The sequence below is a fragment of the Felis catus genome, chromosome B2, assembly GCF_018350175.1.
Source record: "Felis catus isolate Fca126 chromosome B2, F.catus_Fca126_mat1.0, whole genome shotgun sequence".
NCBI classification, from domain to species: Eukaryota; Metazoa; Chordata; class Mammalia; order Carnivora; family Felidae; genus Felis; species Felis catus.
Window position 1 is genome coordinate 24,768,694 of NC_058372.1, and position 71,865 is coordinate 24,840,558.

At 46.4% G+C, this 71,865-nt stretch overlaps 1 protein-coding gene across 1 annotated transcript; it reads left to right on the plus strand.

Moving 5' to 3' along the window:
- Positions 1 to 24,025: 24,025 nt before the first annotated feature.
- Positions 24,026 to 52,764, plus strand: PXDC1 (PX domain containing 1). The gene is made up of 5 exons (XM_019831569.3): positions 24,026 to 24,284; positions 38,533 to 38,624; positions 39,324 to 39,441; positions 47,335 to 47,446; positions 51,534 to 52,764. The coding sequence occupies exons 1-5, from the start codon at positions 24,029 to 24,031 to the stop codon at positions 51,649 to 51,651; spliced, it is 696 nt and encodes a 231-aa protein (XP_019687128.2). The 5' UTR covers positions 24,026 to 24,028; the 3' UTR covers positions 51,652 to 52,764.
- Positions 52,765 to 71,865: the final 19,101 nt, after the last annotated feature.

A 71,865-nucleotide genomic window follows, 5' to 3' on the forward strand; every position in this document is an offset into this window, starting at 1 on the left:
CCTGGGGTTAGTATCTAACAGGGTCAGAGTTTCATTTTACAAGATGAGAAGGGTTCTGGAGGTAGATATGGTGGTGGTTGCACAACAACATGAATGTATTTAATACTGCTGAACTGTACACTTAAAAATGGTGAAGATAGTAGATTTTATGTTATGTGAATTTTACCACAATAAAAAAAATTGGAAAAGGTCTCTAAAAAGCTACACAAACCCTTCCTGGGTTGTCTCCAGCACAAGTCCTCAGCCTTGTTCTCACCCTACCCATCTACCTCACACTCCAAGTGTATGGGTTTCTAAGCTGTTCCACAATGTGACCTTTACTTCTTCCACTCTGGGAAAATTCACCCTCCCTGCAACGTTCTGCCTTCCATTTCCCACCGGCTGGTCCACGCAGGGCCTCTTTAAATGATCTACTCCAGGAAGCTTCTGATCTCATCATGCAGCCCTGGGCTTTGTCTGTAGGGAGCCTTGCGGTCTCTTTCTACCATCTGCCATCACTTCAGGGTGTGGCCACGACCTAAGGAGCTTGGTCTCTACTCGACACTCAGTGCCTGCTGTGTGAGCGAGGAGTGCCTTCCACCCTGGCTTGGTGTGGGTGCAGGTAAGGGAATGTCCATTCATCTTCAAGCACTGTGCAGAACCCCTGGATCGTTTCAGTCACTCAGGAAACAACTTTTCTAATGCAAGTGTGTCAGGAGTAAAGGGAAATGCTAGATTAGCAATCGGGGCTGAAATGTCCCACCATGTTCCAGTAAGGCCATAGAGATTTTTTTACAACACTGCATGCTTTTAGGGCACCTGGGTGGCTCAATTGGTTGGGTTTCTGGCTCTTGATTTCAACTCTCAGGTCATAATCTGGCAATTCATGGGCTCCAGCGCCTTATCCGGCTCTGCACTGATAGCATGCAGCCTGCTTGGGATTCTCTCTCTCTCTCTCTCTCTCTCTCTCTCTCTGTCCCTTCACCACTCTCTCGCTCTTTCTCTCTCTCCCTCTCTTTGCCACCCCCCAACTCTCTCTCATCTCAAAATAAATAAATAAACAAACATTAAAAAAAAAACACTGCAGTGCTTTCAGACTGGTTGGTAATCAGCTCTAGTCCCCGCGCCCCCCTAAGTCTGCTTCAGAACCCTGGCCTCACTGGTCTCTCCTCCAGCATCCCCAGCACCCCCAGATCTCCCCATGAGCCAACATGTATTGGGTAGCCCCCAGCACAGTACAGAGCCTCTGGAAACTGTCCTCAAGAAGTGCCCTTTCTGATCCTTTGGTGGCCATACCCTGCATGTTATATATTTTGTCATAAAAACTCCATTTGTGTTGGTAGCTTCAGGTAAGAATAAACAAAAAAGAGACTACAGTGACTTCCAGGAGAACCACAGGTCCAGAATACACTGGCCTGAGCCTCTCAGGGGGCCTTTTGTGGCGATTCCAGCCCGGGTGCTGGCGGATGAGTTTCAGGTGCTCACCCACTCCAGGACAAGGGTAAGACGTTCCTGGCAATAAGCAAACCTGGGCGGCGGCCTCCCCGGGGCATAAAAGTGCTCTTGGCTCTGTGACCATGAGGAATGGCTTGCACACAGCGTTGGAAAGATTTCTGCAGGGCACACACCTGGGAGGCTCTGACACGTGCTTTTTGGAATCAGAGCAGCAAAGTATTGGAAGGAGCTGACCAGTCTGGCCAAAGGGCAGACTGTTGTCCTGTCTGAGCCAACCCTCCAGAAAGGCCGCCTGTATCACATGCAGACTTCTTTTTCAGGTAATTTCAGAAGGGAAGGTTTTTTTTTTTTCCAGCAACACAGAAATGATGCGTACTTAGCATTTTTAGAAGGAGATCATCGCTGTTTACCTTCATATGCAGACACCCTGAGTAAGTTCAGGCTGGTTTGGACATGCAGGATTTGAAGCAGAGAACAGTAAAGGTTTCAGGATTAATTAGGGCAGGAATCAGTGCAAGTTTTCAAGCACTGTGATATTGCCTTTCATGCTAATTTTTACACAGCCAAGGAGACTGGGGGGCTGGGAGCCATTGCGGGTGTGAGCAGAATAACACTGTACCCGGTGATCAATGCTACAGCTTACAGAAATATGCATTTCCAGGCCTTATATCGATCATCCAAGTCTCAGTTTGGTTAGCAGAGCAGGACTGTGGGTGTTCATAGCTATGGAAAATTTGAGAGATAAAGTATCCTTGGATGCATGAAGAATAGGCCACACACACACACACACACACTCCCAAACTTTGAGAGGTTCATGCCTTGATTGTTGTATAAAAATAACAGGTTAATGTGAATGTGGTTTGAAAAGTAGACATGGATTTCAGTTATGAGAGAGGGAATGGAAGTTGAGATTCCCTTACTGGAGGCTGAACTGGGTTAACTTAAACACACACTGCTTTTCTGGTAAAGAAGGGGCTATATTTTCATCTCGAGCAGGCGGCAACAGATGAGATGAGCTTACTTACGCTTTGGCACGCGGACGGTCTATCAGCATTTAGCCATGCGTGTAGCTACACATCCTTGCTGATTTCATCGCATTTGTTTTCTTAGAAGGAACTTCAAGCTGCTGCATGAAAATGACATGTTAGCAGTGGGAAAAAGGAACCCAAAAAAGCCATGTTCTGGACTAGCTTTCAGCGGGGAGACAGGTCCTACGGGTGTCAGAAAAACGGTTTCTTCCAGCTTTGCTGGCAATTGTCACTTATTGATCTATTGATTTGGAGGAGAAAAGCAGTGACTTAGAAAGGCTCCCTCCTGAATCCTGCTGTTGAACAAAACAGCACATGGCAAGAAGGGAAGTCCCTTGAGAGGAGGGGCCCAGGGCATTCCCTGACATTCACACTGACCACCCCGCAGACCTTGAAAAGAAGCTTTACCACCAGCTGCTTCAGGGCCTGGCCGTGTCACACGGAGAAGGAAAGAGCCCATGCACTGTTTCGTGGGCTCGACTCACCTTCCAGGAGGTTTGCATGGACTCCACAGAAAATTCCTCTGACAGGGACTATTGGGTGGAGGAGGCTGATTAACACGCAGCTCTGTATTGTCCTTGGCGGTTCCCAGGGACGCTTTGCAGCTTTCCATGTTCTCTTTAGAGTTTCTCCGCCATTTCCAAGTCCTAACTACTATCTCCGTCCACATTCAAAGGACACTGTGCTTGCCTGGGACACAGACCTGGCCAGACAGCAGGTCCGAGAGCTCAGGGACATGCTGCTTATGCTGCTTGGAACAGCTGCCATTCCAGCCAGGCCTGTCACCTCACCTAATGCCCCTCCTGCCCCTACCCAAACATTTCCTTGCTCCATTCCTCTCTCTTCCACAATATTCTAACTAGTGTCTTGAGTTTCATGGCCCCTTGAGCAAAAAATTTCAGTGCTGAGTTAGAGCTCAGCCAAGCCACGCACGAGACCAAGGCTTCTCCCCAGTTCCCTCCTGTGCTTCCCACTTCCCTTAGAGGCATCATCACGGTGGTAAGCACAGCTCATAGTCACATTATCCATTCCTGGGTCCCCACATCTAGTTAGTGTCAAATTCTGACACCAGCCCCTTTTCCATGTTTCTTATCCCAGCCCTTTCCTCCTGTTTCTTCTGGTACTTTCTAACTAGCCAACAGCCCCCTTCCAGCTCTCCCTGTCCCCAACCAGAGACTGTCCTGGACAATGTATCCCACAAACCCCTAAAGACTATCCCCCCAACAATGCCTCCTATGTGCTACTACTCCTATCACGTATGCCCCTAACATACATGTGCCTGTGCATGTACACAAACCCAACACACACACACCTAAAACACACATCCAACATATTCACCCAATACACACACGCTCAACACATCTGCCCAACATACACATATCTAACACATTCACATCCAGCACACTCACCCAACACACACACACTCAGCACATATACCCAACACTCACCCAACACACACATAGACCCAACACTCAACTGAACACAAACACACACATGTAACACACACACCTAACACACACACCTTCAACATGCACATCACACACACACATATACACATACACATACACACAAACTCCTGCCAGCTCTTCCTAATATTCAGAGTAAAGTTTGTAGACAATGTCCAGCCTGACATGCAAAGCCTCCCACAGTTAGCCCCTACCTACTTATCTAGCTCTCCTCTCACTAGCTCTCTGCTCCAGAGATGACACATTTGGTTTTTTTTAACACGTTTATTATTGAGAGACAGAGACAGAGCGTGAGCATGGGAGGGCAGAGAGAGGAGGAGACACAGAATCCAAGCAGGCTCCAGGCTCTGAGCTGTTAGCACAGAGTCCGACATGGGGCTTGAACTCACAAACCGCGAGATCATGACCTGAGCCGAAGTCGGACGCTCAACCGAGCCACCCAGGTGCCCTCAGAGATGACGCATTTAAGGACAATTTGAAATAAGCTCATCATTTGCAATGGAAAAAAAATTTTCAGTGGAATATTTTGTGGTTGTTTAACTGTTCTGCAGACAACACAAGCTATATATGTATATACACATCTGCACATACTTATGTAGATATATATGAGAAATGTATGTTATGTAATATATAGTATATCCACGTCTATGAGGAAGGAGAAATGACCCAAATGCCGGTCTTTGTCCTTATAACTTTTGGATCCAAGGCAGTGGTGAGGTTCTGTAGGATCCAGATGTTGATCCCCCAGCTCACTACTGGTGCCCCATTACACTTTTATCACAACCAGCTGTAATCCTTGATTTGCTTGTCTGTCCTCAACGGGATGGGGTTTCCTCTGAGACAGGGGAGAGGGTGGTGCACCCTCTTCATCAGTGTGTTCTCAGTGCTCAGCACAGCACAGAGCCAGCGTGGACCCCCTGCGATCTCCTCTAGTGAAACAGAATCAGGAGAGTTCGTCCACACTGGGGTTGTGGGGAACATGGCAAGGGTGCTGCTCAGTGATGTGTGTGTGAGCCTCCATGAAGCCTTCATTTGCAAATCTGTGATCTCTAAAAGGTAAGTTTCCAAAATCCTTCAGGCAACATTTTTTTGGGGGAGATGTGTGGTTTCCTTAAGCCAATCCACACCACTGTGGACACTGAGGCAGTGGCAGGCCTAGGGGAGATGACCAGGATCTTATAATGGCACTTCACATCCAAGAAAGACCTACTTGCCCCCCCAATTTTCCCCCTACTAATATCGTCACAGTGTCCAATCCATCCCTTTGGGTTGTGACCGTGGTTCTCAACCCTGGCTACGTGTTTAAATCACCTGAAGCACTCAGTCCTGACACTGGAAGCTTCTGCCGAAGGTTCTGGTTAATGGTCTAGGGAGGGCGATCAGGATTGAGGACGCTTGCTAACACATCAAGAGGCACAGTGCTTCATTTCTCAGTTCCCAACCAGTGTTAGCGACAGTGTTCCATGAAGCTTCATGTTGTTGAAGGTGCCAATGGCACCTGCTTCTACTTTCATTTCAAAACAATAAATGAATAAAGCAATTACTCAGAGATTCCTCCCTTTCCAGCCTAACAACTTGCACTTCTAAGTATTCAGGGAGTGAGCCCACATGGCTATGCACCTAGACAGTGCTCAGATTTTGTTACTCAGTTTGCTGGGTACAGCTAGCCATGCTGGTGCTTGTGACAGATTTTATATCATTCTTCATCTTAGTTTTACCTTTTAAATTCGTGCCCATAATGGGCCGTTGGTTAAGCAAACAAGGCGTTTGAAATACTGACATTTAAATACAAGTTTATGAAGAAAATAACACAATCACTCCCTAAAGAAGCCTCAAAAATTCTACCAGTTATATTCATTGAATCAAAATTCTTAAAGGACATCAGCTTCCAGTATCTCAAAACCATTGTCTACAAGAGAAAATACAGGAACTATTTTACCCAGTTGCTTTTCCATTTACTGAAAAGAAAATTTCACAAAAGAAACACCCTCTCCTTTATCTTCGCATTTTGAAACAAAGTATGAAAATTATTTAAAAAACAAGTGTATGGGTTACTTTTCATGCCCCTAACATGACTAACTTTCAAGCTGCATTTTAATATTCGTTCTTTGCCCAAACCAAACACAATATAACAGGCCATTTTAAAAATTAGTTTGTCAACAAATTGTGCTTTTTCATATGAAATGAACACATATTAAACAGCACAAGCCACTTATTAAGTGAGAAAAATAAAATGCATCTTATAAATAGTGGATCGTCATTACTCTAGCATTAGAAATACTTTATGACATCCTTTAATATCAGATTGATCTGAAATAAAACACTGAAATGAAATTAGCTTTTGATCAAAGCCATGCAAAAATAATAAAATTGGGGAGCCTGGGTGGCTCAGTTGGTTGAGCGTCCAACTTCGGCTCAGGTCATGATCTCGCGGTTTGTGAGTTTGAGCCCTGCATTGGGCTCTGTGCTGACAGCTCAGAGCCTGGAGCTTGCTTCAGATTCTGTGTGTGTCTCTCTCTTTGCCCCTCCCCCACTCACACTCTGTCTCTCTTTCCTTCAAAAATAAACATTAAAAATTTTTTTTAAATAATAAAATTATTTTTCTTAATTTTGAAGGAGTTCTTCAGATTATACATTACAAAAAAGAGGTATGTGAGTTAAAAACTTTGGGGAGATGGCATCTTTCCCATAACTTGATTATTAGAATCACCCAGGGAGCTTGTAAATAAAGAGACTTCTATTTCCTATCTCCTAGACCCACAAATTAATCTCCAAGAGATGCTGAGGCACCTCTATTTTTATATGCACCCCAGATGATTCTGATGGTGAGCCTGGTGTGGGAAACACCCGTCTTGCCAGAAAGCAGTTTCTCGAGGCAAAAAGAAGCCAGAAAAGCAACTGTCTCAGCTGGCAGGAGAACACAATTGGCAGAAGGCAGCCAGAGCGGCACATAGTCCTGCCCCGGAAGATGTTAGCAAGCTGGAGGGAAGGCAGGAAGACACGGAAGGGCTAGATTCAGGATTCCATGAGGATTAAAGCTGTAGGTTATTGCAAACCTGCAGATGAAATTACTTGTCTCAGAACTGTCTCTTACCGTGGGACCTAGGGGAAGTCACTTGCCTCAGGTTCTTCATGTGTATAATGAAGGTTTTTATTTCTGAAGATTTTTATTTCTTCTCTTTTTTTGTTTTTCTTTCTTTTATTTATTTTTTTGAATGTTTATTTATTTTGAGAGACAGAGACAGTGTGAGTTGGGGAGGGGCAGAGAGAGAGGGAAACAGAGAATCCCAGGCAGGCTTTGCAGTCAGCTCAGAGCTCAGTGCAGGGCTCGAACTCATGAAACCACGAGATCAAGATCTGAGCCAAAACCAAGAGTTGGATGCTTAAAAGACTGAGCCACCCAGGTGCCCCAGTAATTAAGATTTAAAAAACAAACAAACAAACAAACAAACAACAACCTGCTAAGGTTGTGATAGGGGTTAAAATAAATTATCCAGGCAAGGCATTTGGCCCCAAACAGCCCCAACATAAGTAGGGAGCCCCAAAGAGAGGCTGGGAATGACTTTGAAGAATGCTTTTGATTCTGCTTTTGACCTGCCTCAGCAAAACTATTATTATATTTTTTGAAACTATGACTTGTGTTTTGTCCTATTCTTTTAGGAGTGAGCAGTCTATTCATAACCAATCTGGGATCCCATGCCATTTCACTCAGCTGGCATTTCAAGAGGTGAACACTGTCTCCAAGCCTGGAAATGATTCTTCTCTAGGGAGATAGAGTTAAGAGCATCTTGGTAAAGGAGGTTGAACAATGCTGCCCTTTGAAAGTAGCTTCTGTAATGTTCTCTGGGTGACGATGAAGGTTCTGGAGAAGGGGAGTTTTACAACACCAACCTCCACTGAACAAGCAAAGTAGTCAGGCTACCAGTTGGGGGCTGCCTACGCTGAGGTCTTTGATTTAATTCTGACCACAAAGCATTCGTTTATTTAACATCTTTCAGAGATGAAAATGTGATTGGGAGCTAGGCTTACAAATTGGTGGTCCAATTCTAAAGCCTGTAGACTAACTCACTGGAAGCATACGGGCTGGTAATGAGATTAGAGACTCAGCTCTCAGATATCACACAGACTAAAATACATATTCAGGAAGCCGGAGATGGGGTCCCGGAGCGGACCAAAAATATGTTATGCAAATACAGTGTGTCTGTATTAGTCTGGGAAGTAATGAAAAATAGAAAGAAAGTAATCTTGAGACCTTTCTTGTCCTTAAAGATGTGGTGGGTTCAGAATCACCCCCCTGAGAGGATGCCCCCTCTCTGGGCTCTGGCTGGCTCTGCAGAACACGGATGGGTAGCTCTGGGAAGGCACATGCAGATGAAACCTGTCCCCCTCCCACCCCCCGCCTGCTTCTGCCAATGCACAGGACCTGCAGCAATAAAGTGAAAAGCAGAGGAAAGTATGAAGTGATTATTTTTCTCTTTATCCCTTGTGGTTGGGCATGGCTGCCCTCAATCTGTTGTTTGAATTGATTGTGTTTTCATATCTCTGCCTTCCTTCCAGACACAATGCTCTTCACTGCTACAAATTATTAGCATATTTCATCAGAAATTCTTACAGCAGAAGTATGCCACATGATGATAATTCTTTTCATCAGCAGAATGGGACATTGCTATTCATGAAGTTACGTATCCATAGCATCTCTCCTTGATGAGTTTCCTCCCTAGTCCATAGGCTAACTAAATCCAGGACAGGAAATGTGTATGTGAATGTGATAAAGAGAAATTGAGATAATTTGCTCTGACAAATCTAATGTGCTGTTTTAAATTTACTAGAGAGGTCCAGCACGGGGGCCTCTCAACACGTACTCAATCTGTAAGTGAGCTCGTTACCACAGAAAAAGTGTCCCTTTAAATGAGTGAGAAAATTGGTTCAGAAGTTAATGGTCTGATGTCTGGGGGGGGGGCGGGGGGGAGGGGTGGCGGAGAGGCGGTATAAAAAAAAAAATTCCAAACTTTATTATCCAGGTAGCAGTCTACAGAAGGTACAGATAGCATGGCTACCTACTAAATCCAAAACAGCGTTCTCCCATTGGGGTGCCTGGGTGGCTCAGTTGATTGAGTGTCCGACTCTTGATTTCTGCACAGGACATGATCCCAGGGTCATGGGATCCATCCTTGTGTCCAGCTTCACTCTAAGCATGGAGCCGGTTTAAGATTCTCTCCCTCTCTCTCTCTCTCTCTCTCTCTCCCCCTCTCTGTCCCTCTCCCCCACTCACACTCTCTCTCTAAACAAAGAAAATGAAATTTAAAAATAAAAATAAAAAAAGAATAAAGAGTTCCCATTGATTATAGTCAAGGGTGAGGCAGATATTGCTTACGATATGCCACAGATTTCTTCCTCCTGAAAATTAAGCCATGGTGGAATGAAAAGCTGATATATGAATTTACCGGAGGCACCAGATGATCGGCTTCTAGAATATCATCTTTCCTTCTCCCAGACCTCAAGAGCCGGTAATTCATGATCTCTTAGGCTAACAAATGCAAATTTAAAAAAGATAAATGAAAGCCCTGACTTCTCAGGGCCCAGAGGACCTGGTTATGTTTCACAAGGAAGCAGCTGAAAACAGAAGATTCCACACTTGTCTTGGTGCTCTTCTGACCTGGTTTACCAGCCAGCAATACAAAATCTGTGCATTGAAGGAATGAATGAGTGGTAAAAGAATGGAAATGTGGACAAAGAGGGCCTTTCACAGGGAGAGGAAAGGGTTGGGTGGCTATATTTTGTGAAATTGAATTGGAGGTTGTGCCTGGGTGGCTTGGTCGGTTAAGTGTCCGACTCTTTATTTCAGTTCAGGTCATGATCTCATGGTTTGTGAATTCAAGCCCCACATCAGGCTCTGTGCTTGACAGTGCGGAGCCTGCTTGGGACTCTCTCTCTCTCTCTCTCTCTCTCTCTCTCTCTCTCTCTCCTGCTCACTTTCTCTCTCTCAAAACAAATAAATAAGCTTTAAAAAAAGACATTAAATTGGAGGAGTGAAAAGAATTTACACATGTAAAAAAAATAACTGGTTAATTGAGTAAATAGTCATAGGTTTTAAACCTGGGCTTATAAGCAGCAAACTGAAAAGTAAGGAAACAAACAAACAAACAAAAAAACTTCTCGAGATCACCAATAAAGTTACAGAGGCATTTCGGAGTTTCATTTCCTTAGGAAGTGTGCTCATTAATACCACACTGACGTAAAAACTTTTTTTTTTTAAGTTTATTTATTTTGAGAGAGACAGAGACAGCGTGAAGGGGAGAAGGGCCGAGAGAGAATTGAAAACAGACTCCACACTGCCAGCACAGAGTCCGACGCGGGGCTCACACCCAGGAACCGTGAGATCATGACCTAAGCCGAAATTGAGTCAAATGCTTAACCAGCTGAGCCACCCAGGCACCATGCCATAGAAACTTTTCTTAAGTATTTTCCTGCCATTCTGTTGTTCCACTGAAGGATCCAGAAGACCGTCCTATAGTGGATCAAGACGACATTCCCACTTTTACCCCTATCCTGCTCACTCCCTCCACTAAAAGAATTTTGTATTAGTCCTTTCTTTGATATAAGAGTTCCTCGAAGTGCCTCCCAGCTAGGAGCCTGTTCAGAGAAGAAGTCTACCTATTCAGGAATAAGCCTTCCAGGCAGGAGGTATTCAGGCTGCAAGAAGACAGTACAGACTTCCTATACAAAGGCATTATCTAATTTGGGATAATTTGGGATATGCATAAATATTTTTACCCACCTCAGTAAGATGATTTTAATTCCATGTTTGTATGTGACAGCTAAATGGTATAAAAAAATGGCCTGAATGATACACTTAGTCCTGTTTGCTTTTGAAGCCTCTAACTGGAACAGGGTATTCCCAGATTCAGAGTCATTTTTCCCAGGACAATCACCCTTATACCTCATGAACTGAAATGAACGGCCAGAGCAATAGAGAAGTGAAATAATTTGGGTATGCTCAGTTTCTGCCTAATATTCTTAGCTATTAAAATAATTCTTTTGTTCATTGTGTTGGAAGTCACTTCAAACCCTTTTCAGAATGAAACAGTTATAATAAATAATTGAACAGTGTGTGTGTGGTTGCAATTTGAGGAATAACTACATTTCTCCTAACATGGGACTTAAAATCCTTGGAATTAATTTGAAAACACCCTCCTCGATTTCATTTTCTCTCAATTTAAAAAATACTGAGTACATGTCAAAATCTGTTTCCTGAAGGTGACCAGAGCAGCAAAATTAATCACCAAGAGCTATTATCATTGAATATAAAACTGCATAAAGGCCTCTGAAGACTAGACTGTGCTTAAATTTCAAGAGGGTGTGGTTGTGGGTGTGAAATATGGGGCTATCATGTAAACCTTGGATGTTTGCCCAAAGCATGCCCACACAGCCACCCCTGGTTGGCCAGCTCTCTCAGACAGACTGCCTTTAAGTAAGGCCCTCTTACAGCATGGTCTGAGAAGGAGCCATGTGGGCTATGCCACAGCAGCTGCTTTGGTGATGAGTCTGTTTCTCAAATGCCGTGCATCAGCAAACCAAGGAAACGATCTCACTTACCATCACACTGTCATCTGCTGACACTGAACTTGGAGATTCAGGAGTATAGTCAGAATCAAAGGAGATCCCGGTCTGCTAAACTTTAAAATAGGTTAGTAACAAAAAGCAAAACCTACCAGAGTAGTCTGCAATGGCTTAGCTTCTGGACTATAGCTGCAGCCCAAAATTGGTCTTCAGAACTAGCCTTGGTTCCTTGGAACATACTTAATTTGGGGGTCTGATGGTGGATAGTCCCTCAATAGTAAACTTCCCACACATACATGATCTTCTCATTCGGAAGTTTAATGTAAATGTCATAACAATTTAACAAAAACTTCAGTAAGAGGAAGCAAACTTTCCAGTTATTCTCAGCTCCTCTTCCATCACTGGCCCGAACAGGAGGTTTTTGGAAAGCAGTGTTTTGTCCATCCCTTTAAAAATATATTTACATGTTTTTTCAGGCTTATGACTTCTGCTCTGGGCTTACTGAAGCCAGGTCATTTTGAATGTTTGAGTTAAACAGCCCTTGGGAAAAGAAACTTCAATTATTTTCCTGTCTGGATAAGTGTCAGAACAATTCATCATAACAACTAATACAAATGTACTTACTTCTATGAAAGTCAACTCCTTGAACCAAGACACTGGTATTTGTTCCATTGCCCTGAGCTTTTTTTCTGATTTCAGTTCACTGAGCCCTTTATGCCTGGGCAGAATTTAAGGCCCATTGGTGAGGTCTGCATAGTCACGAGATAACATATAGCAGAAATTTGACAATTAGCTGAAATACTTGGGCTGTGCAGACAAGTAATTTGGGCTGCTACTTTAAAAATACATATTCAGGACAACTAGAGAGAAGGAGAGAGGGATGAAAGTAGAAGCTTTCATTAACATGGCCATATCTGCATTGAACATATCTGGGGATGAAAATACAAATAGGCACAAAAGCCAAAAAGAAAATCAGCATGTGATGATTTACCTTAGAAAGGAAGGTCACCCAAGACTCTCTAAAATTCTCTTGATTTGCAGTAAGCTATCTTCAAACATTATCTTGATGTAAATTTTCCCTTATTTTCTTAGACTGACCCTCAAGAAGAGCTAGAATGTTTGTGTCAAAAAGGCAAAGAGAAAAAAACAAGAGTGTTCCACCCTAGAATGGTTATCTTGAGATTCCAAAAGGAAAGCCACAGTGGTGCAGGAAATAAGAGATTATGTCCTGGAAGGAGAGGAAAGGAAGAACCCAAGTCACATGGGGTGTAAGGCAGGGAACATGGCAGCAAAGGTGCTGTTGGCAGCGGGTGGGAAGAAAATTGAGAGAGAAGAGGACCATCTGGCAGGCAGCACAGCTGCTGCCTGGAAGACAAATGACACAGGCAGATCCTGACATTGTGAGTGGTGAAGAGCTGTTCTACCTGTCCTCATTGGGCCAGGACCCTCATGGACACCTGCCTGCCCACTGCCAATGGACAGGGTGCTCATTTCTCCAAACATCTGCTGAGCCCTAGAACTGCCTCTTGTTTCCTCCCTTGAATGGCCTAAACAGAATTCCCCCCAAAGTAGAGTGGGTCTTTGCTACTCAGTCACGCTGTTGGAGACAAATCCAAGGCCTTCAACCGTGTGGGTGAGATAGAGTGGAAAAATATAGCTCCCATTACAAATTCCTGCTCATTCTAATCAAATTTATGGAAACTGAGTCAATCCATATCTTTTCAGAAGCATATCTTCTCCATAAAGAGAGGGGTCCTGGAAATAACCTTGGTCTTCTTGACTAGGAGCCCTTGTTCACCTCACCTATATGGCTGATGGGTGATGTGTTAGTTTGAGAAGGCACTAAATGGACAATCTTTGGGGTATACAGATATGAGCAGATATCAAATGGAGTAAACATGACCCAAATGTTTCCCCATAATTTCCTAAAGAAGCCTGAAGTGCCTCACTCTCCTTTTCATTCACTCATAGAAGAAAACATTTGCCAGGTACTAATCTAGAGTCCCTCTGTTATATCATGCAACTAATGCAGGTACATTCAGGGAAATAGCTGTACCTTTAGGAGCATTAATAATTGTACAACCAACATTGACTACAGTGAAATGATCATTAAAGTCCCATCTAGCTAGCAGGTGAAATGATTCTATTAAACTTTAGTTGAATATCTAACTTGGGGAAATTGGGTATAAAATGCAATGTCCTGGACTTAATTTGGGGGAGGGGGGTTCTTGTGTCCTACAGTGATGATGGTGTGCAATAAACCTGGGTATCTCAGGACCAAGGACCCTTGAAATATGGCTGTCCCCACACTCTTTATTGCCTTGTGCACAGCTACAAGTTACACACAAGAAGCAGTATTGTTTGATTTAGCTTTTTCCTTGACTTTTAACTCAGTGAATAGGAATTCCTTTGGGACGAATTTTAACATGCTCGATAAAAATCCTTGCCCACTGATGCTTATACAGAATCTGAGCCTTAATACCACTTTAAGACTATCAGCAGAAATAAATGGCTTCTCAAGGCAGAAAACAGGACTTTTCCCCTCTCTTCTTGCTGATTTATGACTTACTGATTTGAAATCACATTTAGATTATCTGCATACTATAAAGGAGTAGAAATAAAAATATATTCTCCCTCTACAATTTTTTCTTTTAAAAATTTTAAAATATTCAAAAGTTGAAAGAATAAAATAGTAATAAGGGACTGCAACCCTTTCCTTGGATTCCACAATTATTAACATTTTGCTATAATCACCTCACCTATCTATCTATTTATTTATTGTGAAGCCAATTGAAAGCTAATGTTTAACATTATGGCATGTCATTATAAGGACTTTGGCATGCAAAGCCTAAAAACAAGGACATTTTCAGTACAAAATATCATTATTACACTTATGAAAATAAAAATTCTGAAATGCCATTTAATATCTTGTTCATTCTTGACCATTTTTCCAATGGTCTAAAAATTATTCTTTATGCTAATTAATAGATTTACTTTGATGTACTAGGTGTGACTTCTCAACACTTGGTTTCCTCTATTGGCAGAAAGCATGACTTATGAGATTTGAGACTGTTGTAATATGCAGATTCTCATTTCTAGTAAATGTACTCCAAACTCAGTTACTTGAAGGCATATTTTATTTGACAATGAAGTTAGCCTGGTGGGATCACCAGTAATCTAAGTTGGTTATCTGTCTATGTGCATAGGCATGTGGCAACCAATTACTAAATGTTACTCTGACCTTTTCCTAGACGCAGATCACCGTGGACCATCTTGAGGGTGGACAATACCAGGGCCTCGACTGTTGTTTTGTTCAGGCAGGAAAGCAGCTCCTGGGCTATGGGCAGTTTTAGGTGTAGACCCTCCTTGCCCTACAACCATATGTGCTGGATGTTCCTCAGACATCGCAGTTATGAGGATTAATCAGATCCAGACAAGAATCCTGTCCTAGTGATTGAGAGCATATCCATGCGCTTTAAAAAAAAAAAAAAAAAAAAAAAACCAAAACAAAACGGAAAAACAAAATAACAAAAAAACAAAAAAACAAAAAAAACACCAGCTGAGCATTCAGACAGCAGGATGGAGTTCTTTCATGCAAAAATGCCTGCACTCTCCCCTGGCCAGAGTCAAAGCCTTAGCCATTTGCTATCTCACAGAGTTTCCCTGCCAGTGAGGGGACAGATCATGCCTAGTCCTCTGAAGGAAAAGAAAACACGGGAAGGAGCTAGTGATGGGTGGAAGCATCATGCTCTTTTGGTAGGGGAGTTGGGAATGACTCTCTTGTGAAGTGGTGGATTTGAGTAGAGACCAGGGAGGGCGGGAGCCATCCTGCCATCCAGTAGGACACCGGGCAGCTTTAAGCCCAGGCAAAGTAGCTGTGAAGGCCTGGGGTGGGTCTGCCTGACGTATCTGCAGGGGAGTAGACTGAGGGAGTAGAAGAATGGTAGGGGATAAGCTGCAGGCCTGGGAGGGCTGGGGGGAGAGGGTGACACAGCAGGTCATGTAAAAGTCTTGGAGGACAGGCTGGATTTGGGAGCTTAACTCTCAGATGGGAAGCCATTTACAATCTGCATTTAGTACCTGAATGCAGGTCTGTGGCCTGCATATCTATGTACCAAATTTCCTTTGCTCCTCTTTCTCATCCCCTGTATTGTTTTAGACTTTCAGTTGTAAATTATGCATTTTTTATTGCATGTATAATTTGGCAAGTCACCTGAAATCTTTTGTGGAATCAAACAAGACATATCTGTATCTCTAAATCTATCTATCTAAGCAGTAAAAAAATTTTAAATTATATTACCTGTTTTGGCCTAACATTTCTGGTTAATATGAGCCACTATGTTAGCTCAAAACACTAAAACCAAGTTCAGGCATGGAAATTTTATTTTGATTCAGAATAAGGAAATTCAGAATCCTAGTAGTAACCATGATCCTTTATTTAATCTAACTATTCAAAAAGGACTGATATCTGTCCTAATATAATAGATAGCCCTCATATAAATATTATGGGCAGTCACTGTGTCTCAAGCTACAATGCCAATTCCTTAATATTTCAACTTTGGTCTCGGGGTGCCTGGGTGGCTCAGTTGGTTGAGTGTCCAAATCTTGGTTTCAGTTCAGGTCATGATATGGTTCTTGAGTTAGAGCCCTATGCTGGGCTCTGTGCTGAGCATAGGGCCTGCTTGGGATTCTCTGTCTCTCTCCCTCCACCCTTCTCCCCTGCATGTGTGCTGTCTCTCTCTAAAATAAATAAAATGAAAAAAAAAATTAAAAGTATTTCAACTTTGATCTTTAAAGTTTCCTTATTTTTCCTGTATAGTTTCCACAAACAAGCTTACTAACTCTGCTCATGGTGGCCAATAGAAAACAGCTTGACTGGATGTTTTGATGAGCTAATAAACGTGAAAACAATGTTTATCTTGAAACCAGAAAATTATGTTAAATCACCTCATATATTCATGCATTTGTACCATTAGAGGAAATGGAATGGGTGCAGGGAAGAACTACAAATGTTGTGTCTGTCCACAGGCTGTTTGCTGACTCACCTCACACAGGTTATACATTGAAGAATATTTATGGAATTCCAGTAACTAAACAGTGTGAACACCATCAGCCTTTCCCAGTGGGATTTTTAGGGCTGTGACTAATGCTGATAGTCTCAAACAGTCTTGGGTTTTCATTGAATTTTCAGAGGGTCATGCTAAAAAATGGCAACTTAAATTTAGGCAAACACCTTGGCTGCAGCGAAGGGTGAAGTCTGTTATCTGGGCCTTAAGTAACGAAATTCCATCCTCAGAAAAGGGAGAGTGTGAAACAATACTCAGTTTGGCAGAAGCAAAGATGAGATTGGCGGTGTAGGGGCTGAGGGCAGGTCACCTCAACATGTGCCACTTTGGCATACTGATGATTTCAAATAAAAGTTACCTAAGATACAGCAGTGCAAGAAGGACTTTCAGACTGTCCTCCCTTCCCCTAGAAGCAGGATATAAATCTCACATGGAAAAGGGAGCCTCCTTGTACCAGGAGGTAAAGAGATATCCTTACCACCAGACAGAGGGAATTCAGAGCTTAGAAGGCCGTATAAACAACCTTTGCTACTTTTTACTAATTTAACACCCAGCCCAAATTCTGTTTAGAATTTTTTTTTAAGTTTTATTTATTTATTTTGAGAGAGAGAGAGAGAGAGAGAGAGAGAGAGAGAGAGAGAGAGAGAGGCGGGGAGGGACAGAACGAGAGGGGGAGACAGAGAGAATCCCAAGCAGGCTCCACACTGTCAGCACAGAGCAGGATGCAAGGCTTGAACTCAGGAACCATGATGAGATTGTGACCTGAGCTGAAGTTGGATGTTTAACAGACTGAGCCATCCAGGTGCCCCTAGAATTTCTTACTGAATGAAGCTCTCAAAGTTAAGTTTTATTCATTCTGTCAACTCCCTGTAGATTTACAGTCTCTTTGTCTAAAAAGTATGAAAACTGCCTGTTTGGTCATCTCCTTAGTTCTTAATTTCACTGTTGGGCCTTCATGCACATTTAATAAAACTTTGGGTTTTTTCTCCTGCCAATTTGTCTTATGTAAATTTAATTCTTCATCCAGCTAGAAGAATTCGAAAGATAGAGGAAGAATTTTTCCTTTCCCACAATAGGAATAGGGTTAGGATCCCTTGGGGATAAGAAGGATGAGAGGGATTATATGGATAAAAAGACAGATTCAGGGAGAATTGATGCGTGAGTGAGTCTCAGTGGTCATCTACAGCCTGATCTTACTTCGTAGTCAGGAAACAGAGACATTAGGAGCACAAGTGATTGACTACACAGCTAGCTGAATATCCTTAGTGACAAAGGAGAAGTGACCATGTAGACAGTATGAGAAAGAATCTGCTTAGATGAACTTGAACTTTTAAATTACCTTTGATTTACTGCAGTCATGCCTGATTATTGCATGAAATCTGGAAAATAAAAAAGTGCACAAAAGAAAATAAAAACCCATCACTGAGAAACAGTCATTGTGAACATTTTAGTCTGTCCCTTTTTAAAATGGTTCAATGCCTGGGGTTGGATGATAAATTATGAAACTTCCCCAATGTCTAATTGTTGGAAATCAAGGGATGTCATTTTGGCAGGAGAACAGTGTTGGCTCTCTGGCTCATTCAGCCATTCCGCAGTTATTCAGTACGCATTCATCAGGCACCAGGCCCTGTGTTGGGCATGAGGCATACAAATATGAACAAGACAGGTATAGTTAGTCCCTGACCTCATGGAGATTACATTTCTCTCCAGGAAAACACAATTAACACTTAGGTACAATTATGAATGAATGCAGGCATTATGAGATTGTATAATGGTGTCTCTTGACATATTCCAGAGTCACTTTCTCTGGTTGTTGCTACCCAAAGTGGACTGCAGGCCATGAGCATCAACATCTCCTAGGAACCTGTCAGAGATACAGACTCTCGGGCCCATCCAGACCTAATGAAACACGATCTGCTGTTCACCAAGCTTCCTGGGGACCCACAAGCACATGAGGGTTTGAGGAGCACTGGTCTAAAGTATGAGTGGGAATCAGCAGTCCATGCAAGTGGTATGGGAATGGGGAAGGCCTGTCAGGCCCATAAGTGGGCTCTGGGTGGAGGCACCTGCCACCTGGAGACAGTGGAGACAGCCAGTGTGGCTGGAGCAAGACCAGATGGGGCTGGTGGGATGAGCAGGGAGGCCCTCAGTCTGGGGCTTGCCATGGGTTGGAACCACTTTAGATCCTCTTGGAGCCTTCAGTGTCCTCACCTGCCAAGGGACAATTATCCTCCGCCCCATCCCCTCATCCCCAGGGGCTGTTGGGAGGCTCAGATTCGTTAATGTGCCACAGGTGTTCACAGCTGTGGGCCTCTCACTGCTCTTCTTTGGAAGAAAAACGAAGAGCTGTGGTTTCCAGGATGCTCATTCCAGGATGCTTACCATGTCTGGAACTGGTGAGGTGGGACTCAAAAGTAATTCCTGGTGCTCATACAAATAGTTTATCAAATGCATACTAAGCACAGGTAGTCATTCTGCATATTGGTGGAGGTAGAGTGTTAGGAGAGGGGTTACAAATGGTGGAAGCTGTGAGGTTAGGGCTGCCCCTGGGGCCAGGACTACCTCCCCCATCCCCAGCTCACTGCCTGGCATCAGCCCCTGCTTCCTATAGTGTTGTGTTGTCAGACACAGGAGGGGGGACACAGGGTGACCTAGAGAAGTGACTATCAACCTTTGCACTGTCTTCCTCTTAACAGTGAGGCCTAGAGAGAAAGGGTAGAACTTAAAGCAAAACAAAACACCACCAACAACGACAAAGCCAAAACAAAACAACAAGAGAAGAAAAATAAAGAGAAACCAACCTCCCTTCAAAAGTAAAGGCCTTGAAGCTCATTTGCTATTATGAATCCGATTCAAGTATCTGGTTTCCATGGCTCTTACCCAGAGCAGGGCTCTTCCTGCGTTGCACCTGTGTAACTCTGCACCAGGCTTGAAAGATGGACAAGGTGAGCCAGAGAGCTCCTCTTTGTTCTCCACTTTCACACGCTATTATGCAGGCTCAGGCACTGAGCTGGCTAATCAGCTTGATTTACAGCCTGAAACCACCCTACCTCCTGTGTATCTCGTCCTAACATTTATATACTACAGGCCTCAAAGGTGTTCACGGCTCACTTTCTGCCACCTACCATGTTATCTGTCCTAGTAACAGGCATGGGCTTTTCCAAATTCTTGTTTACAATTCCTAATTCACAGAAAGGCATATCCAGGCCAAGAAAGTTTAGGTGGGTTTGAGGTAAAACAGCTGGAATCAGTCAGTGGCTCGACAGGACCAGAACTCAGAAGTGCTAGTACTTATTTCAGAGAGCCATTCATCACCATCAGATGATGATATTTAACTAACAAAAAAACACTAAGACGGAAATCTCATCAGCAATTATTCCCACCACCGAGACTCTAGCACTGGGGAACGCTCTGGCTATGTACTACCAGCCTCCCACAGCACCCTAGCCTTTTTAAAAATTACACAGTATATGGGGCGCCTGTGTGGTTCAATCAGTTGAGCATCTGACTTCGGCTCAGGTCATGATCTCACAGTTCGTGAGCTCGAGCCCTGCGTCAGGCTCTGTGCTGACAGCCCGGAGTCTGGAGCCTACTTGGAATTCTGTGTCTCCTATCTCTCTGCCCCTCCTCCCCTTCAAAATAAATAAATAAATAAATAAATAAATAAATAAATAAACAAACAAACAAACAAACAAACATTAAAAAAAATTACATGGTATGTGAATTCCTCTAATTCAGAAATATACATAAGAACAGTATAGATAAAGCCAATATCCCTCTGACACCCTCCTATCTGGACTCATTCACCACCCAAAGGTAGCTTTATGAATTTGGCAATATCTTTCTAAATTTAGAATTGCTTTGTCATACATATCTTTATTACTACACTATACCCATCAGCCGTTTCCACTGACATTTTGTTTCTGGGATCTATCATACTTTTATAACTGATCCATTTTTTTGTAGCTGTATTGTATTCTATCACGTGTCACTAATTTATTCATTCCACTTTTGATGAATGTTGAAGCCCTTTCCAATTTCTTACTGTGACAAACACTGCAACAATGAGTGTCTTTGTACCTTTCTTTTGCTGCCCACGTGTAAATACTCCTTTAGGATAGAATCCCAGGTGTTGTTGGATGAAAAGTTACACACATTTTCAATTTTAACAACTACTGCTAAAGTGCCTGCCAAAGAGCCTGTCCCATCTGATGCAACCAAATCAGTGTATGAGGGTACGTGTCTGTCCATAATCTTGCAAAAATCCTTATTGTCAGACGTGTCCAAGTATACTTTTCAAAAGTTAAATACAACTCTCAAATGTTTCTACAAATATGGCATGCACGTATGTCAAATTTTTTTTTACTTCATCAATTAATGAGAAAATTTGTAAGATGAAAAAGTTGATTCGAAGACCATTTGAAGAAACAGGTTTATACAATCCTTAAAATATATTAAAACAATATTGCTAGACTAGACATAAAGATGGTTAATGTCCAGGGTGCCTGGTTGGCTCAGTATGTTAAGCATCTGACTCGTGATTTCTGTTCAGCCGACTCTTAATTTCTGCTCAGTTCATGATTTCATGGTTGCTGGGATCAAGCCTGATTAAGCCCCACGTGAGCTCTGTCAGCACAGAGCCTGCTTGCAATTCTTTCCCTCTCTCTCTCTGCCCCTACCCTGCATTCACATGCACACGTGCATGCTCTCTCTCTGCGTCTGTCTCAAATAAATAAAATTTAAAAAAATGGTCAATGTCCTACAGGGCAATAAATTATAACCTGTGAAGTTATCTTTTCTATGGGGCGAAAATTATCTGCATCTCTACCAAACACAAATCTACAAGTTAATATATAACTTTACAGTCTTAGCCTTTCATTAATAGTAAATAGCAACATCAAACAATGGTGCATTCTGCTAGAAAATTAAGTAATCCTTGGGCTTTAAAACAATGCCCAATAACTATGAAAGGACATAGATTGAGAGGGCGACTATTCTCTTGGCCTTCTTTCTAGATATTGGATAAGTTTCTTAACAGATTTTTAGAAATCTGTATCAATGCAATGTATTAAAAAATGGTAGTTCATTGTGTTTTAATCTGAAGTTCTGTAATTACTAGTGGCTTTGGGGCAGTCATTACTTTTTAGTTAGCCCTGGTTTTCTCTCCTTCCAGGTCTCTTGAAACAAATATCACTGATAGGAAAACACTTTCTTCTCTTTAGTGACCAGGAATGCCTGCCACAGACTGAGGGGCAACTGTACAAAGTTAGGTCTCCCTAGCAACAGGGGCCCAAAGACCTGATTGTTCCTAGGCAAGATTTTACAGAATGCTTAAAAGCACCTTAATTCTGGCCTTTAAAGTACTAGGGATGGCTGTTCAGCCCAGTGGCAGTAAGAGAAAAAGGGTGTGTGTCCTGGGAGGGTGACCGTAGGGGGGGGGGCGGAGAATTGGGGGGCTCAGTGGGGCTTTGTTGAGGGAGGTCAAACTCAGCCCTGCTCCACTCCTTCAGCCTCTGCCCTCAGGCCCCTGGGTGCACAGAGCAGACTCCCTGGGGTCAGCCTATCAATCACACCACACTTACTGATTGCCACCACAGTGCCAGGAGGCCATGCCAAATTGTGGAAAACCCCTTCTCCTCCCAGTTTGCACAGCAAACGGGGACTATGACCAGCACGGGGGACCGGGCGGGGGTGGGGGGTGGTTTAAGATAAACCTAGATAGTGAACCATAAAGATAGGATACCTACAAGTCACTGGAGCAGTCTGAATAAAACCTGGTGGTGGTGATGGGGTGATGGGGGTGGGAAGGAGGACACGTCTGGGTCTGGACTCAGTCAAGTGACCAGCAACCCGCTCTCAACCTCTACAGTTTTTGTGCACTAGCTGGCCTTTCGATACTTTCTAGAACTCTGCAAAGTGCTGAAGAGCCAACCCGGTCTCTCCCACCCCTGCCTAGAGCTATGTGAAGTCACTTGAGACACTTCAGGACCCAATTTCCAATTCTTAAACTATCGCTTGAAATTATCTACCAATGAGGAACAGCCTAAGAAATCAAGGCTGCTATAGATCCCAGTTTTCAATGTGGGCAGTTAACCCACTTAGACTTCCGAAATCCCAGTCTCACAAAGGGCTACCAGGCTCCGGGGGAGGCTCTTTCAGAGGAAACGTCTTTCCCACCACCAGTTTGTCCCACTTCTTAAAAAGATTTGGGGTCTTCTTTTCCTTTTGGGGGCGACCGCTTGGCTGGCTGGCTGGCCGGACGAGATCTTAAGAGACGCCCCTTCTCAGTCTGTCCATCCCGCCGCGTCCTGGTCTGCAGCAGGCGTCCCGGCTGCTGCAGCACGACTGGAATGCGCGGGGGGACGCGGGGCGGGGAGCGGACTCGGGGCGGGGTGGAGACGCTGGGCACGGGGAGGGGACGCCGGGCGCGGGGAGAACGCGGGGCAGGCGGGTCTCTGCCCTAGACCTCGGCTCCCGGCCCTGCCTGGGGAGGGTGGGCGACGGCTCAGGGACTAGGGCGAGGCCAACAGTCCCGACGCCCGGCGCGACTGGACCTCTGGCACCGCAGCCTCGCCCGCGCTCCGCCCAGCCCTCGTCCCGGCCCCGGCACACGTGCAGTTTCCTTCCCGGTCGCCGGCCGGGTGGGGGCGCGCAGCCCCCCACCCACGAGTTCCCCAGGACCGAGAAACGGAAGAGAAGAAAGTCTGCACCGCGAGCCCCGGGAGTGCAGGCCCGCCCCCGCCCTCCCTTCCCAGCTTCTCGTCCAGTCACCGGCCGGCGGCTCAGGGGCCGGGAGGGGAAGGAAGCGGCGGGGGCGGTCCGGGTCCGGGCCCGGGCGGGGGGCGCGGGGGAGGGGCCCGGCGCTCGGGTTTCGGCCCGGCTCCCGGCCGCCAGGGTGCCTGCGGCCCCAGCAGCGCGGGCTTCGCGTGGGCGGCGCGGGGCGCGGCGGGCCAGGCCACCCCCTCCGCTCGCGGCCCGCGGCCCGCGGCGCGTCCGCTCACCCGGAGGCGGGAGGAAGGCGGCGGCGGCCTCGACGTCGACGACCGCGCCGCCCGCGATGGGAAGTGCCTTATAAAGCCGCAACTCGGCCGGGCCCGACCGACTCGCCGCCGCGCTTCCCCTGGAGTGCGCGCAGAGGCCGGGGGCTGACCCCAGACAGACCGGGGTTACGACGGACTCCGGCCCTTGACAGCCGCCAGACGGACCGCGGCTCCGGACAGACCTCGGACGGCCGGCGGACTCCGGCCCCATCCCGGGTCCGAGCGGACCACAGGCAGACCCCGGCCCGATCCCAGCTCCGGACAGACATCGGACGGACCCTGGCCCCGGATAGACCTCAATCCCGGGCAGACCGCAGGCACACGGCGGCCCGATCCCGGCTCCGGAGACCTCGGACCGACCCCGGCCCGGCAGGCGGGCGGGCGGGCGGGGGCCGAGGGCGCCCCCGGAGGCGGGGGCATGCGCGGCCCGCGGCATGGCCTCGGCGGTGTTTGAGGGCACCTCGCTCGTGAACATGTTCGTGCGCGGCTGCTGGGTGAACGGCATCCGCAGGCTCATCGTCAGCCGGCGCGGCGACGAGGAGGAGTTCTTCGAGATCCGCACCGAGTGGTCGGACCGCAGCGTGCTCTACCTGCACCGCAGCTTCGCAGACCTGGGTCGCCTCTGGCAGCGCCTCCGCGACGCCTTCCCAGAGGACCGGCCCGAGCTAGCGCGCGCGCCGCTGCGGCAAGGTTCGGGGGCCGCGAGCACCGGGGTGGGGCCGGGGGGCTCCTCGGATGGGATCTTAGCAGGAGATGTGGTTGCATGGTCGTCTTACAGCGCAATGAAGGGAGGAGGGGAAGTTACTTAAACCGAGATTGCGGCTTTCCCCTCCATCCCTGGCACGGGACAGGGGACGCTCAGATCCTCCGCTCCCAAATGAAGGGCGCCCGAAGCGGCAGTGGTCGGAGGACAAGGAGTCAGCCCGTGGAGCCCTGGGGCCTCCGGGCCGAGATTGGCAAGACAGGCGCCCTGACTGTCCCCAAGGACGAGTCACTGACCAGTACCAGTGCAGCGGCCAGTGTTGGGGTGAACCCAGCCCCTGCTCCGGACTGGCGGCCTCCCCACCTCCCAACCCCCGGGAGGGCGGGCTGCGACCCCCGCCTCGCCCGGAAGGGGACAGGAGAGAGAGTCGGTGAAACATTTGGGAAGAGTTAACCACAGTGTCCGGCTGGGGTCGCGTCGGCTCTGGCAGCCTCCCCTCCGAGGGCTCCGCTGGAAGGGGCTGTGTCTCCGGTCTCCTCCGGTGACGGAGGAGCCTGGGTGCGAGGTGCCACGCAGCCTTCTGTCACTCCTCCGGAGGGGCCTCCTTTCTGGCGACTACTAGGGAGAGACCGGTCCCCACCCCAGGGGTGGGTCCAACATTTGGGTTTGATTAACCGCGGCAGCCTCCTCCCTGGCCTTGTGACTGCCCTGGCCCTTGGAGATTTGAGTTCTCAGAGAACTGCCGCGGCTTCCTTCTGCCAGGCTGACGCCCTTCCAGGGGCTGCACTTGGGAGGCAGTAGGAGAGGCGGCCGGCCGCCAGAGGGAAGGAAGCGCCTGAGCGAGGCGAGCCTAGAAGTAGGAGGGGCTGGGGGAGAGGGGGCCAGGGAAGGCTGTAGGGCTCTGAGCAACCTTCCTCCACCACCGCTTGTGACCACCTGCAGCGCTGAGAATGGTCACACATCACCCAGAGGCCGTCCTGTCCACAGTCTTCTAAACATACCTGGGGGCTCCTTTGGGGGCATTTTACTGAAGCAGAGGGTGGCCGGGAGGAGTCTCCTTAGCTGCTGGTCTGTCTGCCTGAGGTCTTACCATAACCTCTACTTCCCCGGTCGATCCCCCCCCCCCCCCCCCCCCCCCGCCCCAGTGTGTGAATTATATGGATAATTAGCTCAGTTCTCATGACACATCCTTTGGAAAGGCTCCCAAAGCCAGCAAGTTTGAAGGCCCTGAGCCAGACGGCCTGCCTTTCAGGCTTCTCTTTGCCCCCCAGATTCTCACATTGATTTCGGATATGGAGATAGCTTTGTATTGTTTCAGCATGGCAGAGTTTTCCTTGGATTTGCTATTTGGGTGTGGATGTTGTTGTATTTTTTGATTTACCAAATGAATGCCTGAATCAGGAAAGCTTAGATGCAGGAACAGCAGTTTATTGTTGACTTACGTCCTTGCTGGAACAAGGCTGACCATTAACACATGAGAGCCCCTGAGAGCTGGCAGAGAGCTGGCCCTCCCCTCTGTGCTCCCCCCGACACACCCCGTCCACCCCTGCTCTAGGTCTCACTCTGGTCAGGTGACACAGCTCAGGTGTGTGACCCCAAGCAGGTAGATTGGCTGGAATTGTTCCCCCCCCCCCCCCCCCCCGCCCCGTAGCATAGTACTTTTCCTATTCTTGTCTTTTTCTTTTCCTTTTTTTTTTTTTTTTTTTTTTTGGTGAGAATTACAATGCATAGTATAGTGTCCAGCAATAGTTAGTCCTTCCTATACTCTAGTTGTTACTGTTACCCTCAGCGTCAGCACTTCTGGCAAGGGTTGTAGCCAGCTGGGAGGCCCCAGGATATGGTAGTGAAAACACCTTGCCTGGAGCAGAGGCGGGGGTGAGTGTGAGGCACCAGACTTGCTTTACACACGCAGCCAGGCTCTGTCCTCTCTGCATTCACGCTCTGGATCCGTTCTGGGTTCGTGATGCGGAGACACATAGCCTGTGTCTGAAGAGTGGAGCATCTACAAGTGAGAAAGGTTTAGGAAGAAAGTGATTATCAGGGAGAAAAGAAGATCCAGAGGGACAGGATGGCTGCTCAGGTATCTGAGGGGGACTAGAACTGGGTGTTAGCCAGGCTGCTGGTAGAGGTAGGGGCGGTGGGGGTGATCAGGACAGGGACCAGTGGTTGGCTTTATACTGGAACTGTTGGCACTACCTCCTGGGCTAGAGTCCTGTCCAGTGGAGACCTCCTGCCAGGGCTGGGCTGGCACCCCCTGGAGGGGAGGAGATGGGGCACTGGGACCAGAGGAAGGCGTGACCTTAATTCTTTGTTCCCGTCCTAGATTCTCTGCCTGAGGGCAAGCTGGTACTGACCCCTCCTGCACTACCTGAGTTTTGGGGTGCAATCCCAGGGGAACCCCTTTTCCTTTCTTAGATCCTTTTAAGTCCAGGGAAATTGTTCACGGAATAAAACACATAACAGTAACGTAAGAGAAGATTCTACCTTATTTTTATGCAGGTTTATTATTTGCATAAAAACATTGTCTGGATATACAAACTGTAAATACAAAAGGTAACCAGGTGCATGTATTCTATTGGAAATGCCAGGTTTTCTCAGTAGAATTCCCCATCAGATTCCCTTGCTTGAAATTTATTGAAATAGTTCTGGGCTGGGCTAGATCTGGGCTCTCTACTTTTATTAAAAAGCTTTGTGAGGAAATCTGGGTTTCGGAGCTCACGCTGGCAGCCGGCTGGTAGCTCTTATAAATGTCTGACTGAACACCCTCACGGGGTGTGAAAGCCTTGGCCCCTACTTGCATTTTTGAATCTGCATGCAATTAAAGGGATGTTGAGCCCTTTTTCTTAGTCCCCCAAGTACTGCAGTGGAGGAAAATGTTTATGTGGAGAGAATGTGCTTTTTTCTCCCTTGTGCACATGCACTGTGGTGTTAAGCTTGGCAACCGTCCGTGGGCCTTGAATATTTCACAGAGACACATGCACAGAGATACTTAAAGCCCTGCATGGGTAGAGGCACAGTGCTCACTAATTTACCTTCCTGGCCTCCTCTTTGGGCAAGGCTGACCACCCCGTCCTTTCTTGGGCCCCAGCCTGAGAAGATGGAGCCAGCTACTTCCTGTGGATATTATCTCTGGGTGACCAAGGGGTTCCTTTTGCCTTTTTTACACCTTCTACCCAGTGGGGCTGGGTCTTTAAGTTGAATTCCCTCTGCATAATACTTGTGTGGTTCAGAGTTTCCTGACCGTGGCCAAGGTTTCCTGCCTATTACATCCCTTACATCTGGGAAGGTTTAACATGTTAAAACATCAGCATGTAGAATCTCTGATTGACCATTTGGGGCTCTTGGACTATTCTGATTTTTGTTTTTTTAATAGCACCAATATCAGGCTTTGTGAAGTCATCTGGTCACCACTGCAGCAAGAAATTCTGTTTCCAAAATAGTCAGGTGATCTTTGATTCCTGACTACTGTGAAGTCAACATTTTGATTTCACATTCATCCATTCAGTGAGTATCCGCTGAGTACCTACCATGTGCCAGGAATTAGTCTAGGTGGTGGGGACACAGCAGTGATCAAAAGAGACAAAAAAAAAATCCCTGCCTTCATGACTCTCATTCTCTTGTTGGGATAAATCTAATAATAAACAAGAAAGACAAATAAATAATATGTTAGATAGTAATAAGTATTCAGAAGAAAAAAGTAAGCAAGGAAAGTGCCTATGACCTCTAAGGGGAAGAGTTAACTTTCAGATAAGGTTCTCCAGAAAATCTCAAAGGAAATGAACTTTGAGTCGAGACCTGAAGGAAGGGAGGGAACAAGCCATTTTGTCAATACCTGGGGAAGAAAGCATTCCAGACAGAGGTGAGAACAAGTACAAAGGCCCTGAGGCCAGCATATGCCTGATGGCTTCAAGAAGTGAGGAGGCAGCCCTCATGGCTGGAGTGGAGAGTAGGATGTGGAGAGTAGGTGACCCGAGAGGAGGGAATGGGCAGATCTGGGAATACTCTGGCCGCTGGGAAAGACTGGAGGTGGGCAAGGGGGAGTCAAGGAGATGGGAGACAGGTGCTAGGGCATCCTGCCAGGTGCAGCAGAGCAGGTGTAAGAAGTAGTCAAACACTGATGTGTGTGGAAGGGAGAGATATGAGATTTACTGAGAGACCAGAGGTGGGGGGTACGGGAGGGTCAGGGCCACACCACAGCGTTCAGTGTGAGAAGTAGAATAGCCATTTCCTGGAATGGGGGAGCCTGCAGGAGGGCTGGTGTTGGGGCCCAGCTTGAGTGTGGTATTTGAGCATTTTCTCTAAATAAAGCCCATCATTGAGGGCCTGGCTGTGCTGCTAGCATACAGGCCCGTATTCACTTGTATCACCAAGGACGTTAATCTACCTGCATATTGCAGATGGTCTATTCTTCAGTTTGAGATCTGAGGAATGGAGTTAAGGCATCCAGGACAGCAGCAGAAACGGCTGGCCATGGACCCACTTGCCCAGCTCGCACAAGCCTGACTGTGCCCCCAGGCCCTAAGCCTGCATGCTTATTCTCATGTGGACTGCGGGGGTGAAGACCTGTGCTACCCTGAAGCTAAAGGGGAGATTACCACCTGATGCAGGGGCAAAGCCACTGACTTTACTTTCTTAGTGAAAGTGGCTGAAAAAAGGTTAGAGGCCACACGGGTCCCAGGCAGCAGACCAGAGACAGAAAGCCCACCTCTGCCTAGCCCAGTGGACCCTTGCAGCATGGTGTGGGTCTGACACAGCTCCCCAGGCCCCATGCATGGCTTCACTTTAGGGCATCCTGCCCCTTCTGACTGGGGCAACTTCACTTCTCACAGGGATTTGGGGTGTTTTTGATTCACAGGTGTATTTTTGAATCTCTTCTATGTATAGGGCGCCGGGGCTGGTGTGCTTTTCCCGGGCCCCCGGGGTATGCTGTGCCGCCCTAGCCCAGCACCAGGACCTCTGCCTCCTTGTAACTTGTTCTCTCCTCTCTGCCTTCTGTTTTCTCTTTCTTCCCCAAATGTGCACCCTTGCTGCCACCCAGCCTCCGCTGTGATTTCCTTTTCCACTGCTCCAGGGCCCTCTCCTTTCTCTTTAAGTGGCCACGTGGCTGAATTTGGTTCTTGGTCCTGTGATCTTATCCCATCGGATCTCAGACTGCTGTGGGCCCCCGGTGACCTGACCTAACCTCTCAGCTGGAGAAGGAGCCAGCCAGAAACTTACACAGGTGGTTAGGTAGCTTGCTTCTAGGTCACGGTGACTTTCCGCCCAATTTCCAGGGAGAAATTTGGCCTGCTTCTTGAGCAGACAGCATTGTGAACCTACTGGTGGCATCTTGGCTGCCCTTGAACTAGCCCCCTGGAGACACAGGTCCCCTTCCCTTTTAAAACAAGTCTGGGCCTCCTGTGTCTCTGCTGTCTGTTTTTACAGACACTTTTCCAAACGGTGAAAGATGTTTCTGTGTTGTGAAGAGTCAAGTAAAAGAAAGATTCAAAGTGCTAGTGGATGGTGACAGTGCCACGCAAAGTTACTGAAATAATGGGCATTTGATTGGGGTGCCTGGGTGGCTCAGTTGGTTAAGCATCTGACTTCAGCTTGGGTCATGATCTCACAGCTCATGAGTTCGAGCCCCATGATGGGCTCTATATTGACAGCTCAGAGCCTGGAACCTGCTTTGGATTCTGTGGTCTCCCTCTCTCTCTGCCCCTCCCCCACTCACACTCTGTCTCTGTCTCTCTCTCTCTCTCAAAATAAATATTTAAAAAATAATAATAATTTGATCAGTTTGCCACTTCTCACTGAAGCTCCGTGTGGAGGGGGGTGGGATTCGGGAGAGTGAGGACAGGCTAGGAGTATGAACCCAATATGCATTTTACCCTCATGGCCTCCCCGACAGACGTTGGCCATGGCCCACTCTTTGTGTGTCCTTGGGAGGGAGTGGGAGAGACAGTAAACTGAAGTGAGTCCTCATCAGTAGTTGGTTGCTGGTCCACTGAATCCATGGAAATAGCTTTTTATTGGTGTTTGGGTTCACATTTACGTTTTTGGGTGACAGTAGGCATCCACTGGACACTTTTGGTCGTCATCACTGAAACATGGACCCCGTGTCCTGGAACGGGTCTGGGAAGCTCCCCGGGGCCACTTCATCTGCATCCTCTCTTTGATTGATGGGTGGGGCAGGGATGACGTGAGGGTGAAGGTGTCCATGCCCCATCCTTTCCTGGCCAGGCTGCAGCCTCCCTTAAATGGTGAGAGCACAGATGTGTCACGCCCGGCACAGACCCATGTGCGGGGATGATCGTATTCTCCAGACAGACTCCTCCAGTCCACCCTCCTCACCCCACCCCCTAAATTGAGTCATGACCGTGGACAGAGCCACTTAGCTCTTTGGCTGATTTACACTGGCAAGTTTTCATATTTGTCTTAAGAACAAAACATCTTAATCACCCTTTGCAGGTACGTAACTTAGAATCAGCAGGAAAAATATGATGCACAGCAACTGGACAGAGGATAGAGAGGGAGGAGGGAAGGAATAACATGTGATTAAAGCTTTTACCTACAGAATCTGAATCCCACCAGAAGCCCCTCCTGTGTCCTTCAGGAGAAAATCCCCAAGGCCCTGCAAGATTGAGGACCCACCTGGGGACAGAGGGTCCAGGTGGGAGGGGTCAGGGTCATAGTGACTCATCTATGGATACAGCAGTGTCACCGTAGAAGAGGATCAGGCTGAGTGGTTGAAGGCATTGGCTTTGGAACCAGATGGGTGAAGATTCAGACTCTGGCTCTGTCACCTGCTACTTGCTGGGTGACTTCAGACAAGCTGCTTGGTTCCTCAAGCCCCAATGCCTGACTGATGAAAGAGCAGTAATGATATCCACAGGCAGGACCGCTGGAGTACCGAAGCAGTGACAGCCAAAGTACCCAGCACCTTGGTGGACACTGGAGAGCTGCTTTGGACTCAGGACCATGTGTCCCTGAAGCTTCTGCCCTTTGCTCTCGAACACACAGCCTTCCCTCACTGAGAGTCAACCAGATGGGCAAGTGCGAGTATCATTGCCTGGCCTGCTGCCCCTGACAGCGTCCTCTCCAGGTGTGGCTCTTCGTCCTCATGTCCCTAGGAGGCAGGGATGGTGATAGTCCCTGCCTAGGCTAAAGAGAGCCCACAAAGGGGGTCACCGAAATTACCTCAGTGGGATGCTTACAGACCAGATCTGTGGCTTTGCTTATCCAGAAACTAGAATTTGGTGTTTGACGTGGGTCATGCTTGGGGACTGTGCTCCAGGGGGCAGTTTCACAGGGGGCAGATTAGGGTGGACTCCTAGGGCAGGTATATGTATTAACCGTAAGAAATAGAACTGCCAGGTGGGTAGAGTTGGGACCAGAGCCTGCATAGGAGGCCACGGCTCCCCATTGCCTGCCACAGGGCAAACCCTTAATGCCTTAATGCATTTTGCAAACTGCATAATGCAGTTTGTAACCCTTAATGCCTTAATGCATTTTGCAAACTGCATAATGCAGTTTGTAAGGGCCTACTTGTCTCAGTCCTCGCCTTCCAGCCTCCTTAGGGCCTCTACACTTCCTGACCCCGTTCCCTGTTCCCGTCCTCCCTCCCTGCCTCCTGTATCTGCTCACCCTTCAGGCTTCCTCACCTAGAGAGGGTGGTCTCCCTGCTGGGAGTCTTCCCAGCCCCCCATGTGACACCCTACTCTTTGTGTCCAGTGTTTGCCACAGCTCCGTTCTCCTGGCTCTCAGGAAAACTCTGGGGATCTAGGGGTGCCACGGCACCCCCACCTGACAGGGTGCCCGGCCAGTCAGTACTTCAGCATGTGTGGGTAAATACATGCTTCCTGTTTTGTGAGTGTGGCATGGGATGGGGTGCCCTGAATACCTTTGTTGATTGAAGACAGACTGGCCGAGTGAGTGGATCTTAAACTCATGAAGTGTGAAGTTCAGGAAGGGAACTGTGCTTTTATTGGGGGAGAATAATGAAGAGGCCCAGGGAAGGAGGGATTGGGAAAGGGCACAGTAGAGACCAGTACGTTTAAGTCAAGCACTCACTCTCTTGTGCTGGTAAAAGGATGTGTCACTCAAGGGAGCACCTCCCAGGTGCAAGAAGAAGCAGAGGAAGGAGGGTCTTCTTCTCTCAGCCCCTTCTTCGATCCTCAGGGAAGTGCTATTTCTTCTCTGCCTCTCTGTGTCCTCCTCCTCCTTTCTGTCCCCTGCTTTTCATTCTTGGAAAGATGCAGGGAAGAAATTAATGCCCATCAGGATTCCCCCCTTACAGCAGGTGTGAGCATCACTGAACTAGAGCAGCCTATAAGAGGGAGGGTAGGTACCACCGTCAGCCGGGAACGAGGGACAGACAGGGTTTCTGTCCTTCCAGAAATGCTGTGCAATACCCCACACATGGGAACAAGGAGACTTGCACAGAGTAACCATGGGCTCCCAGGGAATTAGAACTTCCACTGAGATGCTTAAGTACGCACAGAATAACCACCTGGGTCACGCTGTCAAGCAAATCATTATTTACTTGCCACTTCTTGAATGTTGAGTACCTACCTAGAAAACAGGCACTTAGGAAATCAGCACTGAAAATTTCCCTTAGAAGATTTATAATATTTTGCTTCTAAAACTCATACGCAACCTTTAAAGAATACCTACCCCTATGCTCCCAGGACGACCGTGCATTCCTCACCTCACCTGAGCAATCTGCCTTGCTGTACAGTGTGTTCATGGACACATTTTTTAAATGGAAAAGGACCTCTTTAAATGTAATTTATTATTTGAGTCAGTTTGAAAGGTCACTTTACAGAAAATTTCCGTAGGGCTGTATTCTGAGAATCTCCTCTAAGAGACTTGTGTTCTTAGGGTAATGGTCACTTCTTAATGTGCTTTGAAAAGGTTGTTCTTCCTTCCCAATTGACCCAAGAGGCACCTTGTCTTTATTTCTGGAATGATGGAAGACGGCACTCAGGTTAGATTCCGACCTCTGAAGCCCAGCCCCCCGGGGAAGCCTGGCTCAGTTATCAGAGGAGTTCATCCCAAAGCCTCCACTTACTGAAACAGTGGGACTTTGGACCCACGTTTCTGAGGTTAGGAAACTGGTTTGTTTACATTAGCTCTTACTGATAAGTCTTTGTGCTGACCCTGAAATGTTCAGTTTGGGTTCCAAGAATAAGTCAGGTGTTTATGATTGCATGAAGAGGTTAATCCTGAAAAGTGACAGAATCACATTTTCTGTTCTCAATTTTCAGTGCCAAACTAGTTTAGAAATAAAGGGCACCCTGGCTGCTCTAGGCTGATTTTTGGCCACCAAATGTATGTTAAATTGGCGCACTGTAATTTACATATAATCATATTATCAGTCTTTCGGATTCAAATCTCTATTTTAGGATAATCTGGTTAAAATCTCCACGTCACAAACTGTGTAGATTGTAATTTTACAAATTGAGGTTATATTAAGTGATTATGCTTTATCAGAAATTAGAAAAATTGCCAGGGGCTGTGAAGTTTTCTGAGCCAACTTCCTAACAACTAAAACATGCAGGTGGACGATTATCCTTCTATCCTCACTGGATTAAATCCCGTGGGTTCCACAGAGCGCTAGCCCCCTCTGCTGGCCAGTTCTGGAATGACATTCTCAGTACCAATAGATAATAAAGTTTTTCCATCCGGCTGTGCAAAATCACAGCCCTTGGCCCGCCTGCAGTTTTTGTTATTACCATCTCAGATAGTACAACGGAGCCAAACAATATCTCCACAGAATTATCATTTCATCCACAATATTTGGAATAAAAACCTAAAAGTATTTACATTGTTGTATTTAAACATATTTTTGAAATAAGTTTTAAAATTGTTATTCACTGTAAACAGTTGCTATCTGGAGAAGCTTTAGCAGCCATTAAAAACCAAAGCTGTTGCATCACAAAGGAAAAACACAACCGTTAGGGTAGAAAACAACCCCAATGCATAGAATTAGTCTGTTTGGGATGGGCTCGGTTCTTGGCCACCTGCCACAGAAAAGTAACGCAATGACCCACATGGGGTTCTCTTTACTACTTCACTCATCAGCGCTTGTAGCATTTTGAGAATTTATAATTTCGGGTGTCGCCAGCAGGTGTCTAAGGTTTCCACCAGTTATGAAACAAGCCTGAAAGGAACCCAGTGACTATGAAACAATTAGAAATTTTAAATTTTTTAAAATTAATTTATTTATTTTGAGAGAGAGAGAGGGAGAGAGAGAATCCCAAGCAGGCTCTGCACTGTCAGCATGGAACCTGTTGTGGGGCTCAAACTCACGAAACCGTGAGATCGTGACCCAAGCTGAAACCAGGAGTCATATGCTTAACCGAATGGGCCACCCAGGTACCCCAACAATTAGAAATTTTAAAATAAATATTTCTTTCATTTTTGCACTGTGACCATTTGGGGTGTATCTTCTTAAAAATATTTCAGGTACCCATTGTTCAATGGGAGACACTTTTAAAACAGTCCAGAAGGGTGATGTCCAGGGCCCAGGACAGAAGGAAAATGCAGATGTCTGGCCAGGCAGCCAGGGGCTGCTTGGAGAGTGGTGAGTCCTTCATGCCCGCGTTTGGGGTGTTGGGAGACTTGCTGTGCTCTTAGCTCTGGTAGTGGCTGTTAGATGGCTTTCACCACATTCTGCTAGATCCATCATTTCATCAATTTCCGCCTTTTATTAGCTGAGGCCCCTGCTGGGGAAGAGGCCAGTGCTAGTTGTCACCCTGTGGATACATTTCTTCAGAGAGAGGGGGATGGCACCTTGAGGGAGCTGATCCAGATTGCCAGCGCGATTGTCTCCGGGAAGCCCTGAGAGAGAAGCAAATGATAAAATGTGCCCCCAGCAAAAGGCCCAGAGCTTAAAAAGTAATCATCTGTCCTTTCTGTTCTTGCAGTGAGGGATTCCAGCATCTTCCTTTCCCTGGTTAAATTTCCTCAGCCTCCTTTTGTTTGGAAACATGTTTACATTTCCAAGGAGGACCATCTGGCCGCCATTCGGAAACATAAAGACGGGTCAAAGGAAGCAGTGTGGTTCCACACACTTTCACAAATAAAATCGAGCCAGACTGGCCGGTGACTCACACGGTATGCCCCTTTGCTCTCAGGCAGCTCTCCTGTGAGGCCTGTGACCTAGAGCCGGCTGGCAGGAGGTTCTAGCTGGGGTCTGGCTGAGTGTGGTGCTGAGAAGCAGGAATTAGGGTCACTGCCCCGTGGGCAAGACAGAGCACATGCTTGGAAGATAATACATGCTTGACTTGTGTTCACTAATACTAGACTTCTGTGCTCTCTTATGCAACTTTACTCAGTCAGCAAACGGCTAACAAACATGGATCCCCTGCTTGTGTCAGGCCCTGTGCTCAGTGATGATAAAGGTGAGATGAGCCACAGGCACGTCCTACCCTCAGTTTTGCACAGTGGGCTTGGGGAGACCCAGAGGTCCAGGAGCAGTCACAGTGCCAAGTAGCAAATACTGTGGTGGGGGAAGGTCAAGGGGTTTGGGTAGCATGGACCTTCTCAATGGGCATGAGAGTATGGGGATGGCAGGGCACAGAGCTGGGCAGGTGGGGTGGGGTTGGTCATGGAGGGTCTGTGCATTGAGCTCAGATACCCATACTTTTTCCAGTATCTTCATCAGGTTCTTCATCAGATACTTCCAGAGGCCTCTTCTGGTATTTCCTGCCTTTCTCCACTTCATTCTGGAAAATGGAATACTCTACCAGGAAGAGAGCGTTGCCAGATAAAATACAGAACCCCCAGTTAACTTTGAATTTCAGATAAACAGCCGATAATTTTTCAGTAGAAGTCTATCCATACTATTGTATTATTCACTGCTTATCTGAAATTCCCATTTAACTAGGTGTCCTATGTTTTATTTGCTAAACCCGACCATGCTTAAAAAAATCAGTATAGAAAAGAATGTATTTATCTGACTAAATCTTACCCTTTGAGGTCATAGACCCAACCAGGGGCTGAACATTAATTAAATCAAAGATGTAACCAAAACTATGTCATTAAGGCAAAAATGCAAGAGTTATAAACCTCTGTGCTAACTTAAGATTGTTAAATTATGATTTATATTCTATAAAATGGGTTTGAGTATGTTGCATGCATTGATTTTATGAGAGGCTAATCTTCCTACAAATGTACGTACAGAATATTAAAATACAGCTACTGTGTCATAAACTTGAGTGATTTAAAACTTATGTTCTAGAGGTAATCAAAGTTGTAATTTAGTAATAGTTTTGATCATCTTAGGATACAGAGGCATTCGGTGGAGATGATTTATTTAATTGTCCTCTCTTTAAAAACAGTTTTGCAGTGGGTTTTGCATTGGCCCTCTTTTCCTGTGTAAACTCCCCTGTGGTAAGCAGAAGATGAAAGCATTTTGGTTCCAAGGGCGGCGGCACAGTGTGTGTGTGTGTGTGTGTGTGTGTGTGTGTGTGTGTGTGTTTCTAAGCAGGGAATTTAGAGCCTAGGGGAGAAGCATCCTGAGAATCTGGCACTATTTTCTTTCTTTTCCCTGCTTCCCACAATATGAAGGGTGGTGTGGTAGGGCCTGGTAACCCAAGGAGAAGGGGAGAAGGCCCGGTCCCTTTCTCTAGTGACTGCTGGGATGTCATACTGGGGTGTGTGTTCGAGTGGACAGAGGCTGTAGGTTTCTCAACAGGCGAGTCACAGCCCACCCACCTCTGGGACTCCTCCCTGAACAGCTACAGGCTGGCCACCTGGGCCTGCATGGCTGAGGAGGTAGGCAGGGCCAGACGGCCCCTCTGATACCCAAGGTGGCCTGTACTTTAGGAAGTTGAGAGAACAATTCTCAGCCTTGACTACAAGTTGTCCCTGACTCAGGCTGATGTGAGGGATCCCCCTGCTACCACCCAGGCTTTCAGAAATGTCCTCACTCATGTTTGGGGGTGTCCCTGGCTCCAAGAAATGTGTGTTCTGGTCGTCTTATTTTAATCATATAGTTCAGGAAATTAATTTTATCATGATGTAGTCTTAGTCAATGACTTGTCTGAAAAACAAACAACCCTTTTGGGGCACCTGCGTGGCTCAGTTGGCTCAGTTGGTTAAGCGCTTGACTCTTGGGTTTCGGCTCAGGTCATGATCTCGTGGTTTGTGAGTTCGAGCCCCACACGGCAAAGAGCCTGATTGGGATTCTCTCTCCCTCTCTCTCTGCCCCTCCCCCACTCACTCTTTCAAAATGAATAAACTTAAAAAATTAAAAAACAAAGCAAAACAAAAAAAAAAAGAACCTGTCTCCTGCAGAGCAAAACCAAACCAGAAATGAAAAACTTAGATTCAGAAGTGACAACAGTTCTGGGGTTCTGGCGTCTGGTTTGGTCGTGACTCAGGGACAGTCATGCTGGGTCACACGAAGTATGGAGAAGAGGCCAGTGCCCATGAGAATCTCCTATTCCCCTGTCTCTAGGACCCCGATGTGGAGAAACTGAAAGGGGAAGGTTTGTGTCCTTTACTGTTCCTGGGGAGAGGGAAACGTACCCAGGACCTCCAGGCTGCCAGCTGTAGTATTTTACAAACAAAGGACTATACTTTCTAACAGCCCCTTGGGACTTCTGGTAAGTGTAACAAGGATAGATATTCAGATTCCTGAAAAGTGCTGTGAGTCATACCCACTTTGGGTTTTTCTGGTTAAAGGTCTGATTTTTCCCTTCCAAACCCAGCATTTAAATGACTTGCCTAAATATGGGCTCCATTTACATATGCCCTGCAGTGAGGTCAGCTGAGGCTGGCAGGGCAAGTCCTTCCACTGTGTGGTTGAGGGTAGGCAGGTCCTGGGGAGCCTCCCCTGGCTGTGGCCACCACGCTGGCAGGGGCTGAGTGGTCCCCAGCCAGGCTGTGGCCTTGTCCAGGGTGTTTACAGGGCTGGCCCAGACTGTCCCATTCAGAGGAGACTTTGATATGGGGCTTACACCTACCTTCCCCACTCATTCCACTGTCCCCAGCCTGCCTGACTTCTTTTGGATGGACATTGTCCACTTCGGCACATGTGTAAATCATTCAATGGGTCACCAAAACTCAAAATGAGGTTTAGAGGAGGGCTTTCAGGGTAGGACTAAGGAAGTAATCCCAGACATCTTTTATGGAGGATGGCGCAGGGCATCCTTGTCATGGGATGCCTGTTGTTCTGTATTTAACTTAGGGGCACAGATCTTGGTCTGACTTTTTGGCTTTAAGGCATTTCTGTCTCAATTCTAGGACTGGTCGCCATAAAGGATGCGCATGATATAGAGACCAGGCTCAATGAAGTGGAGAAGTTGCTGAAAACCATCATAAGCATGCCGTGCAAAGTAAGTAGCATCTGGGCTGGGCTGGAGGTGGGAGGTCAGGACACATCCGGCCAGCTGCCCCCTCCCTGGGGGGGTAGGAATAGCCAGGGGAAAGGAAGATTTTTGTGGGGTGTTATGGCTCCATTGTTTTCTCCTTGGGGAAGAAGCGGGAATGAAGGGCCAAGGAGGCATTGAGTAGGAAGAGACAAGGTCCTTCCATTGTCGTGGTCTTTGCTCTCTTGCCTCCACTCAGAAGCCCACTCGTCTTGCAGCAGGTGTTTTGGAAGAGGGTGTATGGGAGCCAAGAAGAGTGTTAGTAGATGAAGTTTGCAAGCTTCATGTGGGGTCGTGAGGAAGAACCTGGACTCTAGTCAGGCAGTCACCACTTGACTACCATAGCATCCGTTTCCTCACCTGTGAACAGGGAAAGTCGACACACCGCAGTTTATTGTACAGTGAAGGGACCTGTGTGTGGAACACTGGCACATACCAAGCGCTCAGAAAAACTCACCAGCGTTTCCATTAACCCCATCCTATCTGTCCCTGGGGCCTTGCATTTTTGCCACATGGGGCCCAAAGTAAATGAAGAGTGTGCCATTATTGAAGCCTCATCAGTGTGGTCAGTCCCACAGAGCGTCTGAACAGTGCGGGGACATTAACATCAGGTGAGGCTGCCATGATGGAGGATGAAGTTGTAGTAATTAATGTACTTACTCCCAGTATTCTAGGTCAGAAGTTGTGCTCACCTTCTTTGAAAGATCTCCTTTGGATCAGGTGTTAAAAAATGACAATGTCCATAAAATTCAACCCAGCTTTCAAAGCCCAGTGAAAATATCAGGTAAGAGCTACAGGGAAGGCATGGTGGGGGGCAGGTGCTGCTGTTGATGGGTGTGGTTTCCCAGAAGCCCTTCCAGTTCAGTGTCTGTGTGGTGGGCACCCCCTTCTATGGGATCCAGAAAGACAGTGCAGCAGAAGGGGGAAGATAGTGGGTGTAGCTGTGGCCTGATTTTCATGACACACTGCGTTTTCTACCTACTGACCTGCATTTACACTTTTCCTGTTTCCAAAGTGAGTGACATGGCATGTAAATTGGAACTTACCTAAGAAATAGCATAACGAGAGGCCTGAGAGGGTGGCTCAGCTGGTTAAGTGTCTGACTCCTGGTTTCGGATCAGGTTATGATCTCACGGTTCATGGGTTTGAGCCCCGAGTCAGCCTCCACACTGAGAGTGCAGAGCCTGCTTGGGATTCTCTCTCTCCCTGTCTCTGCCCCTCCCCTACTTACTCACTCTCTCTTTCTATCAAAATAAAGAAACTTTAAAAAAAAGATATGATGAAAACATTAATAAGGCTTTTTGAAGCGAACTACTGTAATCGGGAGCCTAGCGTGCTAAAATAAGATAGTTTCTGTAAGGTGGCAATGAATTTGGTTTTAGGGCACCCAGGACAAACAGGGAAGCCAGTTTGGGTATCACCAGTCTTGATTCCGGGCCATGCCTTCTAGCCCCGAACAGGCAGATGTCCCAGCGGCAGGAAGAGCGAATGGTCAGCTGGGAGGAGCTGCTGGCTGGCTCAGCTGTGGGGTGGATGGAAAGGGAGGGCAGGCCTGGACTTCACCCTGTTGGGTAGCTTTCTGAATCTAGGTCACACCTGTTGCTAGGACAGTAGAGTTTTATTTTTGCAGTACGATTGTGGTGAAGGCTGCTGAGGGGCATTTTGTGGGGAAGAGAGCTCTGTCCTGGGAGCCTCAGCTACGGGGCTCCCCCAGGCAGTGGATCTATTTCTGAATGGAGGATGGAGGAGAGAAGGAGGAGCAGTGGAGGAGGAAGGCTCAGGAAGTTGATGAAGAAGAGTCCACAGATGAGAGCACATCTGAGCCCAGAGCTAGCTCATAAGAAGGCATGGGGGGTTCATGGTGATGGGGAGACATAGGACAAATCAGGATGGTGGCAGCCGATATCTTTGGTAGAAAAGTGTCCTTACTGAGCTATGTGTCACACAGCAGGGTTGAGATTCCTAGTTGTGTGTGGTGGCAGTGTGGACAGGATGGACAAGTCCTGGGGCTCTGGAGTGGAAAACACGTTTGGATATGGCTACATGTAAGCAGGATGGCTCTTAGGCCTGGGTTTGTTAGGGTCTGGTGCTTTTGATGTCTTCCTGTGTGTTCTTAAAAGAGCAGGGTTGTTTGGGCATCTCTCCTTAGCTGGCACCTGGCACCCAGAAACTCCTTTATAAGAGAAATGGCAGTCACTTATCTTGGTTGGGTGTCTACGGACCCCAGTCCTGCAGGGCACAACCAGGACTCCGGGAACCTGTCAGTCATGTTGGGCTTTACTTGCTGTCACCGGGACTGTGGGCAAGTGTCGTTCTTTAGCCCTGAGCAGAAAAGTCCCAGAACTAGTGTCTCTGTTTTGCCTTATTTCTTTCTGTTTTGAGCAAATAGGACAACAGAGAGCCACAGAACCCTTTCAGACCTTGTGTTGGTGGCTGAGCTGCATGGAGTTGCTTCTGATTCATTCCTGGAGTGCAGCAAGCTGGAACACTCCCTTTGTCTCTGTGTTCTGTTTGTACCTGTGGCTTGGATAAACACACGACCCATGTTTACCCTAATGGGCTGAGAGTAATGAGGTGAAAATTAACAGGGGTAACTGTAGTGTCCCAGGTGAGATTTGAACTACATTCTCTGGGTCTATTTGCGAGGACTCAGGACAGGTTTCAGCCTGCAGGGACACGGCAGTAGGTGGAAGAAACTGGAACAATTTTGGCTCCACACAGAACGCTTTGTAACAACTGTGCCTGCCTAACAATGAAGTCTGTAAACATCTATTGTAAGTCTGTGCTGAAAGACTTACACTCCGTGCAAAGGCCAGGGGGCCTATCAGAGGCATCCCTCTCAGGGTTAGCAGGCTGTGAGAAGCCTCTCCACCCCTCCAGGGCTAAGATTCTCTGACTCCTGGGGATTTTATCCTGTTCATCAGCTCTGATCTATTGGGCACCAAGTCTGGGGCTTCTCCCTTGGAACCTTCCCAGGTTTCCCATCTTTGCTCCAGGAGTAGCCAGCCCTCACTCTGTCTGAGTGAGTGCTTCTCACCATAAATTAGTGTGTACATGTGCAGGCAGTGAGGGGGCATTCCCCAGGAAGTAAGATGTACTTTCATTATTCACAGAGGGAGGAAACCAATCCAGTAAGACAATGAACTATAGTAAATTCAAAAATACTTTTCAGTGAAACTTCTACTTACAGTAACACAAACAGCCCTTTTGGGAACTAGCCTGCACAGGGGTAAGCCATATTATGCTGGCTGGTTCCCCTGTGTGGGTGTTTATGGATTCGGGGAGCCTCAGGCTCTGGAGAGCATGGCCAGCCTGGGAACATGCCCCAGGACACACCCTGAATACTGAGGTCGGTCATAACTCTGACTTCCTGGGCTCACCCATTTTCTCAAGACCTTACACTCATGGTAAAGGCCAAGTGCCCTAGTCATTCCAGGCATGCCAGAGTCTGATCCTGTCACCAGAGAACCCTTTGCTCCAGACCCTCAGCCTCCCCTCAGTGGGGCTTTGCAGGGCTGTGGGCCCCTGTCTTCCCTCTGCTCACACAAACTCTGCCTGTCTGTCACATCCTGCTAAATTCCATTCAGTGGTAAAAACCCACTAAATTGCACTCAATCGTGAAAATGTCCTTGCCTCCTGCGACTCACTGCACCCTTCCTCCTCCTCTCCTGTCTCATTTCTTAATGTCTTTTTATGCTGTGGATGTGGCATTTATGGAGGTGGCACCATGGGGGACAGGCACTTGACCTAGGCTGTCAGAGGCTTGCTTCCCTTTATGGGTAGGCAGGCACACAGCCTCTTCTTTCTCCTATTGAGACCGCCTTGTGGTCGGGGCTCCACTAGATGGTGCCAGGCGCTAGCAGTGTGGGAACCACGCCACATCCTGGGGCCCAGGCAAGGCAGTCAGGAAACTCTGTGGCCCCTTCAGCAATGCTTTGGGCCAGTACAGCCTTAAACATTCTTCATCCTATGTTAATCTAAATGTTTATGGAATAAAAAAACCCTAAATGTTCTTTTCTACACTGTGGCTGTGTCTGTGCTTTTAAGCATAAACCCCACCTGAGATCTGGCTACTTGGACTAATCAACATAAGCCATAAAAATCTAATTATTCAGGTTTGGGGGGCCTGGAAATGACCTATAATTTCATATTTCATTAACCAAACATCTGTACAATCTCAACTCTAACTTTTACCTTAAAAGGTTAATCCGATTAGCCAATTAATAAAAAGGTGGTGCTTTGGATTTTGTTCTATTGCTGGACTACACTGAAAATATAACGGGAGAGAGGATTTAGATGGAGGGTGGCTACGCTATGAATGCATTCAGGACTGAGCTAATGTCTGCTGAAAAAAGGAATGTATGAATTACTGAACTGAAGGAATGATGGCCTAGGGGACGTATGAAAACATGGCTACAGATAAAAATATAGAGAAGTTGCCACTGGGCAAACACCACAGTAGTACAGTTGACCCTTGACCAACATGGGGGTTAGGGCACCTACTCCCCACAGTTGAAAATCCGTGTATAACTTTGACTCCCCCAAAACTTAACTACTGGTAGCCCATTGTTGACCAGAAGCCTTACCAATAACATAAACAGTTGATAGCATATATTTTGTATGTTATATGTATTACACACTATATTCTTATAAAAGTAAACTAGAGGAAAGAAAACATTAATAAGGAAATCATAAGGAAAATACATGTACAGTACTGTACTATATTTATCCAAAACCAAATCCACATATTAGTGGACCCATGTAGTTCAAATTTGTATCATTCAAGGGTCAAGTATAATTGTTGCAGTAAAGACCCTATCTTTCCTGTTAAGATAGTAGGGCAAAGTTTAAGGTTTTACACACTCTCAATGCATCTCCCCTGGGTTATTTATTAACTACAAAGAGAAAGAGTAAATGTGGCAGAAACTTCTTATGCAAGTGATCCTGATGAACATCCTGGAAAAAAGGCCTGTTGACATCAGACACCCCCTGGCAGGATGCATGGAGGGGACACAGGGTCACCCTGCAGGATTCCTGCCTGGAACGCACCACCTGGGTCACATCGCAAAAGCATCAGGCAAATCCAGGGACCTTCGATAAAACACCTCACCAGTCCTGCCCAAAGTGTTACTTTCATGAGAGATGAGAGGAGAGATCGAGGGACCATCAGAGGTCATACAAAACTGGGACACAGCAACTCAAGGCAATAAGGGATCCTGGATTGGGTCTGGAACAGAAAAAAAAGAGGGACATTAGTGAAAAAGCCTGTGACACTCAAGTAAGGGAAGTATTTAGTTATATCCAGCTTTCTTCACAGCACCATAGTTATGTAGAATATTAACATCAGGAGAAGCTGGGGGGAGCTCCATGAGAACTCTGTACTATTCTTGTAACTTTTCTGTAATTCTAAAATTAGCTCAAAATAAAAAGTTAAGAAATGGCAAAGCAGAACTCTTCATGTGAAAAAAAAATATGAATGCAGAAAAGTAGCTTGAAAGTGAACGGCTTCGTGGAATTAGTCAATTATGTGATTAAGGCAATTACATTGGCCAGTGATTTTTGCTATAGGTACTAAGCTGACTTCTAAGAAATTCACATTTTAAGTATGTTTGAAGATCGCCTTCAGAGGTTAGCACTTTTCTGTAATAATAACATTTTCTTTGGTTCTTTTTATTTGCTTGACGTTAGCAATAATGATACCATCATTACCATTTTTCAAGCCCTCCACATTTGTTAGATTCTTTACAAATACCATCTCATGTCATCTCCACCTAGGTCTTTTAGGATGGGCACCATTATTCCCATTTTGCAGATGAAGAAACCGAGCAAGAAGTAACCTGCTCCTCATGCACAAGTAGCAGAACTAGTTTCCAGCTTGCCTTGTAAAAAATTAAACCACATGACTATGTACAGAGGTTTCTTTGCATAAGCAGTTAAGGGATGATTTGTTACAAATCTGTTTTGGGGGGCTGGCAAAGATTCCATGTTTTAGAGTTCCAAATTTCATATTTAAGAAAAATTAGGAAGTTCAAAAGTTCCCAAGCAAGGTAACTCTTCAGAAACATGTTCAGAAATGTTTTGCTGCACGTACATTCGTTTTCACTTGTAGGGTTTTCCCCTCCAAATTCCCTTAGCAAAGGGGTGGGAGAGGGGCTGGAAGCTATTAGCTGGCTGAGGTTTTATGTGCTTCTGAGACAGATTTGAGTCAGTTAGGAAAACACAATAAAGAAAGTGGTTCTGTGCTGCCATAGATTTTTATTTGAGCGGTGATGGAATCTTAATCTTTCCTGTTAAAAGTTAGTCATCTTCAGAGTCTGTTCACTGAGACTTTGGTAAACATCTTGTCTCACATAGAAATGCTGTTGTTCCCAGAGGCTCCAAGCACTGACTTCTCCTTGGATTTGGATGCTCCTTCTCGTGACTTTAGGCTCTCCATGCTTGTTCTTGCACAGGGAAGGCAGGTGGGCTTCAATCCAGAGGGGTGGGGTGGGCAGGAAGAGCAATGTGCTGATGTCACCCAGAGTGTGATTAACTGGGCTGGTGTTTCAAAAGACCAAAGGCACTGGACCTGTCACTTCTGCAGAAAGTCAGGAGGAAATTTTAGCAATTACTTGGCAAATCTGGTTGAGGAAGAGTCATTTTAGTCCTGTGGGGTAAGGAGGAAATCTTCTGTTTTTCTTTGTTCATTTTTGTGTGGTTTCCCTAATTCTCTTTGTATGGAGAAAACTTTGAAGAACTGTGAACCAAATACCTAGAAAGATTAAAAATAAACAGGAAGTTGTAATTATACTTATGAAAAAAGCAAATCCACACATGGGAATAAAATAACCTAAATTATAACAAGATATAAGAAAAAAATATAAGGAAACAGTCCCCCAAACAATTGCATCAGATGCCCACTGAGACTGTGGATAGTGAGGAATGTTCTTGTTGGCTGGGCTGGGCCAGTAGGAGAGGAAAGCTATTTAGAGCTGTGTGTGTTTCTATGTGTTAGACCTTGAATGGGGAGAGGATAATCCTTTGAATTTGAGAATGCCCCAGAAATTTGGAGTCTATTTTAAGCCTTTTTTTTTAAGTTTATTTTTATTTATTTTGAGAGAGAGAGATAGAGCACAAGCAGGGATGGGGCAGAGAGAGAGGGAGACAGAATCCCAAGCAGGCTCCACACTGTCAGCACAGAGCCCACCATGGGCTCGAGCTCACGAACCATGAGATCATGACCTGAGCTTTGCTGTCAAGAGTTGGACGCTTAACCAAGTGAGCCACCCAGGCACCCCTTAAGCATGTTTTTTAAGATGAAGTAAATAGAGGGCCTGATTTGAGAAGACAGACAAGGGCCACAAACATGGAGCTTAGCTAAGAGCTGAGGTTAGGTGCTAAGCCAGCCTCACAGAGAGATGGAGAACTACAACAACAAGGAGAACTGGTAATGGCTACCAGATATATTCTTGGAGTATGTTTAATCTACTGAAGTGACAAGAAACACATTCCTGGGGAAAGGTAAATAAAAGCTACGCCAGATATTACAAGTGAATCAAGCCACATTGGCTCCTCATACTTAAATGGACCAGATGACGTGATGGAATCTGGAAGTTCATGGGAGTTCAGAGCAGAAAGGATCCTTGGAGATCACCCAGCAGTATTCTGAAACTTTCCAGTTGAGGATACTGAGTCCCAAGACCATGGAACTCATTGTTGGGCTGAGGTGCGGTGTCCAGGCCCCAAGCCAGTGCTGTTTCAGCTACCACACATTCACACATCCCTTTTCTTTCCTCTCCCAGTGCTGGGTAAGCACCAGCCTTCCATCCTTGGAAGCTGTCCCCATACAGCCAACATAGGCATATGAAGATGTATTCTTTGTTGGCCTTTTTAAATTACCAAGATTTGTGCTTACAGGTAAAAAAAAATCAGTTTGTTTATAGAATTATATAAAGTAAAAAACTGAATTTGCCCATTGGTTTAAAGTGCATACTGATCTCAGGGCACCTGGGTGGCTCAGTCAGTTAAGCGTCCAACTCTTGATTTTGGTTCAGGTCATGATCTCATGGTTAGTGTGAGTTTGGGCCCCACATTGGGCTCTGTGCTGACAGTGTGGAGACTACTTGGGATTCTCTCTCTCCGCCCTCTCTCTGCCCTTACCCTGCGCGCACGCTCTCTGTCTCTCTCTGTCTCAAAATAAATAAATAAACTTAAAAATATATATGTAGATAAATAAAATGCATACTTATCTCATTTGATCCTCCCAGCAACCCAGAGTGGTAGACAGTGTTATCCCCGTCTAAGGCACGGGGGAGACTGGATACCCTGTGCAGAGCCTCATGGCAGTGTGTGCCAGACCAATAGATGTGAGCTCAGTAGTCTTTCTACCCCAGCTGTAAACGAATGGGGAAGGCATTTGGGGAGGGTGCTGTACAACCACAGCATCTTTCTCGGGGGAGTGATGTGGCTTTTGGCTTGCATGGGGTCCACAGGTGTGGTTTCTGTGGAGGTTGGCATCAGCTCCTGAATCTGTGTGGTAGAGCTCCAGAATGGGCCTCTGGGGTGCAGAACGTTCTCTCAGAGCATGGGGGAGAATCTGGGGCAGTAGATAGAGGGGGAAATAGGGAGATTGGTATAAGCTCAAAACTTCAAATTCTGGCCTCTCCTGAATATTTACTTTGTTGCTTTCATTTTTCAGAAATCATGAGGTCCAATGGATTTTGCTTAGCAAATACAGAAACAATTGTTATTGACCACAGTATACCAAACGGAAAAGACCAACACCTGGGTGTGGATCCCACAGAGCATTTGTAAGTACATTGATTTGAATATAGTTTTATAGAAGGGCTGCCTGAATGGTCAGCTGGTGCCAGGGACTGGATTTCTCTCCCCAGACAGAGCTCTAGAGGAAGTAGATGTGTCCAGAAACATTGAGCCATCCTATCTGTATTTGGATACTTATCCTAAGTGTTTGCCTCTTCTAGACGATGGTGAGAGCTTGATTCATAAACTTTGTGGGACCAAGTGGCTGGTTGTGAGGGGGCATTGAGGAGAAGTTGCCAGGCTCATATTTGTGCTGGGCCCTGAGGGGCTATAGGGGCCATAAGCCTCTTCATTCAAAGGGTCTGGTCTCCTGGGATGGGAAGGAGTGTCACCTGCATGGTCTTACATCGCAGGGCTGGAGGTTCTCCTGACTTTGAGGTGGCCTCTGTGTGGCTCACAGGCTAAGGCCTGGCCCTGCTGGGCCTGCTGATTAGTGGAGTCTGATTAGTGAAGGTGGGACCACCAAAGACACCACTGCCTTCCCTGTTCTTCTTTCCCCTAATAATGGGGAACTTTGACCATGATAAGTGCTCTAGGAAAGCCCAACCCTGGGGTCCCTAAGGGGCACCTTCATCGTTGGTTCACTTCCAGGTCATGTCCTTGGGAGTCCTTGGGAGGCAGCTTGAGGGGACATCACAACTTGGCTTCTGTTGACTGTCAAGGCCAATCCCAGGGCTCTTCCTGGTTGTGTGAGCTTCAGAAAGCTATTTAACCTCTTCTGGCTTCTTTTCTTCAAAGTGGGGCCCACTCTGCTCTCACAGGGTCACTGAAAGATCTCAGATGGTGACTGTGAGACATTTGGCCCAGGAGCCCCTGAAGGCAGCTCTGGGTGCTCAGGGTCTCCCTGTGGGTACATGGGCAGCTCTTCCTGGGATCAAGGGGCCTTGGGGTCCTACATCCTGCCCCACCCAACTGAGCTGCAAATAAAAATGAACTAGGAAAACTCATGTGCCGAGACATACCCAGACCAGCTGAATGCAGAACAGAGCATGACCCCAGGATGTACAGGTGACTGGAGCCTCCTCTACTGGACTCTTCCTGTGTCGCAGAACACAGCAGGAGCCCTGTCCAGCCCATGGAACTGGCTCTGGCCAGCAGCACCCACTTTCCCAGGTGTCTCTTAGGTGGATGGCACAGGGATCCCTCACAATGGTGATGTCATGAAATACTTGTTTAAAAGGATATGCTGGTGAGGCTGCAAGGGGTGGCCCTTCTCTGAAGTGCCATTGTCTCTTCTGCATGCCTTGCCATGACACCACATGGCATCGCACCCACTGTATGTGTATATAGGTAGCTCATTAGTTCTTGACCCAAGGGTCCTCCATGCTGGCATGGGGCTGGCATCATGGGGGAACAAGATGGCTGTGTATTAAGTGGGTGACAGGAAGGAGAGGCCCTTTACCTTCACAGGAGGAGCTTCTGGAGAGAGCGTGTCTTGGTGGAGGAGAAACAGGTGGAGACCCTCCCTCATCACCCTGCAGGGCCCTGGCTCTGGCCCCACAGTATTCCCAGGGGGGACCATTTCCATCTTCAGGAGGCCTCAGGATGCCATCTCTGCACCTGGCCAGATTTGACAAGCAAGTTGAACCTGTGGATAGTTTTGCCAAGGAGAGGCACGCAGAGAGAAAGCAAGGGTCGTCGTCACGTGACCCCCCCCCCCCACCGTGGCTTTGCATGGACAAGCATGACACACCCCCAGTATGTGGCCCCCTGGCTCCAGGATGCCCAGCTGGCAGGAAGCCAGCAAGAAAAACCTCTGTGATCCCAGAAAAGCTTAACAAAGAAATGTCTGCCTCCAAATGGCTCAGGGGAGCATTTAGAGGAAATTCCTGACTCGGGCTTGCCAGGATTTTCTCTAGGTGCCTAATGTAGAGCAGCACAGCTGAGCTAACGGTCTGCTGCTGGAGTCACTCAAGAGCAGCCTGTTTTAACACTGCACAGGGCTGCAGCAGGGGAGGGGGGTGATGATGGGACAGGAGGTCGCAGAGATGACGTTTGAGTAACAGGGCTGTGCTTCCCTGCCACAGCCGTCCTCAGTGGTACCCGGGAGTTACCATTTGGCCCTGACACTGGGAATTTGGTGCTGTTGAGCCTGCCAGTAGGACCAGTGCTGTAAAGCCAAGCAGACAGGACAGAGACCCCACTGCACTCAGGGAATGGGGGACGGGATATGCCTAACACAGATGTGAGTCAGCGTGACAGTGGGGCCTCTGCCTGGTGACCATCCTAGCTGACTGGAGTGGTGCCCGGGCTCCCAGGAAACTCACTCAGGGATGAGGCAGCCCCCACCCTGTTCTCACAGGATAGGAGCAGAGGTATCTGCTCCTGGTCACTCACCTTCCCCAGCCTCCCAGCCTCCCCTCCCAGCCTGGGTTTTCAGGGTCACCTGATCTGAGGGCAGGCAGTGTAGGAAGGGTGAGAAGTTGTCCCCACAGGGCTGTATCTTGGTCCTGTCCCTCCCCTGGCTTGAGCCTTCCCCTACACCCAAGTCCTCTTTTAATTCATTCCAATGCTGGTTTTCCGGAAGAGACTTCACATCCTGTAATAAAGTTGGAGAGTTGGTCTTCCCTCCAACAGACATGCTGCCTGGCTGGCTGTGCACACTTGTGTCCATGCTACATCTCTTTCTCCGAAGCCTGGAGCTACCACCTGGACGGGCAGTGTGGGGAGGAGTAGCTGAGCCCCCAGCCCTTCCCCTGCGGGTGTGGGGAGGCCCCACGCATCCACACACACACCCCTCACTCTGGAATTAGAGGAAGACATGCTTCTGTGGCCTTTTCTGTCCAATTTCGAACCTCCTCCAACACTTTCAAATTTCAGCTTCCACTGAGAGGAAGCCTGCTTCCCTGGGAGCCCCACCTCTGAATCTGCGGGATTCTGCCCAGTGTGCTCTGCAGGCACGGGCTGGGCTCCTTCTCTGCGCCCAATGCAGCCCCCTGGCCCCCTGGCCGGTGCAGCCAAGCAGACTCCCCTTGCAGTCTCCTTTGCTCGGTTCGTACCCTTCCTGGTTAGGCCAAACCTTTCCAGGTACAGCGGAGCTCTTACAGCTGTACTGCTTAGGGCCGGGAATCAGCGTAGGGACACAGTGTGCACTGTGGCCCCCGCTTTCCTGGGAGAGCCGAGGGGGAGCCTGCATCAGCCCACCTCTGCCCTGCCCCGCTTTTTTGGGACTGATCCTTAGCCTAGGAAAGTGGAAACAGCCCAAGCAACTTCTCTGTTTCCCTTCCTGGGGAGAGTGTCCTTCAGGTGCTTCTTTCTCTTTTAGGAATTTTTTTTTTTAATTTGGAGTCTTTTTTTTTTTTTTCTAGCTTAGGAGGCCTTGTCTGGGTTAGACAGGGATTGGAAATGGTTTCAATTCATGGGGGAATGTCAGGAAGGTGTTAGTCACCTTAAATTTGGCGTACACATTCACCTGCCTCCCCTCCCCCCAGGTACACCCCCCAGTCAGATGAAGGCCCCCTCTAGGAGGAGCCCTCCCTCCATGAACCTCCCCTGACCCCTGCCCTGCCCACACCTCTCTGGACCGCTGCTCTCAGTCCCCGTAGTCCCCTGTGCACGTGTCCCAGGGATGTGGTTAGGTTGTGAGCTTGTGACCACAGTGGCTTCTCTCACTCATCTTTGCTGTTGTCTGCGTTCCCACAGACCCACAGACCCACTCCCTGCCTGGCTAAGTGCTGTGTCCCCAGACACAGAATGGATCCCTAGATAGAGAAAAATAATCACTCTGTGAATGAATGAATGCCTCAGTAAATATTGGCTAATGAATACAGATAACAGTCTCTAAGGCAGTAAAAAGCAGAGCTATCACAGTCTTTAGAGAAGGGTCCATTTCACCTAATTAATTTGTAATCATGGTTCTTCCCCATACTTCATGCATTGAAAGGACTGTGCCTGTTGGTCTGATGCACCTGTGTATCCTGAAGAGCATTGTGGACAGGCCCTCTCACAGTGTTTGGCATTGACCCTGAAGCGCCCTCTTGCCAATGACCTTCTGCCCTTTATTTCTCCTCTTCAGTGGTGGTGGGGAGTCAGTGAGCCAGCCCCAGCCCTCACCTCTGGACTTTTCCATTTCAGGTTTGAGAATGGCAGTGAGTTTACCTCAGAGCTGGAGGATGGCGATGACCCAGCAGCTTATGTCACCAACCTATCCTATTACCACCTGGTCCCCTTTGAGACGGACATTTTGGACTGAGTCTCTATTGGGCCCCCACACTGCTCCCCAACCCTTGACTGCTGGTTCGGCACTGGCTGCAGTGGGCAGAGCCACTGCCCCAGGCCTGGGCCAGGTGGTGCCTCTGTGGGGTTAGTGCCCGGGAGGCCCAGGTGTCCTGCCAGTGTAGCAGCAGGGTTTTCTGGAGTGAGGGCTGACTCGCAGGTCAGCCAGGTCACCAGAGTCCTGCACAGCCTGCTGCTTCTGAGGGCTCTTCTCTCTGCACCCGACACCACCAGCCTGTCTCTGCACCCCTGGGACTTGCTCCTCACCCTTGTGTGGGAGACCCACAAGTGCCTGCAGGACATGTGGGTGCCAGGGTAGACACCCAGGGCCCGGCCAGGTTCCTCCTTTCTCCATGACTGCTTCCTGGAGAGGAGCCTTCCTCTGGGTGCTGGGGGCCCAAGGCCACCCGGCCACCCTCACTCCCCACCATTCCTTCATACAACAAGCACACAAAACATTGCCTGTGAGATTGTGTTGGGTTGCCAAGTTCTGGACGACATACACGGGGAATGTTAGGTAATCCAGGATTTCCCTGGGAACCCGGATGTGTGGCTTTCATTTCTGTTTTTCATCTTCTATCTGGAAACTGTGGGTTTTGTGTCAGCCAAAGGGGCTCTTCACAGAAGAGTCATTGTGAATGGCGCATATTGGCTGTGGAGACAGGGGAAGCCGTTGCTGAGCAGGTGCCCGTGAGCAGACACTGAGAAGTGCTGATTCTCCTCAAGAGGAAGAGAGTTCCTGCTTGGCCTGCCAGCCCCTCTTCAGCCCTGCAGTGTGGGGTAACAGTGCCGTAACCCCTGGACCGCGGACCGTGGGAGGTTCACCTCTCCTGCTGTATACCAAGCTCTCAGTGATGTCATGCCATATTGACCTGCAGGGGGGGATCAACAGGAAAGCACTAAGTCTCCCCTTTGCCCCTGGGTGGGCGGGTCTGGGTTCTGTGTGCTCCTCTCCTCATGGTGTCTACTAACGACCAACATTTGCTAATGTAAATACTAGTAAATTATTGAGAATCCTAATTCTTTTACACAGTCTGTTTTTTAATCTATTTTAATTAAATAAAGTGTATTACTCTACTCGTGGATTTAAGATGTTTGGTGTGTCAAGGTTTGTCTCTTTTTATTCCGTGCAGTCTCAGAGCTGGCCACGGGGCACTCTGGTCTCATTGTTCTGCAGGAAATGTGTTCAGTTCTCACCCTAGGAATAATCTGTCCAAACTGAAATGTGAGCAAACAGCTTGTTTTGTGTGTGTGTGTGTGTGTGTGTGTGTGTGTGTGTGTGTGTGTGTGTGTGTGGTTGTTTTTTTGTTTTTTTGTTTTTTACTTCAGGTTGTCCACCTTCTCCATGTTCCTTTTGGCAGTCCCAGGAAACCTCCTCCGTGACCCAAGTGCATAGCATATGGGATTTCCATGGCACCTACATTTCCCTTCTGCCTTCCAGCTGCATTTGGTTTAATACACCCTGCTTTCAAATAGGCTGTTGGGTGGCTGATGGCGGTTGACCAGTTGCCTTTCTTATCTTGCAGGGTGAAGTGCATTCTTTCCAAGGATAGGGCTGCTTGCCTGCCAGTTAAGACTGGAAATCAATCACCACATTTAGTTAATCACCACCTAGATTTCGGTTGTTGATCCTCATTATCCCTGTTACCCAGAAGTGCTTCTCCTTTCTGTCCAGCCACTGTCAGACAGCTGCCTGTGGTTCTCAGCTGACTTGGACTGTATTTCCCCATCAGGTCCCAAGGTTGGTTCCAGAAGCTCCCTATCTGCCTTCACTGAAGAAGCTTCAGTCAACACACCGTAAGATTTCTCAACTAAGAGTCAGCTGTTGGCATATGTTTTTCTATGAAGCACATCAGAATATTCCCTGGTTTCCTTCCCCCCCCCCGAAAAAACACAATGTAGGCTTATTCTTCATGTTCCCACATTTGAAACAGTCAGAAGTACAGATAAATAGTTCTTTAAGTGGCATGGTAACTGGTTGCTGGCACTCAACCTCACTGTGGGAAGGTCAGTGTGGAGCAGTGGGGACTGGAGCAAATGCACAGCTTGTGCACTGTAGAAAGGGACCCATTCCCACCGCTCAGTTTAGCGGACTGTTCCAGCCAGTAGTGTGAGCCCAGTGTGGCCAGTTCTCCCAGTTTTTCAGTAGGAGCTGGAAATTGCGACTTTTCATATGAAATATTCCAGTTTTGAAGGGCTACAAAAAACAACAGTGATGAGAAACTTTTCCAAGTAAAAGAATAAGGAACTTTGAGCTTCTAAACCATCAGTTCAGAGAATCAACACCAGAGGAGTTCAAGTTCATGTGGGAAGTTTGCACTCTTGCCCTCACATGTTTCTCCAGAGAATGCTTTTAGAACAACCTGCCTCTCATCTTATTTCTTCTGTGACATGTCCCTTGTGCTGCCCTGGTAGCCAGGAGGCCCTTGGCAGGGGTGGCCTGGATACTGCCCTTTATTACTGAATCCTGAGGACTACTGTCAAGAAGTTCATTTACTCTGCTAGAGAGGCCCCTGCGAAGGGGTATGCAGTTAAAACAATTTCTTAGCAAATCAAATGAAAGTTGCCTAAGTTTCCTATTCAATAGGAACCTTCAGCAAAGGCTATTTATAGGCGGGGGTGGGGGTGGTCATCTGCTCTTTGTGTCGTAAATTAGATGCTGTATTTCACAGAGGAGGTTTGCTTGAAGGGAAGATGCACAATGAGGACATGATCTAGGTCTGCCCTCTGACGAGCCTGCAGAGTTGACATGCTGAGCAGGACGCGTCCTTGCTGTGGGACAGCAGACAAGCACAAGCTACCTGGTAATTGAGCAGACTGGGGGCTGATTAATAACCACACAGTTCTCACAGATAGAACATTCATTAATAGCAATATATGCAGGGGTGTTGGCAGCCAAACTGCCCTGAGCAATGTGTCCTAACCTTGGCTGCATTCTCCTGCTGGGGATAGAATGCACTCTTGGTCTTCATTTAAGAGGGCATTCTGTCAAATTACAAGCATTTTTATTGCAGGTGAAGTTTCTGACCCATGTCGGGTGCACTTATGTGTCCGCTGCAGATCAGTATTCTACTCTAGGGTCCTACTGTTTTAAAATGTAGATTTTACAGCAGGGGGAGAGAGGAAGGGAAGGTGCATGGGTGGCTCAGTTGATTAAGAGTCGAACTCTTGGTTTTGGCTCACGTCATGATCTCAAGGTTCATGGGTTTGAGCTCCACATCAGGCTCAGTGCTGCTGGTGTAGGATACTGTTTCTGCCCCTCCCCTGCTTTCTCTCTCTCTCTGTCTCAAAAAAAAAAAAAAAAAAAAAAAAAGAAAAAAATTAAAATGTAGATTTTATGGTTATACAGGTATGGCAAGGCCACCAGATCAGATGATTGCCATTGAAAAGATAGTTTGTTACTCACAGATCCCAAAAGGAGGGAGGCACAACACTATGTAGCACCACATGGAGAGACACTAGAGCTGGTCAGGAAACAGAGAAGGGAGGGCCTGGGGGCAAGAGCCTTTTCGTTATTTCTACAGACAGAAACAGAGGTAGGGTAAGCAGCTTTAGGATTGGCTAGGTTGAATAATTTCAGTGAGCTCTGGGGCACAGGGCTGTCCCTACTTGTAGGATACCTGGCCTTGAGGAGATTATGGCAGGTGGACAGTGACCCAAAGTATGAAAGCCCATAAAGGAGGTGGTGAGGGTGTGGACTCTGCATTGGTTGGTTTTCATATACTCAAAGGCAAGTTGTTCACTATCTCTAGGACTTGGCTAATCCGCGGAGGGGCAGCCCCTCCAATATGAGCAAGACCTCAAGATGTCTAAGCCTCAAATACAGAAACTAGAAGATGCTGTTTTACACATATTAATCCCTATGAGTCCTTGGTCTACAGAGGGATCTTATTTTATCCCCTGATGAGGACACAGAGAAAACCAAACTTGTGGCATGACACTGTGCCTCATGCAAAAATCTTCCAACAGGTACAGGTCTCCATATAGATATAGACATTACTTTTTCTTAAATCTTTTTTTAAACTTATTTATTTATTCTGAGAGATAGAGAGGGAGAGAGAGAGAGAGAGAGAGAGAGAGAGAGAGAGAGAGAGAGAGAGAGAATGAGCAGGGAAAGGGCAGAGAGAGAGGGAGACAGAGAATCCCAAGCAGGCTCCGTGTCATCAGCACAGAGCCCAATACAGAGCTTGATCTCATGACCGTGAGATCATGACCTGAGCTGAAATCAAAAGTCATATGCTCAACCAACTGAGCCACCCAGGCACCCCATAGATGTTACTTTTTCTTCATTTGAATAGGTAATATATTCCTGTGGTGCAAAACTCAAAATGATTTAAAGGGTTTTGCACAGAAAGTATCATTCCTATTCCTGCCTCTATCCTATCTTCCCTAATACCGATTAGTTTCTAGGGCAGGCTTCTAATATTTCCTTATGAAAATACCAAACAAATATGAATATACCTATTTTTTTAGACAATAACTAAAGAAGTCTTCTGAAGTCTATATAACTTAGCATTCATGGTCAATAACAATGTGTCTTGAAGCACCTCAGAATTCAATAGTCTGCTTAAACTTGATAAATTTTGCTCCTAATCAGAGAGTGTGAACAGCTAACTGACTTGGCAGGTGTGCAGTGTATCAAATCTTAGACATGCTTAATTTTATTAGATTGTTGGGCACAGTGTTAGCATTTCTCTTATTTGCTCCTGTCTGTTTTGGGGGTGGGGGTGAGGATAGGAGTGGTAGGAATTGACAGATGATTGTGAATTTGCCATAAGCTAGGGGCTGCCCTTGGTTAAGACAGTAAATCCCAAGAGCAAATTTTTTCTGTGGGCATATTCACGTTAAACAATCTTGAGACAGATGTCTAAACACCAAAGTGCCTGGTCATTTATTCATTTACATCAGAGACAACTGATCCAGGAACCAGAATCCTTAGAAGTTATGGCTGGCCAGTGCCTTCACTTCTGGCAAGTGAGAAAAGGTGAATAATGATCTAAAGCTTGTTCATGAATATGGAAATTAGAAGAGAGATTAATTATATTAAATGCCACTAGAAATAGCAGTGATACCAAGACTCTAGAGTTTTATGGAAGGCATTTTGACACCACACAGAGTCAACAGATTAACAGTTTTTAAAAGTGACGTTTTTTTTTCTCATCTCTCTGCAGGCAAGTGAAAATTTGTCATGGACAAGCAATGAATTATTGGAAACCCAAGAGTTGAATAAAAAGACAATAGAGATGACCTCACCAATGTTACAAGCAGTAACATCTCCAAAGTCAGGATGGCCTTGCCTATCTGACTCAAATATTCAGATGAGGATTATGGGAGGGTAGACCCTCTTCTTGGCCCTGCAGCATCCTTGCTCAGCAGGGAAACACTTCTCCAGGAAGAGTTTGTTGGTGGGAGGTGGGGGCATATAAATTTTCATCCTTTATGTTCTTTTGGATGGAACAATTATGGCTTCCTACTGGACCAAAAACTCAGAGTTGGTTGGGTGGATCAAGATTTTTCCAATGGATGGTGCTTGGTAGGCACTGAACAGATTTGCTTCTGCAATGCACTTCTTCTCTGAGACACATTCTTTCTTCAGACACTTGAATATATTCAGACATGTCTTGCAGTCAAGTCTTGGGATCCATTCTTCCTATTAAAGGAGAATTTGCATATCTTAATTCTAATCAATTAAGTGTTAATTTTGGAATGTAACTCTCAATGGCAATCTTATTTGACTTTATGTTCTGAGTAGATATTGTTTGCACATGATACAAAATTCAAAATAATACAAAGTGGTGCTCTTTGAAAAGCAAGTTCCTGCTTGTCCTTATGCCCTAGCTACCCTAGGGACAATGATTATGACCAGTTTCTTGGGTATACTCCAGAAGTATATATGAATGTATATACATTTTAATGTATGCACCTGGCTCTTTAACGTATGCACATATTGGGGGTGATCTTGTAGGCCACAGTAAGGCATTGGCTTTACTGTGTGATTAAACCCCAGGGAGAATTTGAAAGGAGGAATAATAAGATATGATGTATATAAGGGTCATTCTGGCTGCTGGGTAGAGAATAGGACTGAGGGGGCAGAGTAGAAGTAGGGAGATTAGTCAGGAGGTGTTTCAGTAATCCAGGAGGAGATGATTGTAGACCATGGTGGTAACACTGGAAGTAAGGAACCGTGGTTGGGTTGGTCACTGGGTATGAGAGGGTAACTACAAGATTTTGAGCCCAAGCACCAGATCATTTGGTTTCCCTCAACTGAAATGCCAAAGGCAGAGCAGGTTTTGGAAAGAAAGAGCAGGAAATAATTTGGACATGTTAAATTTGAAATGACTATCACTATTACTTGGCTTTGAAGTTCAGGAAAGAGAGCAGATCTGAGGGTGGATATTTGGGAATTACCAAAATAAAAGACAAACTATTTAAAGCCATGGGACTGGATTTGATCACCATAAGAGTGGGTGTAGACAGAAAAGAGTTCCGAAGATTATTCCCTGGGGCCCTTCAACACTGAGAGAAAAGAAGAAAAGAGAAAACAAGAATCAGAAGGGCCAGTGAGGTAAGAGAGAAACTGAGAGAATGTGGAGTCCAGAAGCTAAGCAGAGATGGTATTTCAGGAAAAGAAACAGATCAAGTGTGTTCAATGCTCCTGATGACTAAGTATGGTGACAATGGAGAAAAGAATATTGGATTTTGGCATAGTGGAAGTCATTGTTGACCTTAACAAGAGCAGTTTTGGTGGAATAATGAGGGAAAAAACCTGACTGGAATAGAAAGATAACCAATGAAAATTTTCCTTCCTGTCTTCCCCATATACCATTTCCCCCAACCCTCTACCCCCAGCTGGGTAACCACTTTCATTGTTCCTCATCTGTCGACCAAGAGTTTTTATATAAATATAAGCATACATTTACCCATTTTTTTTGTACTCTCCACTTTTTTTACACAAAAGGTAGCATACTATGCACACTTCTCTACATCTTGCTTTTTTACTTAAAAAGATACCCTGAGCATCTTTATCTATCAATTCTGAAAGAGCTTCTTCATCCTTGGCTGGCATCTGCACAACATTTCATTGTGGAAGTAGTCTATCTAACCAATTGTCCGCAGACAGATGTGTGCATTGTTTCCAATATTCTTCAGTTATTACAAACAATATTGCAGAGAAGAACCTTTTTACAATACACATCTAGGTATATCTGTAGAGTAATCCCTCCAAAGCAAGAGATCTGGGTTACAGGGTACATTAATTTATAACTCGGTAGACATTGTCAAATCGTCTTCCTCAGGAGCTAGACCAGTTTGTACACCCACCAACAATTCATGTGAATATAACTAGGCCTCTATTGATGGAAAGTGAGATTGCTTCAAAAATTTTGCCATTGCCACAGTAAGAAGCAAAAGTATACCTGAGCATATAAAATTTCTCACGAATAAGAATGAATATTTGTTGAATAAAGCCTTATTGGCTGTAGAAGTATTTTTACATGTGAAAGATGTGTAGGAGTTTTTTGTTTGTTTCATTTTTCAATGAAGGAAATTAGCCTTTGTATCACTTAGCTTTTGCTGCATAACACAAGCTCCACACTTAGTGATTGAACTGCTATTTATTTAGCTTCCAGTTCTGTGGATCAGCACCATGTCCTGGGATTCACTGGGTAGTTCTGCTGGTTGGGACCCCTCTTGGCCAATCTTGGCTGGGCTCTCTGCAGGAGAGCTGGTGTAGGAGAGCTCCTGGGATGGCTCATCATTCCTGCTCCATGTGTTCTCTCCTCCTCCAGCTGGTCAAGTCAAGCTTTTTCACATGGGAACTCAGGATTCCATAGGCAGAAAGAAGGGAAGCCCCAATGTGCAAGTGTTTTTCAAGACTATTTCCATAACATTTGTTACGGTCCATTGGCTTAAGCCTCAGGTCCATGGACTCAGGTCCATGTGGAAAGACACTACCAACAATATGGGTACAAGGAGGTTTGAACAAGTTGGAGCCATTACTGCAATGAATCCACTATATCCCTTAAAGGCCCAATCTTAATTCTCTGTTTTAAGTATTTGGGGTCAGTCTTGTCCCTATTATCAATAAAACCAGGTACTGTGCTAGGGTGGAAGACACATGAGTTATGGTCTCCAAGCCCTGGACTCTAAAGCAGTTTCAGGTCTAGAATATGAGCTTTTTCGCTCTGGAGTTTATTTCTTCTGAAAAGACATAGATTTAGTGGGAGTGAGACCCAGGGAGGAAGGCTGCTACCCAATGTGGGATGCACCTCATTTTTGTGGTTTTGAAAATAAAGTTTTATTTTATGAACAGTTTGTTTTCCTTCGCTCAAAAGGAGCTTAATGACCAGGTATCCCTCAGGCATCCCATGCAACCCAGAAAGATTTTGCTGATTTCAGCTGATAATGTGTTTAAATGGAAACAACATTCATGCTAGGGCTTTCAGAAATGGACTGGAATGGCTGGATGATTAGATTAAAAGTTCCCCAGTGACTTGAAATTTTGACTCATTGAGAATAGTCTGATTGACACTTCTCCACCCAATTTCTTTCTTTTCATATTGTGAGTGGTGTTGACTTGATTAAGTCAGCCCAGGAGCCTCCTGTTTGAGAGAAAGAAGCCTGCAATAAAATCCATGAAATTAGTCCTCTGAGAATTTAGGCAAACAGCTGACAATGACTTCCCAACCCCTGAGGCATGAGGGTTGGTGTGACATGACTGTTGTCATCCACATCCAGGCCTGGGAAACCACGGAAGTCCCTTGACAGGGAGTGGGAAGAGGAGGAAGAGAAGGAACATTTGTTGAGCATCTATTATGTCTCAGGCACTGCTCAACACATTAAGTGTCCAGAAGTGTCTAAGATGCTAAGTCTTGAGTAGACAGCAGCTAGCCTGTGAAAACATGAAACAAAACATAGTAGGAAGGAGGAAAGGGAGAAGAAGGAGGAGATAAGTAAGAAGAAAAAGAACAAGAAAGAAAAAGTTCCAGAAAAGCAAGGATAGTGAGAAGGTGTGTACTGACTAACTGCCTGGTAGGGCATTTGAAGGTGCTCTTTAACCATTGTAGATGGGCCCCGACTCCTTCAACCTCTGCTTAGTTTCAAGATACTAGTCAACTCACAGAACAGTTTGAGCTTTCAATCTACCTCTGAGTGTGGGGCCGGGTGCACAGTGTCCACAGCCTGTGTGGTCTTTATGCTTGAGTCTGGTCTGCACTCTGAGCTAGGATTTGCGAGTTAGAGTCACAAGCCCAGGAACTTCTTTCTTTAGAACTAGACTCCGCTGGTATGAGATCGGCATGCAGACAAGAGCCGAGCACTTTGAAAATCTCGGGAATTCCTTCAGGGCGCCTGGGATCTGATTGAGTGAGACCGGCGACCCAGTGTGTCTTGCTCACCTCATCATCCCAGCCCTAGAAAGATGCCTTGCACACAGGGAGGCGCTAAGTGGTGGCATGTCGTGAGAGCATGTCATTATGGCCGGAATGGGTTAATACTTTCTCCCCAAACACCCACAGTGCCCTGGGGAGTTATTTATTCTCTCTGGGAATCTGGTTCAACTTGATCTTCAGTAGTCCTGGTGGGGGTGGGAGCATGGGCCCTGGCTTGTACGTGTCCCTCACCAGAAGGAATTTCTACTCTCGCTCACCACAAAGAAAATAAGAAGAAAGAATGAGGAAGCATAAACCATACTTTCTCTGTGTCTGGCTTATCTGCTACAGGAAAATCCTTGTGACTGGCACCTGAGGATGACAAAGACCCTGGGTGTGCTCTCCTGGGCTGTGGATGATGGGTTACTTAGCTGCTTGGATCACTAGAAGCAACATACAAGTTTGGATTCCAAAGGTCCCAGCTCTTACAGCAGGTAGCAGCTGGGTACTCCAAACTACTCCCCACCAGCAGGTGGGCTGTGGTCTGGGTGCTCAGGAGCTGCTGCCTTTGATCCAGCCCCTGGCGCATCTGCTCGCCGGAAAGGCAGGACTTTAGTCTGGGTTTGCTGAAGTATCCAGGTGCCTGAGGGGTGGGGCCTTTCCTGAATCCAATTTGTCCTGTGTGGAGCTCTGACAGCCTGCCCATCTCCTGCCAAGGCACCCTGCTTCTGCAGTTCAGCTGTGGCCACAACCCTGTGGCCCACGGTCCCATCATCCGCCAACAGCAGAGCATTGCACCACCATGAGTGGGGCTTCTGACTTCCAGTAGATTTATCACTTTGCATGTTTTGTTTAAAACCTTCCCCCCAAAGCCCCCAAATACACTGCCTAGAACCCACACAATCCATTCTGTGTTGCTGGCTCTGTCACAGTGAGATAAAAATGAGTTTCGGTGATGAATTAAATGGAGAACTCCTGAGAAGTTTTATTTTCTCCAATATTTTCTAAAAATCTAAGAGCTTGATTAGATTTCATGGTTTATTATCATCTTGAAAATTAATTTTGGGGCACCAGGGTGGCTCAGTAGGATTTTGGCTCAGGTCATGATCTCACAGTTCATGGGCTTGACAGTGGGAAGCCTGCTTGGAATTCTCTCTCTCTCACTCTCTCTCTGTCCCTCCCTCACTCGCACATGTGCTCTCTCTCTCTCTTTCAAAATAAATAAACTTAAAAAAATTAATTTTGAAAATCAATACCAAGCAGGGCCAAGATTAGGTTGGTGTCGGTGGGTTTGGGGTGGCCTGATTGTTGGTAGTAGGTATCACCTCTTCTTCCTATGACCTGGCTTTTTCCACCAAACCTTTTCTGTAAACCATAATTTATTACTTTCCCTCTCTGATTATCCTAAGTAGACTGGGTTCAAGTGCCAGTCTCTTGTTAGGTCATCGTAGTTCATAATTGTTACTCTTTAGTGGGGAAATAGTAACTATAATTCTTCTTTTATAGTATTAAGGACAAGGTTCAAAGTTGCTGTGATAACTTACAAAGCCAGAAATATAACATCATAGTTGTAGTACAGTCCTTGGAGCCAGATAGACCTGGTTCAAATCTCACCACACCACTGAAAGGCCATAAATTCAGCTAGCTGCATGACCTCTCTGAGTCTGAGTATACTCAGTTGGAAACATGGACAATGGTAATTTCTTCACAGATTTGTTAAATAATTTTAATGAAATAAGGAATGTAAAACTCTAGGGTCTAGGAAATAATATGTGGGCAATAGATGATAGATTCTGCTCTATGCATCTATTTTGGAAGCAATGTATATTGGAATTTGGTCTAGAACAACTTCTGTTTGCTTTCTTAAAGATGAAGCACACTGTTCATATTTATATATACAAATTTCTATTTCTAAGTGAGTACCAGAAGGATTAAGTAACTTGCAGTTTGTATATCTACAGCTGTGGCAGGGGGAAACTGAGTAAGTGGGCACAGGGACCTGTTGGCTTTGAGGTTGGTACAAATGCTGCCTTCTCGTGGGCATATCATGCTCCATGCTGGTGACTGTGAACTGGACAGATTATCCAACGGACTCATGTCTGATGTTTTCATGGATAATTCAGCTGAAAACATTCAGCATGCATCTGAGGAATATGCTCAAGGAACAAGAGGAAAATAGGGTGAAGACAAAGGGTGAAGGACTCTGTGTTTTGCTTTGACCATCTTTTGTTACCACTATGCAAACTCAGAGAGGAAAGGTGTTGGGCACCATGTAGATCTGCAATCTCTCTCCCCATGTCAATCATGTATCTGTTGTCTGGCCCTGAGTCCCCCACACATGTCCTCACATACAGCCTCTCACAGCTCCCAGACTGCTTATTTCTCCTGGAGCACCAAAGCTTGACTAAAGTATAGGGAGTCATCCCTCCTCTGGGTATTAAAAGTTTTACCAGGGGATCAAAATCTCAAACCAAAGGGCAGATAGAGGGTGGGACTTCAGGGCTTGGTCTCCGTACACAGGGGACGAATAGGGGATTCAGTATCACAATAACACCCAGAGGCAGACACTGAAATAGTGTTGGGCATGGACCCTGAATTGTCTTAGCACACTGTGATGAAGTGCCAGGTGTTGCCTCAGGACTGTGAGGAGCCATATTCTGATGATTGGACTTGACCCTGGGGCAAGCGCGTTAGGCAAGCCCTTGCTCTACCACTGCCACCTCCAGCTGGAAGCTTCTACAAGTGTTGAGGAGGACACTACGATTTTAGTTTATATTAAGCCACTTACATATTATAGCTGTGATCATGAGCACTAAAGTCCTTCCTCCCCTCCCCCGCTTCTGCTGCCATTTGGTGTGGTCAAAAGCACCTGAGCTTTGGAATCCGAACCATGCATGTTTAAATCTTCATTCCTACCTGGGCTGAGTCATCCTGTAAGTATGTGAAGGGCATTACAGCTGGACCAGACCCCAGGGCTGCAAGCATAAAAGGACAGAAGAAGACCCTCACCCTGAGGTAGCTTGCATTCTAGCAGGAGGAACAGGGACACAGGGACACATCAGACAGTGTTTAATCACAACAGGGAAGCAGAGTTGAGCAGGAGCTTATGTAAATCAAGGAAGCTGGTGTGGCCCAAGGGTCTGAGTGGGCTTTCCTGAGGGAGTGACAGGTAAACTGAAATGAGGAGGGAAGATTAGTGAGGGGGTGGTGGTAGGAAAGAACAGCTCCAGAGAGGGAATGGTAAGAGCACAGCCCCTGAGTAGGAAGGATCTTGACCCTGAGTGTTTGGGCACACTTTTGTTTACCAGCTTTTCCCCAAAATTGTTCAAGAGGACAAGTGAAAGGCTACGGTGAATATGAAGTGTCTTGCACAGTGTTGGCACGCTACCCTGTGGGACTGGCTGCCTTTCCCCCAGTACTCTCTTTTTTCTAAGAACTGTGAATGCCTATCTTCTCCTTACTTTTAAAAAATGTTTATTTAGTCATTTTGAGAGAGATAGAGAATTAGGGAGGGGCAGGGAGAAAGAGAAGGAGAGAATCCCAAGGAGACTCCACACTGTCAGTGCAGAGCCCAACACAGGACTTGATCTAATGAACTGTGAGATCAGCACCTGACCCAAGATCAACAGTTGGATACTTAACCGACTGAGCCACCGGCAGGTGGGGGGGGGGAGGGGTGCCATCTTCTTATTATTAAAACGCTAGTAAAATTTTCTCCCCTCACAAAGAGTGAATGTTCTGGAATTTAGAAAATTTTGCCACCACAGGGATCGAGGAAGCCTGAAGTCTCACACAGCACAAGGAAACACCAGCTCCAGAAGGACTGGGCTGTAAAATGATAAGGGGGTGAGATTGTGTAACTTTGCCTCGGGGCTGGGCAGCAGGTGGTTGATGCCTCATCTGGCTCCCTGTGGGACTGGCCACCTGCATGAGTATTTCCTACTCTGTCACTGTACCTTTGTCAAAGAATTCTTGGTTCCTTCCATTACACTGCGTGAGAAAGCCTAATGACCGTAGGATTTCTCAGCTATAGGTCTCAACTGAGCCTTAATTATTCATATGTGCTGGATTAATTATTGAAGACGACGAATTGGCGTGTGCAGTGCGGGTTTACTAGTAAACAAGAGGCTATGTGAACAGCGTTTGGCAGGGGAGACAAGGCCTCTTGATGATTTCATTCGTGTATGGAAAGAAGGGTTTGTTCAGTGATGACTTACGCTGACTTCAGGATGCAGCTGTCTGCTGGTGTGAAAAGAGACTTTGCCTATACTTTCTGGATAGGGAGGAGAAATGTGCTTAGACCCTGTCTCTGGGCCATGGCTCCTGGGGCCAGATTATATTTGATCTTCAACTGGTGATAGCTCTGCCAAGATTTCTTATGTGTTTGCATTCTTGATCGTTTGTTGTAAAATGTGTTCATGAAACAGATCTTTGGCACAAATTCTCCTCCAAGCCTGGAGTGCATGAAATTGGAAACCAACAGAGCCAAGGACATGGAGCTCAATCCTAAGACAGATATGGACTCTAACTGCTGATGAGGTGGCTGAGATTTTCCGAGATACCCCATCCAGATGGCCGGAGCAGCCTCTCAGGGCCCCTGCGCCCCTTCCCTGCCCGACTTCACCTCACCCAGCAGAGCCCTGGTTCTGCCCCAGAACCCCTTTCCCTGCACCCACTGCAGTGGAGAATGCTCATTTTCCTATAGCCCGGGCGTTCCAAACTTTGCACCTTATCCCAGGCTGACCAAAAGCTCCCTCCCGTTGTGAAGGAGGCTGGTGCCTCTCTACCCCCAGTCATGCCTGACCTCCAGGGGGCAGCACTGTTCAAAGTCCCTCTCCTCAGTCACAGGGATGGTGACTTTGCAGCCTTAGCTCCTTGATCTCTTTCCTCCCAGTAACATCTCATCCTGCTCCCCCTAAGCCACCCACTGTCATGGCCACACTCTAGACTTTAATGATATAATTACCAGCTCCAAAATAATAAAACCAAACACGTCAGTCTCTGGCCACAACTTCCTGTTCTTTCTAGCTCGCTGGCTCACTGATTCTCATTTTTAAAAAAATTTGTGGTAAAACATACACAACATAAAATTTACCATTTAAACCATTTCAGGTGCACAGTGCTATGGCGCTAAGTACAGTCACATTGTAGTGCATCCAATCACCACATCCATCTCCAGAACTTTTTCATCTTCTGAAACTCTGTCCCCATTGAATACTATCTCCCTACTCCCACCCCCTCCTCCTAGCCCCTGGCACACACCATTTTATTTCCTGTCTCTGTGAGTTTGACTATTCTATAGGTGCAATCATACAGTATTTGTCCTTTTTTGACTGGCTTAGTTCACTCAGCACAATGTCCTTAAGATTCCTCTGTGTCGTAGCACTTGTCAGACTGCTTTTCCTTTTTAGGACTCAATCATATTCTACTACGTGTTTGGACCACATTTTGTTTATCTATTCACATGTCGATGGATATGATCATCCATCATATGTTGATGGGTTGTTTCTACCTTTTTGGCTACTGTGAATAATGCTGCTATGAACATGACTATACAAATACCTTTTTGAGTCCCTGCTTTCAGTTATTTTGGGCATATATCCAAAGATGGCACTGCTGGGTCATATAGTTCGGCTTTTTGAAGAGCTACCAAAATGTTTCCCATAACTGCTGTACCATTTTACATTCCTACCACTAATGCACGAGAATTTCGGTTTCTCCACATCCTCACAAGCACTTGTTATTTTTGTTTATTTCTTTATTTACTTATTTACTTACTTACATGTTTGTTTGTTTATAATAGCCACCCTCATGGGTGTGAAGCAGTCTCTCATTACGGTTTTGATTTGCATTTCCCTACTGGCCAATGGCGCTGAACATCTATGTCTTTATGTGTTTACGGGCCATTTGTTTGTATACATTCTTTAGAGAAATATCTATTCAAGTCCTTTGCCAATTTTTCAAGCAGGTTTTTTTGTTGGGTTGTAGGGTTTTTTTATTTTAATTTTTTTTCAACATTTTTATTTATTTTTGGGACAGAGAGAGACAGAGCATGAACGGGGGAGGGGCAGAGAGAGAGGGAGACACAGAATCGGAAACAGGCTCCAGGCTCCGAGCCATCAGCCCAGAGCCCGACGCGGGGCTCGAACTCACGGACCGCAAGATCGTGACCTGGCTGAAGTCGGACGCTTAACCGACTGCGCCACCCAGGCGCCCCGGGTTGTAGGGTTTTTAAACATACATATTCTGGATATGAATCCCTCATCAGGTATATGATCTGCAAATATTTTTGCCCCTTTTGTGGGTTGCCTCTTCATTCTGTTGACTGTGTTCCTTGATGCACAAAGTTTTAAAATTTTGATCAAGTCCAAGTTATCTGTTTACTTTAGTTGCCTGTGCTTTTAGTGTCATATCCAAGAAATGATTGCCAGATCCAATGTCCTGAAGCTTTTGCTCTATGAGTTTTAGAGTTTTAGAGTTTAGCTCTTATTTTTAGATCACTGAAATATTTTGAGTTGATTTTTATATATAGTATAAGGTAAGGGCTCAACCTCATTCTTTTGCATGTGAATATCTAGTTGTCTCAGACCTATTTGTTGGAAAAATTGTCCTTTCCCCATTGGATGGTCTTGGTACACTTGCCAAAAGTCATTTGGCCATATATGTGAGGTTTATTCCTGGACTCTCCTTTCCATTAATCTATGTGTCTGTCTCTATGCCAGCACCATATTATTTTGGTTATTGTAGCTGTGCAAATTTTGAAATTAGGAAGTATGAAACTTCTACCTTTTTTCTTTTTTCTTTTGTTCTTCAATATTATCGTTACTATTCAGGGTCCCTTAAGATTCCATATAAATTTTAAGATGAATTTTTCTATTTGTAAATTTGTTTTTTTTTACTTTGGAGCTCTTCCAGTCTATCAACGCTTTCATTCGGTCCCTCTTCCATGGCCCATCATTATCACTGGTTTCTTGCAAACATTCTCAACTCCCTGGCTTCTCCCTCTCCTCTTCACATAAGCTTGGGTGCCCAACCATCTGCCTTCTCCCTGCCTGAACTGATGCACTACTACTACTCTGATTGCCACCACTGCTGCTGCGAATATTACAATAATAACAGCCTAACACACACTGAGTGCTCACTGTGAGCCCCACACAGCTCTAAGCACTTTATGTGAATTAACTCATTCAGTCCTCTTACTTCAGTAAGATGTTTCTGGAGACAGCAGAGCAGACTCACATCACTATAAATTCATAATCATTCTCCCAGATGAATACCTAGCACTGCCCTGTAGTCTTACTATTTTTTCCGCTAAGCTGAACTTTCCACTCTCCAAAATGATTATTTCTTACCTTCATGTTTTCCAAAACCTCACCTCTCCACATTCTTTCTCAGCTGATGACCTTGCTTCACACTCCAATGGAAAAAAAAAGCCATCAGATGGGAGCTCCTGTTGCCAAATCCACAGACCTATTTGCATCTACCCTCCTCTTCTTTATTCTTTGTGGGCCAGAGTCTCTCAACATGGAATTCCTGATCCCATCCATTCTCAATCTTTCAAGAATCTTACTCCCTTGCTGTTTCCTCTTATATCCTCTTCAACCTCTCTATCTACTGGATGCAGATATGGTGTAGTGTTTACTACCACAAAAAAAAAAAATCCTCCTTTCATATTCTTCTGGTTAACATGTCCAAAGCAACTTATCTCTCTATTCTTCCTTCCTTCTTTTCTTCCTTCCTTCTTTTCTTCCTTCCTTTCTTTTCTTTCTTTCTTCTTTCTTTCTTTCTTTCTTTCTTTCTTTCTTTCTTTCTTTCTTTCTTCTCCTTTCTCTCTTTCTTTCTTCTTTCTCCAAACCTACTTTCCCCCAAGCAATCTCCATCTTGGTGAACGGCACTTTCATCTACCCATCCAGAAACTTGGGAACCATTCTTGACACAGCCCCAACATTTTCCTACCCCACACTCATGCCATCAAGAAATCCTATAGATTCTACTTCCAAATTAGATCTCACATCCATTCACCTCTCTTCTTTTCCACTGCCACCTGCCACTGGCTAGTCCCATTCACCACCATCTCTTTTCCAGACAACTATAGCAATCTGCTCACTGCTTCTCATAAAGGGCAAACATCGACAACACCTCCTCAAATCATGGCAGAAGTCTGTCATGATTCCGGAGAGGGAAGTGAAGTTCTAGGATCCATCCTGGTCTCAGAAACTGTAATAGAGCAGGGGCACCTGGGTGGCTCAGTCGGTTAAGCATCTGACTCTTGATTTCGGTTCAGGTCATGATTTCATGGTTCATGAGATCAAGCCCAGTGTCAGGCTCTGTGCTGTCAGCACAGAGCCTGCTTGGGATTCTCTCTCCCTCTCTCTCTGCCCCTCCCTTGCCTGTACATGTGCTCTCTCTCTGTCAACATAAATAAATAAAGTAAAAAAAAGAAGCTGTAATAGAGCAGATTTTTCTTCTCTGGGAACCTAGGGATTGTTGTATCTGAATAAAATCAAGTTTTCAACCCAGGGTTCTATATATACTTCCAAACTCACTTTCTCTTGATCTGAGAGGCTAGGTCTCCTGGGGCTTTAGCCCTCCAGGTGGCATAGAGAAATCCTTAAGGAGCAGTTACTTATAGATTCTGTTTCCATAATCATGTGCATGAAAGGAGAAATGGGAGAATCTGAAGGATAATTCAGCTATGGGCTGCAGTCACCCTGCATGCTGGGTTGTGAGTGCACTATTTCTCCAGAGGTGGTAACTCCTGAAACAGCTGGGGGAGAATGTGACTAAAAAAATGGCTCCCACCTCACCTCTGACCTTGCCATTTCTTTTAACATGCACACACACATACACACACACACACACACACACACACAAACTCACATACACATACACACACACACACACACACACACACACTCAGCAGATGTGTTATTGAAGTCTCTTTTTGTCTTTGTTTTAATTCAGGAGCCTGGACAGAGTTCTGACTATGGCCAGAGGAACCGGCCAGGTGGTTGGGAGTAGGCTTTCCTTGTTACTACTTGGTCCCTGCCATTTTGGCCACTAGCAGACAGTTGAGCTCAACCAGCTTAATCCAGTAATCCATGGCACTTAATCCATCCACTGCAGACCTCAGAATTCACTGGCTGTCCTCGTGTTGGGGTGGAGAGGGAGAGGGATGAATTTCCCAGCAGTCGCTGGAAGACAGGACAACAGTGCTGTAGCTCCATCCTTTCCTGGAAGAGCTGGTGTCTGGGCGAGGCAAGCAGCTCCCAGAAGTGCCAGAAGACCATGCACCAGATCCAGGGACAGCTTATAGCAAACACGTGGGTGAGAGCAGTCTACATTCAGCTCCTTAGAGTCCCTTTTGCACTGTCCCATTCTTCTCCTAGGGATCCTTCAGGTGTCATTGATCCTTCAGGTCTTGGCTTACTGAAAATAAGAAGAACTCACGTTTATTAAGAATGTGTCCTGTGCCATGGGCCTTACAAGCATTTTCTCATTTAATCGTCAAAATAAAGCTATCTCATCATCATCACCACCACCATCATTATCATCACCATCATTACCATTTTTCCCTTCCTTTTAATTTTTAGATGAAGAAAATGAGCTCAGTAGTGAATTGGTTCACTCCAGGTCACACAGGGAATGAGATTTGGCTCTGAGCCTAGCTCTGATCCCAGAGACATGCTATTGGCTCCTTCACTCTGCTGTCCCCGCCCCCACACTTTGGCTTGTCTGGGCTGGAGATGCCTCCATGCTCTGGAGAACCAATGCTCTGCTCCAAGGCAGGCAGCCGAGTGCCTGACTGGGGCTAACATTCAGCATTCTATGGCTTGGTGAGCAGAGGCAGGCAGCCTCCCAAAGGTAAGGTGCCTCTTCACTCCACAAGTCCTGCCAGTCAAGCCCTGGGCCCACTTAGAGGGACACATCTTTTTAATTCACACGAAGGCACCATATAGGCTAAGGAGCTCTTGCATTAGCACCCCATAATTACCATCTTGTAGCAATTACCACAATTATCAAAAGTTTTAGATTTTCATCAACTGTCTTCACGCAGGTTTTATTATCATCAAGAAAAGTACCGCAAGGATGAGACAAGTGTGCAGAGGTCCTAGTAGCTCAGCTCTCTCCTTACTAGTTATGGAAACCTGGTCACATCTTTCAGCCTCTTCCGGCCTCAGTTTCCTTATTTCTGAAATGGGAACACTAATGTCTACCTCATAAATTTGTTATGCTGTTTAAATGAGGCATTCCTTGGGAGGGTTTAGTATAGAGGCTGGTACAAATTACCTACTCAATATACGTTAGCAATGTATAGGACTATACATACATATATTATTATTTAAAACTTTTTTAAATGTTTATTTATTCTTGAAGGAGAGAGAGATAGAGCATGAGTGGGGGAATGTCTGAGAGAGAGGGAGACACAGAATCTGAAGCAGGCTCCAGGCTGTGAGCTGTCAGCACAGAGCCCAACCCGGGGATGGAACCCATGAGCCGCGAGATCATGACATGAGCTGAAGTCAGACACTTAGTTGACTGAACTATCCAGACCCCCCTAACCATTATCATTATTACTGCGTGGAGAGCATGGCCTTTGAATCCAAGTTGCTTAGACTCTGAACAAAACAGACACATCAGCAAAAGAACAACATCCCATCAGTCCCAAAGGTGTGAAGCAGACAAGGAGGGCTGTGGCAGCTGACATGAGGGTGGGAGCTTTGGGGCTCAAGCGGGGCAGGGAGAAGCATATGGAAGGTGACTCTGAGTCAGATCTGGAGGGGCGGGGGAGGAGGAATTCCAGATGCAGAGCCGAATGAGTG

Excerpts from the sequence above, each read along its gene's own strand:
- PXDC1 (XM_019831569.3), top strand. The coding sequence starts at position 24,029 with ATGGCCTCGGCGGTGTTTGAGGGCACCTCGCTCGTGAACATGTTCGTG. Across the intron at positions 24,285-38,532 it reads GCGCGCGCCGCTGCGGCAAG|GACTGGTCGCCATAAAGGAT; the intron begins GTTCGGGGGCCG and ends TCTCAATTCTAG. Across the intron at positions 39,442-47,334 it reads AAGCCCAGTGAAAATATCAG|AAATCATGAGGTCCAATGGA; the intron begins GTAAGAGCTACA and ends TTCATTTTTCAG.